The 72,089-nt window shown below is 41.3% G+C and overlaps 1 protein-coding gene across 1 annotated transcript; it reads left to right on the top strand.

The window, feature by feature from the left end:
* Window positions 1-6,131: 6,131 nt before the first annotated feature.
* On the top strand, window positions 6,132-54,801 carry A2ML1 (alpha-2-macroglobulin like 1; the record flags this gene model as incomplete). Its single annotated transcript, XM_082850960.1, is given in 36 exon segments — window positions 6,132-6,196; window positions 6,683-6,866; window positions 7,177-7,339; window positions 14,946-14,998; window positions 22,376-22,396; window positions 23,117-23,276; window positions 23,915-23,999; window positions 24,493-24,619; window positions 25,098-25,212; window positions 25,547-25,656; window positions 26,663-26,830; window positions 28,374-28,601; window positions 30,974-31,034; window positions 31,263-31,408; window positions 31,868-32,017; window positions 32,603-32,794; window positions 34,076-34,163; window positions 34,799-34,907; window positions 35,524-35,752; window positions 35,920-36,046; window positions 37,191-37,255; window positions 37,257-37,355; window positions 37,923-37,974; window positions 38,337-38,420; window positions 40,045-40,221; window positions 40,384-40,465; window positions 40,826-40,982; window positions 43,608-43,682; window positions 43,860-44,016; window positions 45,914-46,128; window positions 48,717-48,932; window positions 49,313-49,440; window positions 49,681-49,771; window positions 50,078-50,146; window positions 54,225-54,327; window positions 54,761-54,801. Coding segments are annotated over 36 exon segments (4,392 nt in total).
* Between the last annotated feature and the right edge of the window lie 17,288 nt (window positions 54,802-72,089).

Genomic DNA, 72,089 nt, shown 5'->3' on the forward strand with positions numbered 1-72,089 from the left:
GGCCGCTGAGCCTGCCCGTCCGAAGCCTGTGCTCCGCATCGGGAGAGGCCACAACGGTGAGAGGCCCGCGTACCGCAAAAAAAAAAAAAAGTATCCTCTTCACCATTTCTAAGCGTACAGAGTTCGGTGTATTCACATTGTTATGTCACAAGTCCACAGATCTTGCCTTATTTTACCCTTCAAAATGTTAATTGCTTGAAAGTTGCTAACCCTACAAAAGGGTGCTCCATCATAATTTTTAATAATACTAAAGCAAAATTTGCAGAAAGCTTACTGTGTGCCAGACACTGTGCTAGGCACTTCCCATTCAGCAAGTCATTTGATTTTTATACCAACTCTATAATATAGGTGCTATTATTGTTCTCATTTTATAGATGAATAAACAAAAGCACAGAGAGGTTAACAACTTGTCATGGGTCACACAACTAATAAATGGCATCCTCTGTACAGATTCTTTGTACAATTATCTTTCTTCTGCAAGATTGGTGTCTTATGGTTGCTGGAGCAGTAAATAGATGTTTTAAATCTCCCTTAGCAGTGAAGTTAACTTCCTAGGTATCCAAGTTAAATACATGTCATGTAAATAAGCACCCCTCCCTAACTTAGGTATTACTATTTTTTCATTGCATAGCTAATATATTATTGGACGTGCATAGCTGGAACCATACTTGTCTCCATTCTCACTTCTCTTTTAGATCCACATGGTTGGAAAATGTTCAGCAGAATCCCAAAGTTAAAAAAATCTTATAAACTAAAATCAAAGGGCCAGGGTAAAAGAAGATTCTTGGCTGAAGAGAATGAAGGTGTATTTCTGTGATTTTAGAAAAGCTGTGAGAAGTAGACATGTGTAGTGGTGGGCCCTGAACATGTTACAAAGGGAAGAAGAGAGGAAAAATTTAGAATCAGAAAATTCAAAGTAGGAGGAGAGAAGGAAAAGGTGCCAAAGGAAGTATGCTAAGCAGGTTCTACAAACTTTCTTCATTTTTCAGTTCCTTTGTTTTGACATGTAAAACACTACCTCTACATTGCAGCTCAGAATGAATTATATTTTTGCTTTAGGCAGTCATTTATCTTTTAGAGTGATTGAAAATTGATTTAAATGCCTTTTATATTTTATTTGATATAATTTCCAGAGATCTTCATTTATTTGTGCAGTTTCTGTATGGTGTGTTATTCCAGGGGTCAGCATTTACTTTTTTCTGTAGATAATCAGATAGTAAATAATGCAGGCTTTGCATACCACATAGTTTCTAATAATCCCGCAAATCTACTATAGCACAAAATAGACACTGATAATATGTAAACAAATGAATATTACCATGCTCCAATAAAACTTTATTTACAAAACCCGTGAAAGGCTGGATATGACCAACAGGCCATAGTTTGTCAACCCCTGTTTTATCTTCTAACTTAATTAAGAACTCCCTTTAATATTGCTTGTAGCATAGATCTGCTGGCAATAAATTCTCTCAGCTTTTGTTTGTCTGAAAAACTCTTTATCCCTTTCATTATTGAAAGATATTTTTGCTGGGTACAGAATGCTGATTTCCATTTTTTTCCCCCTCCTTTTAGTACTTTAAAGATGTCAATCCACTGTCTGCTGGATAATATTGTTTTTCATGAGGAGTTTGCTGTAATTCTTTTTTTTTTTTATATATATATATAATGTGTCTTTTATTCTCTGGCCACCTCCAAGACTCCCTATTTATCTCTGGTTTAGAGAAGTTTGAACATGATGGATTAGGTGTGTTTTATTTTAGCATTTATCCTGCTTGGACTTCTCTATGATTCCTGGATCTATTGTTTGATGTTTTGCATTACTTTTGGAAAACTCTCATGTGTTATCTCTTCAGACATTTCTTCTGCTTGTTCTTTCTCTCTTCTTCTAGGATTCTAATAACTTGTACATTAAACCATTTGATATTGTCCCACAGCTCTTGGATACTCTGTTCTATTTCTTTCTCCTCTTTTCTCTTGATGTTTCAGTTTGGGTAATCCTAATGACCTATCTTCAAGGTAGATATTGGTTTATTGTTTCCTTAGCTGTGTCAGGTTTAGTAATGCGCCTTTAGGAGGAGCTGCTCATCTCTGATACCATAGTTTTTATTTTCAGCTTTTTTTTTTTTTTTTTTTTTTTTGGCGATACGTGGACCTCTCACTGTTGTGGCCTCTCCCGTTGCGGAGCACAGGCTCCAGACGCGCAGGCCCAGCGGCCATGGCTCACGGGCCCAGCTGCTCCATGGCATGTGGGATCTTCCCGGACCAGGGCACGAACCCGTGTCCCCTGCATCGGCAGGCGGACTCTCAACCACTGTGCCACCAGGGAAGCCCTATTTTCAGCATTTTTATCTGACTTTATCACTTATGTCTTTACTCTCAAATTCCCTATCTGTTCATGGTTGTTGTCCACTTTTTTCATTAGATCTTTTATAAGATTGCTCCCAGCCATTTTAAAGTCCTTCTTTGATACTACTAACATGTAGATCATCTCTGAACCTGGTTCTGTTAATTGCTTTGTACTTTGAAGACAGGTGGTTGTCTTCTTTGTTATTTTTCTTTTGGTAGATTATATGATTTTTGATTGAATGCCAGACATCTTGTGTAGAATAGGAGGGATTTAGGTAAACACTATTTGTGCCTCTTCTCAGGCAGTTTAGCATGGTGGATAGAGTCAATCTAGTTAAAAGGTGAGGTGGAGTTAGGTTTTGCTATTGCCAAGATTACTTCCAGGGCACCATAAGCTGCAAATTCGGTATCTTAGGCTTAGGGTGGGGTCTGGAATGCTGGAAAGATCTCTCAGTGTTTGTTCTCCACCCTCAACTCTCAACCTTCTTTATACACCTTGTAGGAGTATACAGAGGTAGTTCCTCTCCAAGTTCTTGCTCCTCTGCCAGTGGCAGACTGCTACTACTAGTTACTTGGTGTTTGCTAGGGTGGTGCTGAGGGGTAGGGTGGTTCTCTATGGTCCTCTTCCTTTTCAGCCTTAGGTAGTTTTTATATACCTGGACATTGGAGAATGAGATTTCTCAGGATTCCTGCCTCTACTCCCTGCCTGCCTCTGCTGTGTGTCTGTGGCAGGTCTTGTGTGGGAAAGATTTTCCTGCCCCTCCTTCAGTTTCAGGAGACCTCTGAAAATACTGGCCTAGAACTCTTGACTGAGGACTGTTTCTTTTCCCTCCCCCAGGGTAGAATTTTTTTCCTTCTATCCTTTTCTTGGCAACAATGGGTTTTTACCTGTGCAACGATGGGGGCAACAGTATTTGCTGCTCCCCCCCAGAGGCTTAAGACTTTTGAGAGAAGAGTATGGGCATCTGGGCCCTTTCCTGCAGTGATAGAGAATATTGTCCACTCTGCCTGTACTACGAAGAGAGGCTTAATTTAGTCTGTCATCCTCTCCTAGTCTTTCTTGTGAGCACCTGGTCAAGGTCTTGGAAAAGAACCCGTGAGTAACAACAAACTTCCCTTGCTTCTGTGGCACACAGAGTTTTTGTTGGTGGTTGCTCAAGCCCACACAGGCCTTTAGTAGTTCGTTAAAACTTTAGCTGTATTCTTCTTATTTGCTTCTAGGATGGCCCAAATACTTCCCATGTTCTGGCACAGATGAGACAGCCCACACATCCAGTCTCTGCTCTGGAGGAACTGTGTCTCCTTAGATTTCAGGCTACTTAGTTGAGCTGCAGCCTTGACTCAGCTCTCAGATTCAACTTTTTGGTTCAAGAAAAGTTGTGATTTTGCAGTTTGTCTGGCTTTTCCTCACTGCCAGGGAGAGAGCAATGCTCTCTCCAGTTTTTTACATCTATAAAGGAAGTGGAAATTCCTAAAAATTGTTTCGTATCATATTTCCTCCCCCCACCCCTTCAGTTAGTATTGCAAACAATTCCTTTTGTCCTGAAAACATTACTTTAAATGCCTGAATAGAATTGCTTTGTATTAATACGGCAGTTTATTCAACCAAGCTCATATTATGGGGCATTGTAATAGACTTAATGTTTTATTTTCCCAGCATCTTTACCCCAACTCACTTCTTTCTTCCTTTATTTATTTATTTTTTTTATTTTTTATTGTTTAATTCAACTTTTATTCACATAATCAACCCTTGGCTCTGACTCTCATTAGCTCTTATTAAACATCTCTGAGCCTTAGTTTCTTTTTTTTTTTTTTTTTGCGGTACGCGAGCCTCTCACTGTTGTGGCCTCTCCCGTTGCGGAGCACAGGCTCCGGACGCGCAGGCTCAGCGGCCATGGCTCACGGGCCCAGCCGCTCCGCGGCATGTGGGGTCCTCCCGGACCGGGGCACGAACCCCTGTCCCCTGCATCGGCAGGCGGACTCTCAACCAGCCACCAGGGAAGCCCCGCTTCCTTTTTTTTAAACTGTGATTTTCTTCCTTCCTCCCTTCCTTTCTCCCTCCCTCCCTCCCTGCCTCTCTCCCTCCTTCCTTGCTTCCTTCCGGCTGCACCGGTTCTTAGTTGTGGCACACAGGATCTTTTAGTTGAAGCATTCGAACTCTTAGTTGTGGCATGCATGTGGGATCTAGTTCCCCGACCAGGGATTGAACCCGGGCCCCCTGCAATGGGAGCGTGGAGTCTTACCCACCAGACCACCAGGGAAGTCCACAACACTTCTTTCTTTAGAGAATTTTTCCTCCCCAATTCCATGTGGCTCTATGGGGCTATCAATCACAGTAGCCTATCACTCAGGCCTCAGAATGACCCAGGAACTCCCAGTCATAGTAGCCTGGCTACAATGATTGATTCAGAAGTGAGCATGTGAAAGGAGGAACAAAATCTTCAGAAATTTCTATAACTTAGATGAAAATTTTTATCTACTGGGATCCTAGAGCTGGAGATTCTGGATTGAGGACTCACAGCTGCCATCTTTCCCACCACTTGAAGGAAATCCTATGTGCGGCAGGAGATGAGCAAATAAGACAGAAAGATTGGGGGGGAAAATGAGTCCTGGCAGGATCAAGTCTCTAATTCCAGGTCATAAAGTTTTCAGAGTTTCTCTGGTTCAGTTCTTTCTTTATGTCTGATCCTCTCCAGTTATTCAAAACTCTTTTTTGTTTAAGTTGGCTTGATTTGGGTTGGTCATTGGTCCTAGAAAGTATCCTCACTAATTTGTACTTTAGGTGGCTTTCAGGAATTGCCATTATAAAGAACAATGGGAAGAAACTCAGAGTGGACACATTTTCTGTGTACGTGCCTGCTGTCATTCCCCATAAAAATACATTCCCAGAATAGGAGTCAGAGAATATGCAAATCTGAAAGGCTTTTGATGTGTATTGTGAAACTGCCCTTAAAGATTGTCCACTTTGTATTTCTTCTATGAGTTTATATGTTCCTATTTCCATACAGTCACAATAATACTTATTATTAATTTAAAAAATTCCCAGTTAGATAAATGTATACTTTTGTATTGATACTGCTCCCATTCCTGTGCTCCCAAATATGTCTTTTTTTTTTTTTAAGTGAGTGAGTTTTTTGTTTTTTTAAAAAATTTATTTGTTTTTGGCTGTGTTGGGTCTTCGTTTCTGTGCGATGGCTTTCTCTAGTTGCAGCGAGCGGGGGCCACTCTTCATCGCGGTGCGTGGGCCTCTCACTGTCGCGGCCTCTCATTGCGGAGCACAGGCTCCAGACGCGCAGGCTCAGTAGTTGTGGCTCACGGGCCCAGTTGCTCCATGGCATGTGGGATCGTCCCAGACCAGGGCTCGAACCCGTGTCCCCCACATTGGCAGGCGGACTCCTAATCACTGTACCACCAGCGAAGTCCCCCAAATAAGTCTTAATAGAATAATAAAAAGAGAAAAAAAGATCCAATGGGAATGGGAATTTGGAATAAAGCCAGAAAAAAGGGAAGGATCTAAAACTTGTTCTTAGAGTTTTACCGCTATGAATACTCAGCATGGTTTTTTTCCCCCCAAACAGGTTTTATAGACTGGCTGAGCCAGTGTGAATGTTTCAGGGAGAAATAAATTTGAGGAAGTGAATAGAAGCCCTACCCTGGTATACCACCTCTGCCTGAGGCCCCAAAAGGTGATTGGCTGCGGCATCAGCCATAGCTCCATATATATGCCACAGTGGGTGAGCAGACCTCTGGTTCCTGGTCCTGGGGAATCTGTCCCACCCGCAAAGATGTGGGCTCAACTCCTTTTAGGAATATTAGCCTTATTGCCAGCCATGGCAGAAAGACGCCCACTGTAAGTGGCTGGTGTCAGCGTTGATTTAGGGCAGGCGGCTTCTTTGTCTATCCTTCTCAAATATAACTATGGGGAACAGGAGATAACCTCTGGTTTATTTTAATTTCCTTCTCATCTTTTCCTTTCTTTGGTTTCACTTTTTCTTTACCCAGAGAGAAAAGGTAAGATGACAGGAAGAAACTTAAAAAAAAAATGATATTAAAATATAGTAGCCTCCTAGTACCCTGTTCTCTGTAAGAGAACTAATTTCCTCCGTGGTACCCTAGGTCCAGGTTCTCAATGATGGTCTACTGGTGGGAGGTTTAAGGCTGTAAACTGAGTTATTTGTTACTTTTCTGCTTCTCCCTTATAGAAAATAAGGCTCATAAAGACAGGGGCTTGGTCTGTTTAATTCATTGCTATATGCTGAGTGCTCAGGAGAGGGATTAATTTTGTATTAAATAGATGTATCATTACTGCCCTGAAATCCTTTTGCTTCTTCAACAGAAACTACCTGGTGACATTACCAGCTCTTCTTAAGTTCCCTTCTACTCAGAAGGTTTGTTTGGATCTGAGCCCTGGGTACGATGATGTAAAATTTACTATCAGTCTGGAGACCAAGGGCAAGACCCACACATTGCTAACACATTCTGGATCGGAGACGAAGCTCTTGCATTGCAAGTCCTTTTCAGTAAGTACAGGCTTAGCCCAACTGTAGTCCTCAACTTTCCTATTCTCCTTCCTGGGTATTCACTATAATTTCTCTTTAAGTATGTTTTCTGTAATTTTACTCTTGCCATGGCCTTTAAACCTATCTCTCCTAAACTTCAATTCCTGGACATAACTTCTGATATTATCCTCTGGCAACTTTTTAATGGCTCTACCCTTGCTACCCCTATCTAACTCATTTCTTTCCTTTGATTCTCCCTCTTGGGTTGAGACGGGTTGATTCTGTTCCCCCAGTCTCCTACTCCTTCCCAGAGCTCCCTTGTCTTGGCCAGGTACCACTTCCTTCTGGTGGCACAGAAGAAGTAGCCACGGTCCGGGTGAGAGGAACTGGAAATAAAATCAACTTTGAGGAGAAGAAAAGCGTTCTAATTCGGAGGCAGCAGAATGGCATCTTTATACAAACGGACAAACCTGTCTATAACCCAGGGCAGCAAGGTAAGAGGCACACAGATGGGATGAGACAAAAGCCTGGGAACAGCTGCACCCATCGGTAGAGGGGCTTTGTGGGTTGGTGGCAGGCCGGTGGACCAAGGAAGAGAGGGGGGTCTGGAGGGATGAAGGGTTATGGGTGTTGAATACATGCAGTACTACAAACACAAAAGACTAGTTGGTGGAGTTGCTACTGTGTGTGTGTATCTAAAACAAAATACAGGGAAGTCCCCCGGTGGTCCAGTGATTAGGACCCGGTGCTTTCACTGCTGTGGGCCTGGGTTTGATCTCTGGTCGGGGAACTAAGATTCCACAAGCCGAGTGGTGCGGCCAAAACCACAAATAAGTCAATAAATAAAATAAAACAAAATACACATTTCTCTTGGAATGGAATTTGGCAGGTGTAACTGGATCCTTGGTTCTCACAGCAAGCTGCTTGTGTACAAATCAGAGAGCATCATCAAGGGCATTTGGCCGGAGCCCTGTGATTCGTATTTGTTCCTTCTGCCTTAGAAGGGGATTCCATTCTGAGGTTTCACAGTCAGGAGCCAGGAAGAAAAACCGTTTGGGGTGTGAGCTCTCTGTCAGACTAGGTTTTATTACAAAAGTAAAACCTGATGGGATTTTGCTGACTAAGAAGTATGTGTGAGAGTTCCGGGAAGATGGCGGAAGAGTAAGACGCGGAGATCACCTTCCTCTCCACAGATACACCAGAAATACATCTACGCGTGGAACAACTCCTACGGAGCACCTACTGAACGCTGGCAGAAGACCTCAGACCTCCCAAAAGGCAAGGAACCCCCCACGTACCTGGTTAGGGCAAAAGAAAAAACTAAACAGAGACAAAAGAATAGGGACGGGTCCTGCACCAGCGGGAGAGAGCTGTGAAGGAGGAAAAGTGTCCACACACTAGGAGCCCCTTCGCGGGTGGAGACTTCGGGAGGCGGAGTGGGGGAGCTTGGGAGCCGCGGAGGAGAGCACAGCAACAGGGGTGCGGAAGGCAAAGCGGAGAGATTCCAGCGCAGAGGATCGGGCCGACCGGCACTCACCAGCCGAGAGGCTTGTCTGCTCGCCCGCCGGGGCGGGCGGGACTGGGAGCTGAGGCTCCGGCTTTTGTCGGAGCGCCGGGAGAGGACTGAGGTTGGCGGCGTGAACACAGCCTGCAGGGCGTTGGTGCGCCGCGGCTGGCCGGGAGAGAGTCTGGGGAGGGGTCTGGACCTGCCGAAGAGGCAAGAGACTTTTACGTCCCTCTTTGTTTCCTGGTGCACGAGGAGGGGGGATTGGGAACGCTGCTAGGGAGAGCTCCGGAGACGGGCGCGAGCCGCGGCTAAGAGTGCGGAGCCCAGAGACGGACATGGGACGCTAAGGCCGCTGCTGCCGCCGCCAGGAGGCCTGTGTGCGAGCGCAGGTCACTAGCCACACGCCCTTCCGGGGAGCCTGTGCAGCCCGCCGCTGCTGCCGGGGTCCCGGGATCCGGGGGCGGCTCCCCCGGGAGAGCGCACGGCGCGCCTCAGGCTGCAGCGTCACGCCGGCCTCTGCCACTGCAGGCCCGCCCTGCACTCCGTGACCCTCCCTACCCCCCGGCCTGGGTGAGCCAGAGCCTCCGAATCAGCGGCTCCTTTAACCCCGTCCTGTCTGAGCAAAGAACAGACGCCCTCCGGCGACCTACACGCACAGGCGGGGCCAAATCCAAAGCTGAGCCCCTGGGAGCTGTGAGAACAAAGAAGAGAAAGGGAAATTTCTTCCAGCAGCCTCAGAAGCAGCGGATTAAAGCTCCACAATCAACTTGATATACCCTGCATCTGTGGAATACCTGAATAGACAACGAATCATCCCAAATTAAGGAGCCCTGTGGATGAAAGGCTCTTGGTGCTGCAGCCAGGACTCAGTGCTGTGCCTCTGAGGTGGGAGAGCCAACTTCAGGACACTGGTCCACAAGAGGCCTCCCAGCTGCACATAATATCAAACAGCAAAAATCTCCGAGAGATCTCCATCTCAACGCCAGCACCCAGCTTCACTCAACGACCAGCAAGCTACAGTGCTGGACATCCTATGCCAAACAACTAGCAAGACAGAAACACAACCCCATCCATTAGCAGAGAGGCTGCCCAAAATCATAATAAGTCCACAGACACCCCAAAACACACCACCAGACGTGGACCTGCCCACCAGAAAGACAAGATCCAGCCTCATACACCAGAACACAGGCACTAGTACCCTCCACCAGGAAGCCTACACAACCCACTGAACCAACCTTAGCCACTGGGGACAGACTCAAAAAACAACAGGAACTACGAACATTCAGCCTGCAAAAAAAAAAAAAAAAAGGAGACCCCAAACACAGTAAGATAAGCAAAATGAGAAGACAGAAAAACACACAGCAGATGAAGGAGCAAGATAAAAACCCACCAGACCTAACAAATGAAGAGGAAATAGGCAGTCTACCTGAAAAAGAATTCAGAATAATGATAGTAAGGTTGATCTGAAATCTTGGAGATAGAATGGACAATAGAATGGACAAATTGCAAGAATCAGTTAACAAGGACCTAGAAGAACTAAAGATGAAACAAGCAACGATGAACAACACAATAAATGAAATTAAAAGTACTCTAGATGGGATCAATAGCAGAATAACTGAGGCAGAAGAACGGATAAGTGACCTGGAAGATAAAATAGTGGAAATAACTACTGCAGAGCAGAATAAAGAAAAAAGAATGAAAAGAACTGAGGACAGTCTCAGAGACCTCTGGGACAACATTAAACGCACCAACATTCGAATTATAGGGGTTCCAGAAGAAGAAGAGAAAAAGAAAGGGACTGAGAAAATATTTGAAGAGATTATAGTTGAAAACTTCCCTAATATGGGAAAGGAAATAGTTAATCAAGTCCAGGAAGCACAGAGAGTCCCATACAGGATAAATCCAAGGAGAAATACGCCAAGACACATATTAATCAAACTGTCAAAAATTAAATACAAAGAAAACATATTAAAAGCAGCAAGGGAAAAACAACAAATAACACACAAGGGAATCCCCATAAGGTTAACAGCTGATCTTTCAGCAGAAACTCTGCAAGCCAGAAGGGAGTGGCAGGACATATTGAAAGTGTTGAAGGAGAAAAACCTGCAACCAAGATTACTCTACCCAGCAAGGATCTCATTCAGATTTGATGGAGAAATTAAAACCTTTACAGACAAGCAAAAGCTGAGAGAGTTCAGCACCACCAAACCAGCTCTACAACAACTGCTAAAGGAACTTCTCTAGGCAAGAAACACAAAAGAAGGAAAGGACCTACAATAACAAACCCAAAACAATGAAGAAAATGGGAATAGGAACACACATATCGATAATTACCTTAAATGTAAATGGACTAAATGCTCCCACCAAAAGACACAGATTGGCTGAATGGATACAAAAACAAGACCCATATATTTGCTGTCTACAAGAGACCCACTTCAGACCTAGAGACACATACAGACTGAAAGTAAGGGGATGGAAAAAGGTATTTCATGCAAGTGGAAACCAAAAGAAAGCTGGAGTAGCAATTCTCATATCAGACAAAATAGACTTTAAAACAAAGACTATTAGAAGAGACAAAGAAGGACACTACATAATGATCAAGGGATCAATCCAAGAGGAAGATATAACAATTGTAAATATTTATGCACCCAACATAGGTGCACCTCAATACATAAGGCAAATACTGACAACCATAAAAGGGGAAATCGACAGTAACACATTCATAGTAGGGGACTTTAACACCCCACTTTCACCAATGGACAGATCATCCAAAATGAAAATAAATAAGGAAACACAAGCTTTAAATGATACATTAAACGAGATGGAGTTAATTGATATTTATAGGACATTCCATCCAAAAACAACAGAATACACATTTTTCTCAAGTGCTCATGGAACATTCTCCAGGATAGATCATATCTTGGGTCACAAATCAAGCCTTGGTAAATTTAAGAAAATTGAAATTGTATCAAGTATTTTTTCTGACCACAACGCCATGAGACTAGATATCAATTACAGGAAAAGATCTGTAAAAAATACAAACACATGGAGGCTAAACAATACACTACTTAATAATGAAGATATCACTGAAGAAATCAAAGAGGAAATCAAAAAATACCTAGAAACAAATGACAATGGAGACACAACGACCCAAAACCTGTGGGATGCAGCAAAAGCAGTTCTAAGGGGGAAGTTTATAGCAATACAAGCCCACCTTAAGAAGCAGGAAGCATCTCGAATAAACAACCTAACCTTGCACCTCAAGCAATTAGAGAAAGAAGAACAAAAAAACCCCAAAGCTAGCAGAAGGAAAGAAATCATAAAAATCAGATCAGAAATAAATGAAAAAGAAATGAAGGAAACAATAGCAAAGATCAATAAAACTAAAAGCTGGTTCTTTGAGAAGATAAACAAAATAGATAAACCACTAGCCAGACTCATCAAGAAAAAAAGGGAGAAGACCCAAATCAATAGAATTAGAAATGAAAAAGGAGAGGTAACAACTGACACTGCAGAAATAAAAGAGATCATGAGAGATTACTACAAGCAACTCTATGCCAATAAAATGGACAATCTGGAAGAAATGGACAAATTCTTAGAAAGGCACAACCTGCCAAGACTGAATCAGGAAGAAATAGAAAATATGAACAGACCAATCACAAGCACTGAAATTGAAACTGTGATTAAAAATCTTCCAACAAAGAAAAGCCCAGGACCAGATGGCTTCACAGGCGAATTCTATCAAACATTTAGAGAAGAGCTAACACCTATCCTTCTCAAACTCTTCCAAAATATAGCAGAGGGAGGAACACTCCCAAACTCCTTCTACGAGGCCACCATCACCTTGATACCAAAACCAGACAAGGATGTCACAAAGAAAGAAAACTACAGGCCAATATCACTGATGAACATAGATGCAAAAATCCTCAACAAAATACTAGCAAACAGAATCCGACAGCACATTAAAAAGATCATACACCATGATCAAGTGGGGTTTATTCCAGGAATGCAAGGATTCTTCAATATACGCAAATCTATCAATGTGATAAACCATATTAACAAACTGAAGGAGAAAAACCATATGATCATCTCAATAGATGCAGAGAAAGCTTTTGACAAAATTCAACACCCATTTATGATAAAAACCCTGCAGAAAGTAGGCATAGAGGGAACTTTCCTCAACATAATAAAGGCCATATATGACAAGCCCACAGCAAACATCATCCTCAATGGTGAAAAACTGAAAGCATTTCCACTAAGATCAGGAACAAGACAAGGTTGCCCACTCTCACCACTCTTATTCAACATAGTTTTGGAAGTTTTAGCCACAGCAATCAGAGAAGAAAAGGAAATAAAAGGAATCCAAATCGGAAAAGAAGAAGTAAAGCTGTCACTGTTTGCAGATGACATGATCCTATACATAGAGAACCCTAAAGATGCTACCAGAAAACTACTAGAGCTAATCAATGAATTTGGTAAAGTGGCAGGATACAAAATTAATGCACAGAAATCTCTGGCATTCCTATATACTAATGATGAAAAATCTGAAAGTGAAATCAAGAAAACACTCCCATTTACCATTGCAACAAAAAGAATAAAATATCTAGGAATAAACCTACCTAAGGAGACAAAAGATCTGTATGCAGAAAATTATAAGACCCTGATGAAAGAAATTAAAGATGATACAAATAGATGGAGAGATATACCATGTTCTTGGATTGGAAGAATCAACATTGTGAAAATGACTCTACTACCGAAAGCAATCTATAGATTCAATGCAATCCCTATCAAACTACCACTGGCATTTTTCACAGAACTAGAACAAAAAATTTTGCAATTTGTATGGAAACACAAAAGACCCCGAATAGCCAAAGCAATCTTGAGAACGAAAGAAGGAACTGGAGGAATCAGGCTCCCAGACTTCAGACTATACTACAAAGCTACAGTTATCAAGACGGTATGGTACTGGCACAAAAACAGAAAGATAGATCAATGGAACAGGATAGAAAGCCCAGAGATAAACCCACGCACATATGGTCACCTTATCTTTGACAAAGGAGGCAGAAATGTACAGTGGAGAAAGGACAGCCTATTCAATAAGTGGTGCTGGGAAAACTGGACAGCTACATGTAAAAGTATGAAATTAGATCACTCCCTAACACCGTACACAAAAATAAGCTCAAAATGGATTAAAGACCTAAATGTAAGGCCAGAAACTGTCAAACTCTTAGAGGAAAACATAGGCAGAACACTCTATGACATAAATCACAGCAAGGTCCTTTTTGACCCACCTCCTAGAGAAATGGAAATAAAAAGAAGAGTAAACAAATGGGACCTAATGAAACTTAAAAGCTTTTGCGCAGCAAAGGAAACCATAAAGAAGACCAAAAGACAACCCTCAGAATGGGAGAAAATATTTGCAAATGAAGCAACTGACAAAGGATTGATCTCCAAAATTTATAAGCAGCTCATGCAGCTTAATAACAAAAAAACAAACAACCCAATCCAAAAATGGGCAGAAGACCTAAATAGACATTTCTCCAAAGAAGATATACAGAGTGCCAACAAACACATGAAAGAATGCTCAACATCACTAATCATGAGAGAAATGCAAATCAAAACTACAATGAGATATCATCTCACACCAGTCAGAATGGCCATCATCAAAAAATCTAGAAACAATAAATGCTGGAGAGGGTGTGGAGAAAAGGGAACCCTCTTACACTGTTGGTGGGAATGTAAATTGATACAGCCACTGTGGAGAACAGTATGGAGGTTCCTTAAAAAGCTACAAATAGAACTACCATATGACCCAGCAATCCCACTACTGGGCATATACCCTGAGAAAACCATAATTCAAAAAGAGTCATGTACCAAAATGTTCATTGCAGCTCTATTTACAATAGCCCAGAGATGGAAACAACCTAAGTGTCCATCATCGGATGAATGGATAAAGAAGATGTGGCACATATATACAATGGAATATTACTCAGCCATAAAAAGAGACGAAATTGAGCTATTTGTAATGAGGTGGATAGACCTAGAGTCTGTCATACAGAGTGAAGTAAGTCAGAAAGAGAGAGACAAATACCGTATGCTAACACATATATATGGAATTAAAAAAAAAAAAATGTCATGAAAAACCTAGGGGTGAAACAGGAATAAAGACACAGACTTACTAGAGAATGGACTTGAGGCTATGGGGAGGGGGAAGGGTAAACGGTGACAAAGCGATAAAGAGACATGGACATATATACACTACCAAACGTAAGGTAGATAGCTAGTGGGAAGCAGCCGCATAGCACAGGGAGATCAGCTCGGTGCTTTGTGACCGCCTGGAGGGGTGGGATGGGGAGGGTGGGAGGGAGGGAGACGCAAGCGGGAAGAGATATGGGAATATATGTATATATATAACTGATTCATTTTGTTGTGAAGCTGAAACTAACATACCATTGTAAAGCAATTATACTCCAATAAAGATGTTAAAAAAAAAAAAAAAGAAGTATGTGTGAGGAAGCAGAAAGGGTAGAAGAAAGAAAGATTCTGAGAGGGGAAAAAAATCTCCTTTGCTAATGATGCCTGTTTCCTTCTAGTGCATTTTCGCATCGTCACCCTCACCAGCAACTTTGTTCCAGTGAATGACCAGGTGAGAATTTAGTTGGGAAGAGGGACAGGGAAAGGGAAAGGGGTAGGGCTGACTGAGAGAGAAGAGAGAAGAGAAGAGATTCTTTCCGGGGTGGGGAGGCCCTCTAGGTGCAGAACGCTTGTGGGAACTGGAGTTCTAGACTCCGGGCACACATCCAAATCGTCCCCGCCCTTGTCTGCCTGAAAACATGCAGAGGCATCTAGCTGACATGTTTGATAGCTGAGAACATCATTTAGGTTAACATTCCTGAGAGATGGTTCCATTTGCTGCTGTTTTTAAAAGAGTTTCTTGCAAACTTCAAGACTTTCCCTCCAGGAGTGACACCTAGTGGCTTTGCAGTTCAAATACTAAGAAATAATTCAGGAGTGTATTTAACAGAAGGAAGAAATAAGAATATCCACCCCCACCATCTTTTTTTTTTTTTTTTTTTTTGCTATGAGGCAAGGTAATTTATAGAGCAGACAATTCTTTTAAGGTAAAGTTCTGTTGCCAAAGGTAAAAATGTGGTAACATTTGGTGAATACTTAAATTTTCCTTCAACTACCTGATTGCTAGAATCATTAGCCTTATGATAGGTTTGCTCTCAATTTTTTTTTTCTTGTGTCATTTCTAAGTGCTTTTGAAAGACCTCTCAGACACTCCTGGCTGTCTTCTTTTTCCTTCAGTTACAGCCCATGTATTCAAATGAAAATTTAAAAGATAATTTTGGAGAAAGCATTACTTATATTTCCATCTCCATGTTTTCAGAACTGCTGTTTCCTTTCCCAGTGCACAGGGAAGCTATAAGCTTATTATTAATTGGTAGCCTCCTCCAACCACTACTTTCTTTCCCGATTTAGAATTCTTTTCAGTTTCTTCTTCGTATCAGCTGTATTCTTCATCAGTTGGGTGTAATATTAAGTACTTACTTCTTAAACAGAGTGTTGATTCCAGAGCTGAAAAGAGGGTATGCAAGGGTTAAAGTGTAGCCACAGCCAGTTATTTTAGACTCTACTGCCCCCTGGAGGTTGATCTCATTAGCTACCCCTCTTACATTATCTTTCCTATGCTCAAATTGAGCCGAATTGCTGAGGGGTGCTCTGATTTCCATAGCTATGCTCTATTTCTGTTGTCAAATTACTCCTTCCTCCTCACACCATTTCTTTAGTCAGCCCCTGCTCCAAGTTCCAACTTGAAATACTGAAAATTTGAAACACTGAATTTGAAACTCCAAATGAAACACTGAAATTAACTAAACATTTTTTTACTCGGTAACAGAGTGACAAAAATTGTGAGTTTACAAAGCTCAGGATTTTATCCTCAAGCAACTGAAGCATACATGATACTAACTGATTCTATCTAACTTGGTTGCTACACCCATTTATTCAGAAACCTCAGGCAGCTTCCAGTGCAAATGCTATCTTCCTAGTTGAACACTTGTTTCCTTCCAGAGACTGCTTCTGCCTGACTGGTGTCCAAATCTGCTTCTTGACTCCCTGTGTGAGAAAAGTACTTTGCTATCTGAGGAACTGGTTTCTTTTGTTTGTTGTGTTTTTTTGTAGAATTTATAGCAGTCCACAGTAATCTCAGTGATACTTGCCTCCTTATTGTATAAAGAGCCCGGTTTGTACATGTCCTATTCTTCCCTTAAGGAAGGAGGGCAGAATATTCTCCCCACCCCTTAACTGCCACCCTAAATGTGCCACTTTGGCATGTGGATTATTTTGAGCTGAAGGCAATCAAGGTCCCAGAGAGTCAGGAGAAACTTTTACTTCTTTCTTAAATGCCTAAAAGAATGTAGATGGGGGTTGGGGTGTGTGTATGTGTGGGATTGGGCCAGAAAGAGAGCTATTACCTGAGATAACTGTTTTTTACTTTCCAGTTTTATTGAGATATAATTGGCATACAGTACTGTATGATACAGTACTGTATCACAATAAGGTTAGTGAACATCTATCATCTCATATAGATACAAAATTAAGGAAGTAGAAAAAATTTTCCTTGTGATGAGAACTCTTAGGATTTAATCTCTTAGCAACTTCTATATATAACATGCAGCAGTGTGAATTATATTTATCAGGTTATATATTATATCCCTAGTACTTATGTTTCCTGTAACTGGAAGTTTGTACCTTTTTTTTTTTTTTTTTTTTTTTTTTTTGTGGTACGCGGGCCTCTCACTGTTGTGGCTTCTCCCGTTGCGGAGCACAGGCTCCGGACGCGCAGGCTCAGCGGCCATGGCTCACAGGCCCAGCCGCTCCGCGGCATGTGGGATAGTCCTGGACCGGGACACGAACCCGTGTCCCCTGCATCGGCAGGCGGACTCTCAACCACTGCGCCACCAGGGAAGCCCGGGAGTTTGTACCTTTTGACCGTCTTCATCCAATTCCCCATCCCCCCATCCCCTGACTTGGTAGCAAAAAATCTGATCTTTTTCTTTGCCAGGCCGCATGGCTTGCAGGATCTTAGTTCCCTGACCAAGGATTGAACCTGGGCCTTCGGCAGTGAAAGCGCCAAGTCCTAATCATGTACCGCAGGGAATTCCCAAATCTGATCTTTTTCTATGAGTTTGTTTGTTTTTTAAGTATAATTGACCTACAACACTATGTTAGTACCTGTTACATCACATAATGATTTGATATTGCTAAACATTTCAAACTGATCTCCATAAGTCCAGTTGTCATCTGTCACCCTACAAAAATATTACATAGATTTGGACTATACTCCCCACACTGTACATTTCATACCCATGACTCATTTATTTTGCAGCTGGAAATTTGCACCTCTTAATCACCCTCAACTATTTCTTTCCTTTCTGCACCCCACACCCCTCTGACAACCACCAGTTTGTTCTCTGTATCTATGACTCTGTTTCTGTTTTGTTATGCTTGTTCATTTGTTTTGTTTTTTAGATTTCACATATATGTGAAATCATACAGTATTTGTCTTTCTCTGTCTGGCTTATTTCACTTAGCATAATGCCCTCTAGGTCCATCCATGTTGTTGCAAATGGCAAGATTTCATTTTTTTTATGGCTGAGTAATATTCCATTATATATATATATATATATATTACATCTTCTTTTTAAAATTTTTTGGTTGCATTGGGTCTTCATTGCTGCGTGGGCTTTCTCTAGTTGTGGCGAATGGGCTACTCTTTGTTGCACTGCATGGGCTTCTCATTGCGGTGGCTTCTCTTGTTGTGGAGCACGGGCTCTAGGCATGCAGGCTTCAGTAGTTGCAGTGCGTGGACTCAGTAGTTGTGGCTTGCAGGCTCTAGAGCACAGGCTCAGTAGTTGTGGCACATGGGCTTAGTTGATCTGTGGCATGTTGGATCTTCCCGGACCAGGGCTTGAATCCGTGTCCCCTGCATTGGCAGGTGGATTCTTAACCACTGCGCCACCAGTGAAGTCCTGCCTTTTTTTTTTATTAGGTTGCTTTTTTTGATGTTGAGTTGTATGAAATCTTTGTATATTTTGGATATTATCCCTTTATCAGATATATCATTTGTAAATATCTTCTCCCATTCAGTAGGCAGCCTTTTCATTTTGTTGATAGTTTCCTTCACTGTGAAAAAGCTTTTTAGTTTGATGTAGTGCCATTAAACATTTTTTGCTTTTTCTTCCCCTACCTGAGGAGACATATCCAAAAAATAATTACTAAGACCAATGTCAAAGAGTTTACTGCCTATGTTTTCTTCTAAAATTTTTATGGTTTCAGGTTTAACATTTAAGTCTTTAATCCATTTTGAATTTATTTTTGTGTATGGTGTGAGAGAGTAGACCACTTTGATTCTTTTGCATGTAGGTGTCCAGCTTTCCCAGTGCCATTTCTTGAAGAGGATGTCTTTTCCCCATTATATATTCTTACCTCCTTTGTTGTAGATTAATTGCCCATATATGTGTGGGCTCATTTCTGGGCTCTCTATTCTATTCCATTGATCTATGTATCTGGTTTTGTGCCAGTACCATACCATTTTGATTACTATAGGTTTGTAGTATAGTTTGAAATCAGGGAGCATAATGACTGCAGCTTTGTTCTTCTTTCTCAAGATTGTTTTGGCTATTTGGCCTCTATTGTGTTTCCATACAAAGTTTAGAATTATTTATTCTAGTTCTGTGAAAAATGCCATTGGTATTTTGATAGGGATTGCATTGAGTCTGTAGATTGCCTTGGATAGTATGGTCATTTTAACAATATTAACTCTTCCAATCCATGAACATGTTATATCTTTCCATTGTTTGTATCATCTTCAATTTCTTTCATCAGTGTCTTATAGTTTTCTGAGTACTGGTCTTTTACTTCCTCAGATTTACTCCTAGGTATTTTATTCTTTTTGATGTGATTGTAATTGGGATCATTTTCTTAATTTCTCTTTCTGATAGTGTGTAGAAATGAAACAGATTTCTGTATATTAATTTTGTATCTGTAACCTCACCAAATTTATTGGTGAGTTTTAGTTATTTTTTTGGTGGCATCTTTAGGATTTTCTATGTATAGTATCAGGCTGTCTATAAACAATGACAGTTTTACTTCTTTGGGAATCAATGTCTTGCTCCTGATCTTAGAGGAAGTGCTTTCAGCTTTTCACTGTTGAGTATGATGTTAGCTGTGGGCTTGTCATATATGGCCTTTATTATGTTGAGGTATGTTCCCTGTATACCCACTTTGTTGAGAGTTTTTTTTTTAAATTATAAATGGATGTTTAATCTTGTCAAAAGCTTTTTATGTATCTGTTGAGATGGTCACATGATTTTTATTCTTCAATTTGTTTGGTGTTTCACATTGATTGATTTGTGGGTATTGAACCACCCTTGCATCCTTAGGATAAATTCCACTTGATCATGTTGTATGATCCTTTTAATGTACTGTTGGATTTGGTTTGCTAACATTTTATTGAAGATTTTTGCATCCATGTTCATCAGTGATATTGGCCTTTAATTTTCTTTTTTTGTGATATCTTTGTCTGGTTTTGGTATCAGGGTGATGCTGACCTCATAGAATAAGTTGTAAAGCATTCCTTCCTCTGCAATTTTTTGGAATAGTTTGAGAACTCTTCTCTAAACGTTTGATAGAAGTCATCTATGAAGCCATCTGGTCCTGGACTTCTGTGTATTGGGAGTTTTTAAAAAATTACTGATTCAATTTTATTAATGATAATTGGTCTGTTCATATTTTCTGTTTCTTCCAGTTTAGTCTTGGGAGAGTGTACATTTCTAGAAATTTGTCCATTTCTTCTAGGTTGTCCATTTTATTGATGGGTGATTATTCATGGTAATCTCTTACAAACCTTTGTATTTCTGAGGTGTTGATTGTCACTTCTCCTTTTTCATTTTTGGTTTTATTAATTTGGGCCCTCTCTTTTTTTTCTTGATGAGTCTGGCTAAAGGCTTATCAATTTGTTTATCTTTTTTGAGGAATCAGCTCTTAGTTTCATTGATCTTTTCTTTTTTTTTTTTTTTTTTTGCCTCTATTTCATTTATTTCTGCTCTGATCTTTATAATTTCCTTCCACTAACTTTGGGTTCTGTTTGTTCTTCTTTTCTAGTTCCTTTAGATATAAGGTTAGGTTGTGGGGGTTTTTTGAGATTTTTCTTATTTCCTGAGGTAGGCTTGTATTACTATAAACTTCCCTCTTAGAATTGCTTTTGCTGCACCCCATAGATTTTGTATCATTGTGTTTTTGTTTTTGTTGTCTCCAAGTATTTTACTTTTTGATTTTTTTCAGTGATCCATTGGTTGTCTAATAACATGTTGGTTAGCCTCCATGGGTTTATGTTTTTTGCTGTTTTTATCTTGTAGTTGATTTTTAGTTTCATAGTGTCATGGTTGAAAAAGATACTTGACATGATTTCAGTTTTCTTAAATTTATTGAGATTCTTTTTGTGGCCTGTCATGTGTCTATCATGCTATAATGTTCAATGTACACTTGAAAAGAATGTGCATTTGGCTGCTTTTGGATAGAATGTTCTATATTATATTATATATATATAAATATATCTCTCTATATGTTCATATATATATGAACATATATATGTTCATTTGGTCTAATAAGTCATTTAAAGCCACTGTTTCCCTACTGAGTTTCTTTCCGGATGACCTGTCCATTGATGTACATGGGGTGTTAAAGTCCCCTACTATTATTGTGTTACTGTCAATTCCTCCCTTTATAGCTGTTAATATTTGCTTTATTTATTTAGGTGCCTGCATCTTTTAAAAGTGTATCTTAAATAATCATCATATTATTATAACACCTTAGAAAATTAACAATAATTATTTAATATCATTTAATGTTCAGTTCTAATTTTTCCAAATAACTGAGTTTTTTTCCCCAAACTATGATCTGATCAAATTCATGCATTACATTTGATTGTTACATTTCAAAAATTTCTCTTAATCTTAACAAATCCCCCTGATTTTCTTATTAGATTGATTTTTTTTTTTTTGAGAGAGAGAGAGGGTGAGAGAGAGATCAGGCTAGATGACTTATAGAATGTCCACATTCTGGAATATGATATTGACTTTTGAGGAAGCCTAGTTGTCTTATGGAATATTTGATATTCTTGATTTGCCTGATTATTTCCTTACTGTGTAATATAACTTGTTCCTTTATCTTCTGGAAGTAGCTCTGAAGTCTTAATTAGGTTTAAGCTAAACTTTCGGTAAAAAATATTTGGTGAAAGAAAAATAGGTAATGCTGTGAACCTCAAATACATCTCTGGAGGCACATAATGTCAGGTTGTCCCATTATTAGTGATGGTGAGTTTGATTACTTAGTTAAGGTGATGACAGCCTAATTTCTCCAACGATATGGTGTGTCCTTTTTTTGAAATTAGCAAGTAATTTTGGGGTGACACTTTGACAACTAGCACAATGACTCATTCTCCAATTAAACTTAGTGGTTTTAATATCCATTTGCTTGAGGAAATGGTACATGACCCTTTGATGGAGCTCTTTTAAACATTTTTTTTTTTTAAGAAGTTATTTTGCAATGCTTGAAAGGTTCCTGCCCACTGGCATTCAGAAAGTGGAGGAGGAGGCCAGGAGAACGTCAGCTACCAAGAAGAGGTTTAAACACGGTGGAGCCCCCAGATACTAATATTTTCTCTTAGGGCAAAGAGCTCAGTCACAGAGCACTGACGGATGCTGAGGGTCTGAAGTTCCATTTCTTCAAATTTTTTGGAGACTGGCAATCCCTTTAGGAAAGCTCTTCTCTCTCCTCCGGCAGCCAGTAAGCCTTTGCCCCACTGTTACTCTTACCAGGGCACAAAAGAGACATTTAGAAAGGAAGGAGTGGGCAACAGAGAAAGAGAGAGGCCTTCGTGAACTTTTTGCTTTCAGCAAGCCTACCCTTATTGATGGTTCTTCTTTAACCCATATTATCTGGTTTTCCTTTTCAGTACTCCATTGTGGAACTGCAAGTAAGTAGAAGTTTCTTTTTCTTTTCTGTCAGTTGTGGAGAAGGTGGTTGGTGCTAAAGCTTGAAGTCAGCAACGACTCTGGGATCTTGGCCCAGAGCCTGAGACTCTGCACCAGCACAAAGTACCTGCAGTCCCGCCTAAGCTGTGCCTGTTCTCTTGCCTCTGCCCACCCTGCCCCTCTCAGTGTTAAACCTCTGTAAATAAGGACACCAACCTCTATAGTGATGAACCTTCCTACTCTGATGCCTGTACCTTCTCTGTACTGTATCAGTCCAACGAGGGTTTGTTCTGTACTCTTAGTCTTTGGGTTGGCTATTATCACAGACACTCAACCATTGAACATGACAAGAATACCTGTGAGAAGTATTAAGAAGGCAAAATTCCTCACAGCTTCTCCTCCATTTTTCTGTCAAATTACCTATCATTCAGGTATCTTACAATCAGTCCCCTCAGCATTGCCCCGCTTAAGGGACCAAGAATAATCACTCTTTGTAAAGGGCATCCTAAAGCCCACTTTCTGAAACATGATAACATTTTAAAGGACTCAGTCTGATTGTTTGTATCCACAAGGGCCCTTTTCTTCCTGGACACAGACCATGGGGGTCACGAGCGATGGGTGGGATTCTTTAGGTTCTTTTTGCTTCTTTACCTGCTTTCTGCAGTGCAGGGTGGGAATCAAAGAGGCAGGCACGTCATGGGATTTCTTTTTAATGGACACAGGATCCAAACGACAATAGGATTGCACAGTGGCTGAACGTGGTGCCCAGGGAAGGCATTGTAGACCTGTCCTTCCAACTGGCACCAGAGGCGACGCTGGGCACCTACAGTGTGGCTGTGGCAGAGGGCAAGACCTTTGGCACCTTCAGTGTGGAAGAATATGGTAGGTGGGAGAATTAGTAGGTCAAAGTGTTGGACATAATCTTGTGTCAAAATCAGCAAAGGTTAAGTAAAATCTATTAGGAACTAGGTCCAAGATGGTGGAAGATTTGACTTCCAGTGGACCTTGAGCCTCATTATACGCTCATCGTAACACATTAGCATAAGCTAAGTGGCACACCCACCAGAGCCATGACAGTTCCCAGGCTGACCATCAAAGATCAAAAAGTGGACAGTGGCCCAATTACTGGAAATCTCTGCCCCGTCCCCAAAATAGTTGGAATAATCCTCCCGCTCATTAGCCTTTGAAATTACCCAGCCCATAAAAACTAACTGCCCCATATTCTTGGGCCTCTCGCCTTCTGAAATGGCCCACACTCTATCTGTGGAGTGTGTTTCTCTCTAAATAAATCCACTTCTTATCTAAAAACAACAACAAAAAAAAACCCAGAGGGATTATTTATTCCTTTTAGTGCTAAACCGGCTGATAACTTCAGGAGCATTTTACCTTAATAATGCCCTGTTAATTTAATTAGCTAATTAATTATCACTGCTTTATACCCCTCTACTTTAAACTACCTCTTTTTGACCACTACCTGTATGGTAAAACCTTCTTCCTCTTCGTTTTCCATCTCTCTCCAGTGCTGCCTAAGTTTAAGTTGGAAGTGGTGGAACCCAAACAGTTATCAATGGTCGACGATTCTTTCTTGGTGAAAATTTGCTGTAGGTAAGAATAAAGCTCTGGATCCAGTGAGGATTAAAGCTGTATTGAGAGATGTTGTGAGGGAGTGTTATGGAAAGAGGGATTGTGGAGGTAGCAGCTAAACCTTGGGATGCTTTATGTAGTCCAGAGTCAAGAGTTCTGCAAGAACACATGTTCTAATTGTGCTTCTGTCCTTACTTTCCACTGCTGTCTCAGCCAGCATTATTGATTTAGTGTCTCCTTTGTACAGAGCACAATATTGAATCCCATGGGGAAATAGGAGTAAGGAAAAAGAAAGACACTCTTGTTGTCCTTTGGATGGTATTTATTGTGAAATGGCAATACTCTAAGGCTTTGAGCAAAGCAGGGATGTGAATGAGAGCTGGAGAAGGCTAGAACTGTCAGAGTACTTCCAGAGGTGGGAATGTGAGAGAGAAGGAAAAGTGGTGTTTGGAGGAGGAGGGTTGGATCGTAAGTAGAATTGCCCAACTCTGACTCTCATGCTTTTCTGGGTTAGGTACACCTATGGAAAGCCCGTGCCTGGGATAGTGCATGTATCAGTGTGTCAAAAGGCATATATTTACCGGTCTCCAAGGTCAGAAGGGGAATTCCCGTCTGACAGATGCAAGAATATCTCTGGAAAGGTGAGTAAATGGGATGTGGAAAAGGAACCTTAGTTCCTATGTCCTAAAGAGTAAGTAAGCACCAATATAGAAAAGTGGTTAAAAACAAACAAACAAAAACCCAAAGTAGAAAGCATTTCACGTGGTTATTATCCCAGTTCCAAAGAACAAGGCAGTCTTTTTTATCCCCACGAAAGATAAAGCCTTTTAGAATCTGCCTTGGAATCAAGAAATTAACCTAAACCCTTGGGAGATAAAATTTTCCTGTCCTGAAGTGGGTTCTTTTCTCCTCATATCTTGGAACTTCCAAGTTGCTTTATAATTATATATGTGTGGGTATGTACTTCATGTTATGGGATGGGGTTTCTATCTTAAAATTGGAGAAATGAAAGTATAGAGATGAGAACTTACTTTCTTCTACAGGACATCATGAAATGGAAGTAAAGATTAGGTTATTCATCCTCTCTCTCCCTCTCTCTCTCTCTGCTTGTGTCATTAGACTGACAAAGCAGGATGCCTCTCAGCTTCTGTGGCCATGTCTACCTTCAACTTCACTGATCATTCTTACGGATGGGACATCAGTATCGTGGCTACTATGGTGGAAGAAGGGACAGGTAAGTGAGATGCTCCTTGGTTCATTAAGAAAAGAGAAGGGAAAAGAGCTGTCCCAGAGCCAGACCTACTCAGAGGAGTCAAGACCCACCCTCATCGCTGTTTGGAAGGGACTCTGTTCCTAGTTCACAGTCAAAGGGAAATGCCAGATTCCCTCTGCCATCCACTCCCTGTTTCTCCAAAAGTTTGAGGAGGAGGAGTTGGTTTGGATCTTTGGCCAGAAATATATTCAGCTTCCTACTTCCAGTGGCACCATCCTTTCAGGGATTTTATGTTAAACATGAAGGTGAGGATATCAGGTTTTTAGATCATCATACATCTGGTTTCCCTCTGCAGGAGTGGAGGCCAATACCACTCGGTATATCGACGTTTCTTCACGAAGGGGCTCAATGACCTTTGAAGACACCAATTATTATTATTACCCTAATTTCCCCTTCAGTGGAAAGGTATGTTAAAACTTGTCTCTGCACAGACAAAAAAATGCTTAACCATCCACTGTCACCTCCTTCCGGTACACATATGATAATAGCTAACTTAGCATTGTTTGAAGTACTTTATGTGTATTCACTTGTTTAATCTTTACAACAATTCCGAGTTAGGCACTGTTATTGGCCCCACTTTACAAATAAGGAGGCTGAGGCACAGAGAGGTTAAATGATTTTCCCAAGGTCATAAGCTCGTAAGTGTTAACTATGATCAAAGCCAGGCAGCCTGCCTCAGAGTATGTGCTTAACTCCTTGCACTGTGTGTCCTTAATCTCGTATGACACGTGCCTTGAATATTAATGTGACTTCAGTGCCCTTCCTCATGCCAGGGGTTCACATTCTCATGTTTAAATCTTTGAATTTTAGAGCTGCAAGTTATCTGGAGAGACCATCTAGTCTGAGCTTCTGCATCTAGGCAAGGTTAATATCAAGCTTCCTGTGACAGAGAGCCATTCATAGCTCCTGAAGCATTGTTTTTGGAGATTTAAAAATTGGTAGTGTTTTCTTGCTGATTCCTAGCAATCTACCCCTCTCTCCAGCTTAGCTTTCTTCACTTCCCAAACAACTGCTGAACACAAGAATGTTGTACATATTTAGATCCATTTATTCCTTAGTCATCTTTTCTCTAGACCAAGAGTAGATCCAGACTTTCTTAAAGCCTAAGGATTATACAATTTAGGAGTGGAAGGGGTCGCTCTGTAGGAAAATGAAAGCAAAAAAAATGTACAGAGGCTTGGCAGGGGTGTATGCAAATGAAGGGCCCTGACGCTTCATAACCCATGTGGCAAATCTACTTCTGCTCCCTGCCAAGCTACTTCTGTGCGTTTTTCAATTCCTCATAGATCCTACTTTCCAACCCCTACTTTCCACATTTACCTTTCTCTGGACTCTTTCCTGAAATGTATTCTTACAGTTTCAAACTTATACTAAACCTGACTCTAATGCCCTAATGACCTTCACCCCTCAGATAAGAGTTAGGGGCCATGATGACTCCCCCCTCAAGCGTCATACAGTGTTTCTGATGATTCGTGGCGAAAAAGGAACCATGAAGCAGACCCTAACGACTGACGATGAAGGTCTTGCTGCCTTCGAGCTGGACACGGCTAATTGGGACGGGAAAGGCATTTCTCTGGAGGTAAGCACTGGGAGGTCCAGCTTTCCAGGAAGGAAGGCCTCCCTGAAGGAAAACGTCAAAATTTTCCTTTTCCCCCCACTACACCACCACCCACCACCCCTGGGGAATTCCATCTCCCCTATTCACCGGTCCTGCCCTTCAGCTGACAAAAAGTTTTTCTTAGATCCCATTTTTAATAACAATCAAATAAATGACCTTCAGATAAAAATTGCTATTTCTACTAATTCATTTTATAACTTAACTCCATCTCTATCTGATCCTTTATTTGAAATCAGATTAGGGAGGAAAAAGTGGTTCAGAGTCATCTTCTTCCTCCTATTCCCCTTTTCCCTCTTTCTGTTGCTCATTAAAATAACAAAGAAGAGAATTCTAGGTTTTGCATAACTTATAGGGAAGGTTACTTGTATCAGTTATCAGTTGCCACACACTACTGCTTAGCAGACAACTACAGAACTTTAGTGTACACAACAGGAAGTGTTTATTGCTCCTGTAGCTGGTTAGACAGAAGGGCAGCTCTACCGATCTTGGTGGACTTCCTTGTCTGTGGGTCAGCTGACTGTAGGCTGGTGCTCCACACGTCTCACAATCCACCGAGCTAGCCCAGGTATATTCCCATGGCAGTGAAGCGATGCAAGAGCGAAAGCAGACATGCAAGAGCAAAGCAGACGTTCAAGGGCTTTTCTAAGGCTCTACTTATCTTGCGTATGCTAACACCCATTCCCAAGAACAAGTCACATGGTAGGTCCACAGTTAGACTAAAAGGGCACACTTGGTAAAGTGGACTTCCCTGGTGGTGCAGCGGTTCAGACTCTGTGCTCCCAATGCAGGAAGCCTGGGTTCGATCCCTGGTCGTGGAACTAGATCCCACATGCATGCTTCAACTAAGAGTTCGAATGCCACAACTAAGGAGCCCGCCGGCCGCAACTAAGGAGAACGTGTGCTTCAACTAAAGGATCCGGCAAGCCGCAACTAAGGAGCCTGCTTGTCCCAGCTAAGACCTGGTGCAACCAAATAAAATAAATAAAATTAAGAAAAAAAAACTATAAAAAAGGATGTTGCTATGGGGAGGGATGAAGAATTGAGGCCTTTAATGCAATCATCCAGCTACACTACTCAAGCAAATACATATTATTTCTGCTGTGGCTAATTTATGTATTTCTGTACTCTAGGCATCATTCAATCACTCCACTTAGAAATGATTATTATCCTCTATACCTAGTTTTCTTACCTCTGAGATATATCCTTTAATTTCTTAGTCACCGTTATCTCTTCCCTGCTTCAGTCTGTGAAGGTATATCACCCACAATTTCCTGCTTCCTGACAACTATAATTCAGCCCTTATTTTACTCCCCTTTGTACCAACATGCTGCTGCATATAACCACTATTATGGACTCCTCAAATATTCTTGGTTGAACCTCTAGTGAAATACCTACATGCCACTCTTAGGCAGTACAGATTTGAGAATCATAACAAGTCCATGGGGTCAATACGGTTGGGGTACATGAATTTTAAGGCCTTTTTTTCTCTCTCTCTCTTTCTCAGGGCATGTTCGAATTGGAAGAAATGGCATATGATTCAGAAGAAATGCCTCCTTACTACCACAATGCCTACCTGTACCTGGACCCCTTCTACAGCACAACTCGCAGCTTCCTTGCCCTCCACCGGCCAAATGGCATCTTGGAATGTGGCCGGCCCCAGGAAGTGCTGGTGGAGTATTACATCGATCCAGCTGATGCAGAACCTGACCAGGAAGTCATCTTCTCCTACTATGTGAGACTGGGAAATGGGGATGGGTGAGAGTGTGTTGGGAAGGAAAGGGAATGAAGACAGTGAGCTAGACGGGGTGAACAGACAGTCTGGATAGAGATATAATGCAAGCCACGTAGATAATTTCTAAATTTTTAGAAGCCACATTAAAAAAATTAAAAGAACAGAGGAAACTAACTTTTAAAATATATTTTGTCTAACCTAGTATATCCAACATATGATCATTTCCACATGAAGTCAACATAAAAAATTATTAATAGATATTTTACATTCTGTGTTTCAGCTGCATTGCAAATCTTTGAAACTCAAAGTATGTATTTTATACTTAAAGGAGTTTGGACTAGTTACATTGCATGGGCTCCAGTAGTCACATGTGGCCAGTGGCCACTGTGTTTATATAGGTATAAAAGATGGGGGGAAATGGGGAATAAAGAGATTTTGAACAGGAGTCCAGGGAAATTGTGTGGGAAAATAAAACTAGGAATAAATGAGACAATGTTGCTGACCAGGGCTGAAAGGGAGCCCGGTGGATGGGTAAGAGGGAGGTTGAGGAGGGGATGGCAACTCAGAATAAATTTCATTCTGTGTTTCACTGGTCAGTATTTTTAAATAGATGACATAGGGTTAAAAATTAACATCGAGGGCTTCCCTGGTGGTGCAGTGGTTGAGAGTCCGCCTGCCGATGCAGGGAACGCGGGTTCGTGCCCCGGTCCTGGAAGATCCCACATGCCGCGGAGCAACTAGGCCCGTGAGCCATGGCCGCTGAGCCTGCGCGTCCAGAGCCTGTGCTCCGTAACGGGAGAGGCCACAACAATGTGAGGCCCGCGTACCGCAAAAAAAAAATTAACATTGATAGCAGCTCTGCTGGGGAAATAAAGTCACAACTTGTAGACTGAAAGAAATATAAAGGCAAGCAGTTTTACTGGTCATCTTGATGATCGTGAGGAACTTAGACTCATGTGAACCTTGGGTTTGATGGTCCAGAGTCTCTTTATTCCCTTATCATCTCCTTAAAGTTTCTGAGAGAATTTCTCCCCCTGAATCATTCCAGTGTCTTCATCAAGTTAAAACAATCATCCTAAATAACAGAATGAGGAGAGGTAGGTGGGAAATAATAAGGCAGAGTGGTAATACATGTACTGTCTTCGGGACAGAAGTGTGGCGAGGCCTATAGGAGAAAAGTGGAGTTGGGGCTGCTCGGTGTGGAAGATAGTCTGAGAAACCGGCCAGAGAGCCCTTGACTGGAGCCCGAGATGCCTGCCTGCTTAGAAGGCGTCTCAGTGAATTCAGTTTCAAGGGAGAGTGAAGAGGAAGGGAGAGTTAAAAAGAGATTTCTCCTCCAGAGAGTCAAATGTCAGAAGGACTCAAGACAATTTCAAGGTATACTCATTTCCACTGAATTTTTTAAAAAAAATTTTTATTGATGTATAGTTGATTTACAGTGTTGTGTTAGTTTCAGGTGTACAGCAACATGATTCAGTTATTTATATATATATATATATATATATAATTTATATATATATAAATTCTGTTTCAGATTCTTTTCCCTTATAGGTTATTGCAAAATATTTATAGTTCTCTGTGCTATGCAGTATGTCCTTGTTGGTTATTTATTTTATATATAGTAATGTGTATATGTTAGTCCCAAACTCCTAATTTATCCCCAACCCCTTTACCCTCCACCGAATTTTCAATTGAGTGATAAGTTTTAAAAGGTTGTAAGAAACAGAAACAGACTCACAGACATAGAGATCAGACTTGTGGTTGCCAAGGGGAGGGGGGAGGGAGAGGGATGGACTGGGAGTTTGGGGTTGGTAGATGCAAACTATTACATTTAGAATGGATAAACAACAAGGTCCTACTGTAGAGCACAGGGAACTATGCGATGAACCATAATGGAAAAGAATATAAAAAAAGAATGTCTGTATGTGTACAACTGAGTCACTTTGCTGCACAGCAGAGATTGGCACGACATAGTAAATCCACTACACTTCAATAAAAAAAATTTGTTTTAAATAAAAGGTTGTAAGGATGGATTTTAGTAGACTTTATGTTACAAAGATTATAAAAGAATAAAGCTTAGAGATCTTCAAGAAATGGTGTCAGCTATCTATTCTCTCTGGCTCCGTGGCAATGGTGGCCTTTGTCTCCTCCCACCCACCCCGTGGTTGTCACAGACCTCCAACTGGAGGAAGAGTCATCAGGGCTCTTGGTACCATCCAACATTTGACAAGCTGAAGGATGCTCTATGAAGTACTGACCTGGGGTCCAGAACTACGAAAGGAGCCTCTCCTTATGGAGAGATGCAGGGATTGGGCCAAGGCTAAACTCCTCTAACTTCTGTGTTGTTGATGACTTCTTTTTCTCTTCCTTAGTTAATAGGGAAAGGGAATTTGGAGATGGAGGGGCAGAAACGCCTGAAGTCTGAGAGGAAAGGTGAGTGTTCATGCACCTCTTGGAATACTTAAACTTTAAATTTCCAAGAAATAGTTCTTATACTAGAAGCAAGAGTAAGAGCAATGAGAACAGACCATAACAGTAACCACAGAAGACCTGCACCATGAGGCCTGCAGCTGGCTCAGGAAGAAATGCAAACACAGGGTTGGATGTCATTGGTAGGTGAGTGTGTACTCCCATTCCTGAATATCCCCTCTTCCCTTTCAGGACTGAAAAGCTCCTTCTCTCTCTCATTGACCTTCAACTCCAGACTAGCCCCTGATCCTTCCCTGGTGATATATGCCATTTTTCCCGGAGGAGGTGTTATAGCAGACAAAATTCACTTCTCAGTGGAGATGTGCTTTGACAATCAGGTAAAATGGCGTTGAAGAGGGTGAAGGAAATGTCTGGACATAGAGAGAGAGCCTGTGTATGCTGGGGTTGGAGATAAGGCAGGGGTGGGGAAAGAAGGAGTTAATATTGAAGCTGGATATCATGTTCTCTATCTTTCGCATGGTCTGTTGAACTCTCCCGCTCTCCCGCTTCTTTTAAAAGGTCATGCTGGGAAGTCACGTGTTCTATATAGCTATTCCACAAATTCTCTTTCTTTCTACTTTCTGTCTTTGAAACTTTCTACATTATTCTACCGTGCTGCTTAGTTTTTCCAATTGTTTTACAAGACACTGTTTCTAAAGGGCAATACTTTACAAAGAAAAATCAGTATAAAAATGAGGGAGTGAGCTGGGGACCATACTTAGGGCATATGGGTGATGACTGTTTCTCCTCCTCTCCAGGCTGACCTGATCCCCACATTATCCTTTTCTCTTCCCCAGGTTTCCCTTGGCTTCTCACCTTCCCAGCAGCTTCCAGGAGCAGATGTGGACCTGCAGCTGCAGGCAGCTCCCCAGTCCCTGTGTGCGATCCGGGCCGTGGATGAGAGTGTCTTGCTCCTTAGACCAGAGAGTGAGCTGAGCAACAGCTCTGTGAGTGGCCTGCTGACGTGGTGGCAAGAGGGAGTCAACAGAGAAGACAGACTGACAGCATCAGAATTAAGAGATGGATTCCAGGCAGTGGGAAAGAGAGTCTCAGGGAAATATTGCATCTCTACAAGGTGGTAGCAAAGCTGGTGTGGAAATGAATGTAGAAATGATGATATGGGGACTTCCCTGGCAGTCCAGTGGTTAGGACCCTGTGCTTTCACTGCCGTGGGCCCAGGTTCAATCCCTGGTCAGGGAACTAAGATCCCACAAGCCATGCGTCACGGCCAAAGGAAAAAAAAAAAAGAGAAAGAAATGATGATATGAGACGGACACGGTTAATACGGTCACAGCGATCAGTATCAGGAAAGATGAAATAGGACATGAGGGTGACAGATTATGAAAAAAGATGAACTAGAGGAAGGGGTTATGATGGAAGAAATTCTGGAATGATGAAGAGAAATAATACAAGAGCAGTAAACTGTGCCACCAGAATGAGAATCTGAGAGAAGTTTCTCAACTGATTTCACTATGTCAATATTTTATTTTCTTAAGAAAAAAAAAATTATTTCCTTTTCTGTCTTTTCTCAGGTCTATCGTATGTTCCCATTCTGGTATGGTCACTACCCCTATCAGGTGGCTGAATATGACTGTCCAGGGTTTGACCCATGGGAGTTTTCCCAGCCCCGCATTGGTGTACTGCCCGAGGAGCGTTGGGGCAGGCGTACTTATCTATGGAGGCCTTCGTTCCCTCAAAGCATAGCTCTTTTCCAGTTTTTCCAGGTAAATATTCTTACCCATTTTGTTCTCATAGAAACAACTGTGGTGGGAGGGGGAAAGGAAAGCCCACATCTAATAAAGCAGGCAGAGTCATATGGGCACTGGCAGGGGCAAAATCTTGAAAGAAACTCCTGACGGGTAAGGCAGCCTCACTTGGTCCTCATGCTTGTAGAAGTCACCTACTGTCTGAGGCTATACACTAGTCCTCTCTCTGGGGTCTCCAAACATTGACTTCCATGGGATCAGCCAAGAAGGAACATGAAGAGAGGTAGACCAGAAGTCTCTCTTATGAAAGCTACTGCACCTATTTTATCCACAGAAGTTTGGGATGCTTTAGCCCACATCTGATCAGGAGGTCTCCGAGGTCAGGAAGTGGGTCTTGTTCATCTTTGTATTCTCTATAATGCCTGATCCTTCATAATGCTCAATATATTTTTGTTGAATTGATTGAGCTGATATGGTCTCTGCCCTTAGAAAATTCAGTCCAAATCAAATAATAAGGATACATTTACTAACGTTTGGAAGAAGTATTAAACATATTGAACGATGAAATAAATGGAATACTACTATTCAGCCAAAAACAGAATGAAATCTTGCCATTTGCAACAACCTGGATGGACCTTGAGGGCATTATGCTAAGTGAAATAAGTCAGACAGAGAAAGACAAATATCGTATGATCTCACTTATATGTGGGATCTAACAACAACAACAACAACAGCAACGAAACAAGCTCATAGATACAGAGAATAGATTGGTAGTTGCTAGAGGTGGGAGGTGGAGGGGGGTAAAATGGGTGAAGGTAGTCAAAAGGTACAAACTTCCAGTTACAAAATGCATAAGTCTTGGGAATGTAACGTACAGCATAGTGACTATAGTTAGTGATACTGTATAGCATATTTGAAAGTTGCTAGAGAATAGATCTTAAAAGTCCTCATCACAAGAAAAAAATTTTTTGTAATTATATATGGTAATGGATGTTAACTAGACTTGTTGTGGTGATCATTTTGCAAAAACGTATGTATATGTGTGTACATACATATGCATAATACATCTATCTCTCTCTATATATATAAACACAATGAAATAAGTTTAATTGAAAAGCTTTCACACTAGCTGGACTAGAAGTGAACCAATCTTGGTGGCTGAGTATTGGTCTTACAATTAATAGGCAAAGAATGTGTTAGTTTAACCCTTTGAGGGTGAAATTTCAAGGCAGTAGCCCTTGTAGTAAGGGAGAGGACCCCCTTAACTCTTCATTCTCTGGTCCCTTTGGTGCCTCTCAGGATGTGGGCCTGAAAATACTGTCCAACGCCGAAATCAAGAAGACAGACTGCAGTTACCGAATTTCAGAATACAGGGATGCAAAGAGACGTAAGCTGCCTCTGTGGCTTGCAGATTCACTGAGATATTTAGCATCATGGAACTCTGAAAACTCCCTCTTTGCCTCCTATTCTTGCACTGAGCCAGTAGCCAGAATGATAATGGATTGTGGGTTATAGATGAAGGCAGTTTCCCTAGGATCTCACTCTCTCTCTGTCTCTGGGGAGGGCTTTTGAAGCCTGAAGCCCTTATCTACTCATTCCCTGGCCAGACGTCCATGTCTGTCATTTCCCGATAGCCTCACGACCAGTCAGTTCCTCAGTGGTCCTTCCTCCTCATCTCTCTCTCTTTTTTTTTAAAACTAATTAATTTATTTATCTTTTTATTTTTGGCTGTGTTGGGTCTTCATTGCTGCTCATGGGCTTTCTCTATTTGCGGCGAGCGGGGGCTACTCTTCGTTGAGGTGGCTTCTCTTGTTGCGGAGCATGGGCTCTAGGCGTGTGGCCTCCATTAGTTGTGGCACGAGGGCTCAGTAGTCGTGGCTCTCGGGCTCTAGAGCGCAGGCTCACTAGCTGTCCTTATCTCAGACTGGATGTTCTCTGCTTCCCTCTGAATTTCTTGCTGGTTTTCTCTCCACCTCAGTTTATCACATGACATAAGTCTTCTGCTTTTTCCCTTGTTCTTAGTCTCCTCAGAACTCTATTCAACTTCCAGGAGACCACTAATTCAGCCAGAGGATTCTCAGGTTCGTCAGTACTTCCCGGAGACTTGGCTCTGGGATCTGTTTCCTGTTGGGTAAGTGATGCCTAAAAGGTATAACAAAATTATACATACAGTGTAGATTCAGCAGAGAACTGACTCAGATAATTTCTAATGAACCTAAGTCTCAAGCCAAGAAGGTTTAATGGGGATATGAGAACGTGTTTCTTTCCCTGGATTCTTAAACAGGTACATACAATCACTCAAAACAAATTCACACATCTTCACATTTGCACAGTGCAGACAGGGCATTCTCACTGCAGGGCCACACAAACGGAAAGGCACATCTTGATATTAGTTTGGTTCTTGCGCACTGCTTACCACCTCATTTTGACAAACCCTAAGAAGGCATATTCTCACCAATTCAGAGGGCACTGGGCTCTCTTACAGGTATGTTTGCACACAGATGCCCACCCACACATGCTCCCCTCCTCACATCCTCAGACACCCCCCCCTTCTCCCATACTTGTACATCCTCACTCGAAGATTCACACTCTGAGATTCATGTGGGCCACCATTGCGGTTGCCTTTTTGCTTTTTCCCCCACGCACAACAGCAACGAAATATTCACTTCTGCAGACAAATTTGTAGCTTAATTCCCAACTGCCTTTCTCCTGCTGTCTGCTTCACCTGGGTTCTTGTATTCTCACAGTAACTCAGGGAAGAAGTCTGTCCGCGTCACAGTTCCTGATACCATCACCACATGGAAGGCCATGACTTTTTGCACTTCCCAGTCCAGAGGCTTTGGTCTTTCACCCACTGTTGGACTGACTGCCTTCAAGCCATTCTTTGTTGATCTGACTCTCCCTTACTCGGTAGTTCGTGGAGAATCCTTTCGTCTGACTGCCACCATCTTCAATTATCTGAAGGAGTGCATCTGGGTAAGAGCTGGGGATGCAAGAAGCAGGTGTCAGTCCCTAAACTGGAAGCGTACCAATTTTCCCTGAGAAAGAAATGAGATGTCGGTGTCTCTGCGCCCATATTTTCCTAAACCTCTGTGTATTGTCTCCTTTACTCCGACCCTTTATCACTCAAATATCCCCTTCAGGTTCAGACTAACCTGGCTAAATCAGAGGAGTACCAGGTGGAACCAGGGACAGACTCTCAGGCCTCCAGCTGTCTCTGTGCTGATGAATCAGAATCCTATCACTGGAATATCACAGCTGTCAAACTGGGTAAGAGAAGGAAGTGGCAGATGGGCAAGGAAAGCACAGAGACTGAGAACTCTACCCTTTCCTCTACTGTATTTGCTTTGTTTTCTCTTTCCTCTTCTTTGTGTTTGCCTCTGTTTTTCTCCCTCCTAAGTCTATGTTATAAAAAAATAAGCGAATATTCTTTGGTAGATGACCAAAACATTATCCACACTGGACTATTTTGAGAGTGAAAGAGGGAGATTTTAATATTTACGCCAGGACAAGAGATATGTTACTAGTCAAATACTTACTATGGGCCAGGCACTGTCCTAAGTGTTTCACATGAATTAACTCATTTAATCATCACAATAATCCTATGAGATGTCATTTGCTCTTGGATTAAGTCCTTGCAACTCAAAGTACAGTCTTTGGGTGTATTAGTTATCTACTGCTGCTTAACAAATTACCCTAAAATTTAGCAGCTTAAAAGAACAAACATTTATTATCACACAGTTTCTGTGGGTCAGTAATTTGTGCAGTTTAGCTGGGTGCCTCTTGCCCAAGGTCTCTCATGAAGTTCAGCCAGGGCTGTGTTCTCATCCAAAGACTTGCCCAGGAGAGAACCCACGTCCAAGCTCATTCCAAAGCCTTTGATCCTCATGGACTGTTAGACTGAAGGCTGCAGTTCTTGGCCTCAGGTGTTGGCTAGTGGCCTCCTTCAGTTTCCCATCACATGAATCTCCCCACTGGGCTGCCTCATGACATGACAGCTGGCTTCCTCCAGAGTTCGTGGCTTGAGAGGAAGAGTGCACCTGAGACAGAAGCTGCAGTCTTTTTTATAACCTAAGCTCAGCCGTGATATCTCATTGCTTCTGCCCTATCCTCTCCATTAGAAGCGAATCACTAAATCCAGCCCACAGGCAAGGAGAGGGGATTACAAAACAGTGTAAATATCAGGAGGCAGGGATCACTGGGGTCCCTTAGAGGCCACCTACCGCAGAATGTGGGCCCCACCCCGGATATACTGAAATAGAGTTTGTATTGTAACAGACGAGAGCCGCAGGTGATTTGTATGCCGTTAAGTTTTGCCGTTAAGTTTAAGAAGCACTAGTCTAGAGGGGAAGAGACCTCATTGGTACCTCTGCCAATAGGGCTGATGTCTTCCTTTTGCCCTCTTTCTTCTCAGGTCATGTAAACTTCACCATCAGCACTAATATTCTGGACTTAAATGAACTCTGTGGGGACCAGAAGGTCCAGAAAAGGGCCAGAAAAGGGCCAGAGTGACACACTCATCAAACCAGTTCCAGAAAAGGGCCAGAGTGACACACTCATCAAACCAGTTCTGGTCAAGGTGAGTTTTCTGCAGGCCTAACTTCAGAGGTAGAGGCAGCAACCAAGCCAGGGATGTTCAGTGTGTGTCTAACCATGTCAGTTAGTCTCTTGCAGCAGTCTTACTCCAACTCCAATCAGGTAGCTCATCTTTATCCTTCCCTGACCCCCTTCTGCCCTTAACTACTTGCTTAACCCATACTGATGGTCTATGGAAGTACCTAATACAGTACCTGTTACTTTGCAGACACTCAATGAATGTTAGTTTCTCCTAAGAAAATCCCTAATGTCATCATTTGCTGCTTCCTGTCATCATGAACCCCATTGTCAATCCTGTCTCTTAGAAGTTTCCTAAACTTATCCTTAGCTCTAGCCCAGAAAGAATTTTACTGAGAGACCCCTCCCTGGGTTGAAATGGAGTCCTTCTGAATGTCAAAGAGAAGCTCTGTTCTCTCCAGTTCTGAGTGAAGCCCTGGAGCGCAGGCAGGGCCTCTTCTCCCGTTTCCCTTCCCCTTCCTATTCCTTCAGTGCCACCTGCCCTGATACTCATCTATGTTTTTTCACCCATCCTTGTCTCTCTCCATGTCAGCCAGAAGGAGTCCTTGTGGAGAAGACACACAGCTCACTGTTGTGCCCCAAAGGTGAGTGAACACAGAGAGGGGTTGGTGTGAGAATTCCCTTAGCAACAGGAGATCTTCTTAGGCAAAAGGAGAAATATACAGGACAAGAAGAAATAGGAGAGTCTAGGGGTGCCATTCCCAATGGGGCCAAGTAGCTGAAAGGCAGGATGAAGAAGAGAAAATGTACAGCACAGTTATATCTCTCGCTGGAATTTATTTTCAGCAAAGACCACTGTGAATAGGGAAAAAAAATCTACCTCCAACCCACGGAAAGCACTGGGTATAGAAAACCCTGGATTACGGCAATTTTTTCTGTGGTTTGGGTGTGAGAACCCCCACTATTTCCACCTTTTATTGTTTTACCTTTTCTCTGCCCCTCATAGGAAAAGTGGCTTCAGAATCCATCTCCCTGGAGGTCCCTGTGGATGTTGTTCCTGATTCAGCCAAGGCTTATGTTTCTGTTCACGGTAAGCAACCAGAGATTCTCGGCTCAAAAAGGAAAAATGGGGCCAGAGGCTGCCAAGGTGTGGCATGGGTTGAGGTCTATGGCCCTACCTGGAGGAAGGTATGGTAGATTAGAAGTGATGAAGGAAGAAGAGCTTATTTTACAAAGTGGGCAAACACAGCCTGTGCAGTGCAGGTGGGATTAGATAGACGTATACTCTGGTTAAAAACAGCAAAGAGTCTGGGCAGGAGGAAGTTAAAGGTCGTTGAAGCTTGATATGTATTTAGGTTTAGGTCTATAAATTGGGTGGAGGGGAGACGAAATGTTTGCAGGAACCATTTAAAAATGAGGACTTCATATATTTGAGTACAGTTTTGGGAAGATTCAACCATATTTACATAGGACATGCCACTTCTTTAGGCAAGAAGAGGGAACAAATAGAAAAACATGAGCCTGAAAGTTGTATCAAACTGGCTTAGGATCCCAGTTCTGCCGTTTAATAGCCATGTGAACTTGGATAAGTTAATGAACAATTTCAGGGCTTCCCTGATGGCGCAGTTGCTGAGAGTCCGCCTGCTGATGCAAGGGACACGGGTTCGTGCCCCGGTCCGGGAAGATCCCACATGCCGCGGAGCGGCTGGGCCCGTGAGCCATGGCCGCTGAGCCTGCGCGTCCGGAGCCTGTGCTCTGCGACGGGAGAGGCCACGACAGTGAGAGGCTCGCGTACTGCAAAAAAAAAAAAAAAAACCCAAAATTTCGATCCTTCTTTTCCCTTCTGTAAGACAGTGATAATAACCTACCTTTCAGGATTGGTGTAAAGATTAAATATAATAAATTTCCCAGCACAATATCTTGCACATAGTAGAAGGCCTATACATGTTAGGTTCTTTCTGTACTCTAACCCCCTACCCACATCCCTTCCAGGTTAAAATGTCTCCGTTTTGGCTGTATTTGATTCATACCTCTGGTACAGCACTCACCTCACTGTATTATAGCTCACTGTCTGTCTTTCTTCCACACTGCATTGAGGGATCCTTGAGGACAAGGGCCATGTCTTTTTCATGTTTGTTTTTAGTACATTTCCTGCAGTTGACTTTCAGTACATATTTGCACATTTGAATTGAACTCAATGACTGAAGTGCAGATGTTCATGAGTCACTTATGTCAGGCTTACTGGCTTGTGAAGTAAATGGAGGGGTCAAGAGACATAACGTGGAAAAGCGTATCAGGAGTGTGTGTGTGTTTGGGAGAGACTTGGTGATTTGGAGGGTGATGTATTTATATGCAGTGGAGGCACTTAGAGATTGAGACTAAGCATTGCAGGTTTTGTTACAAACCTCATCAGCTTCTTAAAAGCCATGAACGCCCTCAGGTGGCCTACATACCTCTCTGTGAACTCCAGCACCTTGTACATACCCGATATTATATATGTTATACTTGCTTATAATAAATTAGCATTGCAATGGATTGTAATTGTTTGCCCCCCCTGACTATGGGCTCTTCGAGGTAGAGACTGTTGCCCCCAAGGTCACAGAGTAGGGACTCACTAAATGATAGTGAATACGTGTTTGTTAAATGTATGATAATAACTCTTAAGGGTTCCTTCTTCTGCCACCACCTTCCTTCCCTCTCCTTTTGGATCCCAGGGGACATCATGGGCACAACCCTGAAGAACCTAGACAGTCTGGTGCAGATGCCAAAGGGCTGTGGGGAGCAGAACATGCTCTTGTTCGCTCCCATCATTTACGTCTTGCAGTACCTGCAGAAGACAGGGATGCTGACTGAGGAAATCAAGTCTCGAGCAGTGGATTTCCTGAGGCTAGGTGAGTTGGTTCACTCTTTCTTCTTGGACACCTTGTCTAGCGCCTATGATCGGTGATAAGACTCAGGGAAGTTCAGCCCCTGAAGTGTCCCTCATCCTTGAAAGCCATGGGGGTGTCTTTTGAAGTTATCACTGTCATCTAAAACCACATCTGGCTTCCCAGGGTACCAGAGGGAGCTGATGTACAAACACTGGAACGGATCCTACAGTGCCTTTGGGGAGCAGGATGAAAATGGAAACACATGGTAATGTTGCCCAGTTCCCCATGAGTTCTGTACCCCAGAGCATAATTCCTGAACCCTCTGGAATTATTCCTCTACCTCTCCCCTTAACCCCATTCCTTCTTGCTTTCTATCCTCTACAACTTTAATACTGTTTATTTCAGCTTCATGTATGGTCAAGCCCCTTACTCTGCTCTCTGACCTTGTACCTCCCAGTTCTTGTCCCCATGAATGCCAATTAATGCCTCCCTTTTCCAAGCTTCCTATGGCATTATGTTTCCTCAACTCCCCTTCTGGAACCATTCAACAGAATAAACTGTGGAACTATTGCACCCTCCCCTGGAAATCCACCCTCATGCCACATTTCCCTCTTCACCCATACAGGCTGACAGCCTTTGTCACCAAATGCTTTGACCAGGCTCAGAGATTCATCTTCATTGATGACAGGAACGTCCAGGATGCTCTCAGGTGGATGGCGGGAAACCAACTCTCCAATGGCTGCTATGCCAATGTGGGAGAGCTCATTCACACAACTATGAAGGTGCGGACCTGCCCAGGGGCCCACAGCCCACTACTGTGTCTGGGAGGAACTTGTACCTCTGAGTAAGAAGAATCAAGAGAGCATCGGCCTGAGAGTCGGTTCTTCAGGTCTCAGGCCTGGCTCTGGGTGACCTTGGTCATTATTCTTAACCAGTCTGAGCATTCAGCTTCCACATCTGTAAAATGAGAATATATACTAGAATATTGTTCTCAAAGTATGGTCCCCAGATCGGCAGCATCGGCACCACCTGAGAACTTGTTTGAAATGCAAATTCCAGGGACTTCCCTGGTGGTCCAAGTGTTTAAGCCTTTGCCTTCCAATGCAGCGGGTATGGGTTCTAACCCTGGTCCGGGACCTAAGATCCCACATGCCTTGCGGCTAAAAAAACAAAACATAAAACAGAAGCAATATTGTAACAAATTCAATAAAGACTTTAAAAATCTTTTAAAAAAAAATCAAAAAAATCTTAAAAAAAAAGAAAGGAAAAGAAATACAAATTCCAGCTCTCACCCCAGACCTACTCTGAGGAACTCTGGGAGTAAGGGCAGCAATTGTGTTTTAACAAGCCCTCTGGGTGACCCTGATACTTGCTAAAGTTTGAGAACCACTGGACTAGAAGATCTCTGAGCCTTTTACTGTTTCCCTAAGTCTGAAGCAAAGCCATTTCCTCTGGTGGGGACTCCTAGACAGCCCAGTGTCTTTTGTAAGGGGTTTACTCTCTGGCAGGTACTAAGTACTCTATCGGATATTCATATTTAATGTTTACAACAAATCAACATGCTAAGCACTGGCATATCATTATAAATTCCATGTTACAGATGAAGAAACTAGGTGCAGGGGTTAAGTAAACTGCCTGAGGTGAATGCTAGTGGGCGGCAGGACTGTAATTTGAACCACAGCACTTGGATTCCAGGGGCACTGTTCCTGCCCATTCACTGCACTGCCTGACCTTTCCCAACACAGCAAGGTGTCCGGGTGCGGGCAGCTTGTTCAATTCAGAGCAGACCGAGTGAGAAAAAGACTGTACCAACTTTCCTAGAGGAATCATTATTGCTATTCCAGGACCTGGATTAAAAATCTTGAGCACTGGGACTTCCCTGGAAGTCCAGTGGTTAGGACTCTGCACTTCCACTGCAGGGGCATGGGTTCAATCCCTGGTCTGGGAACTAAGATCCTGCATGTTGTGCGTTGCAGCCGAAAAAAAAAATTCAATTAAAAGAAAATCTTGAGCATTGAAAACGAAATCTCTATATGATTCATTAGTGTTCCTTATGCAGGATCTTCCCAGTGTCCCCCATATGGGGGAGTAGTACAAGCTAGGACGTGACTACAACAAGATCCTAGAGGTTTTTCTTCCTCCTATCTTACCAGAGCCAGCCAGTCTCTCAAGAAACCCATCATTTATGTTGTCAAGCTTGGTGGTTCGGTCCTTATCGGGAGCTCCAGAGTTAAACCCACTGGGTTCAAATCCCAGTCCTTCAGCTTATTAGTTGTGTATTTTTTTTAATATAAATTTATTTATTTTATTTTATTTCGTTGGCTGCGTTGGGTCTTTGTTGCTGTGCGCAGGCTTTTCTCTAGTTCTGGCGAGCGGGGGCTACTCTTCGTTGTGGTGCACGGGCTTCTCACTGTGGTGGCTTCTCTTGTTGTGGAGCATGGGCTCTAGGCGCGCGGGCTTCAGTAGCTGTGGCTCGCGGGCTCTAGAGTGCAGGCTCAGTAGTTGTGGTACACGGGCTTAGTTGCTCTGCGACATGTGGGATCTTCCTGGACCAGGGCTCGAACCCTTGTCCCCTGCATTGGCAGGCAGATTCTTAACCACTGTGCCACCAGGGAAGCCCACAGTGTGTATTCTTGAACAAACTATTTAACCATTTTAAGTGTTGGTACTCTTATCTATAGAACAAAGATAGTAATTTAGATTACATATATTTTTTTAAAAATTGCTAATATCCTTCTGTGAAAGGCATTAATCAAGGAAGGGGTTACCTATTCTCCCCTGGAGAAGAAGCTGGGCTTTATGCCACTCGAGGGGACCGTCCATTTGGGGGAATCTCAGATTCAGTAAAAAAATCTGAGAATAAGAGATTTTCTCCTTATCCCACCTCCTTACCCCCCTTTTTTAAAACCTGTTATCCTTCCTAACACCTTATCTTGGGTTTCCTAAATACCCACTCAGAGCTGAAGACCTCATGTTACTTCTTGCAGGTTACCGTATAAGGCTGTGCAGTTATTGAAGTCCAGCCAGTTCTCCCCTCCACTGTGTGTCCTGGAGGCTTGGGGCTGTGGTCAGCCTGTGGAAAGGAGCGCTTTAAAAAAAAAAAAAAGATTATTTATTTATTTGCCTGTGCCAGGTCTTAGTTACAGCACTCAGGATCTTTGTTGCTGCGTGCGGCATCTTTAGTTGAGGCATGAGGGATCCAGTTCCCTGATCAGGGATGGAACGCGGGTCCCCTGCGTTGGGAGCTCGGAGTCTTAACCACTGGACAACCAGGGAAGCCCCAGGAGTGCTTTTTTAAAAAAAGAAAAAATAATTCATCTGTTCAGAGGGGACACCTTTTTGCAATGTGCGTGCAATTCTTCATGTGCTGGCTGCTGCCCTGACTTCCTATCTCCGTTTCCATCCAGGGTGGAGTTGATGACAAGGTCTCCTTGACTGCCTACATCACGGCTGCGTTGCTGGAGATGGGAAAGACCACAGATGTGAGTTCCTCTAGCTCCTCCCCTTGACACTCTCCTGATCATGCCTGTTTCTAGAGAAAGTCACCTATTTTTGTCCCTAGCCAGCCTTTTAAACTCAAAAGAGGATATGATTTCCTTATCATTGCCCGTTTTAAAAGGAATGCCTTATAAATTCAGTTCTTCATCTTCACTTTTTAGGACACGATGGTGAGTCAGGGTCTGCAGTGTCTCAAGGGTTCTGTCTTCACCACCCCCTACACACAGGCCCTACTAGCTTATACTTTCACTCTGGCTGGGGATATGAAGAGCAGAAAGATTCTTCTTGAAAAGCTAGATCAACAGGCTATCATCTCAGGTATGTTGGCCATGTTAGGAATTTTTTGCTTTCTTGTTTTTATTTTATTTTATTTATTTATTTTTGGCCATGCTATGTGGCTTGCGGGATTGAACCTGGGCCCACCGCAGTGAAAACGCTGAGTGCTAACCACTGGACCGCCAGGGAAATCCCAGGAGTGTTTTGAAATTGTGAAAATATGTGAAAAATTTCCCTAGTCTCCGTAGTCCCACATATATTCAATTCTAGGATTCATTTTAGTAAAAGTTAAGTCATAAAATCATTGTTAACAGTTTTGCGGGAAAGCCCCTGAAAGTCCTCAAAGGCATGTTATATTTTTAACGTGAAGAGAAAATAGATGGTAGAAGTTAGTCAGAAAATGTATTGGCATTGGAGAACCACCCTTTTGCAGATATTTAACAATTCTTTGGTGTAAAATCATGGACTTTGGGCTTCCCTGGTGGCGCAGTGGTTGAGAGTCTGCCTGCCGATGCAGGGGATATGGGTTCGTGCCCCAGTCCGGGAACATCCCATATGCCGCTGAGCGGCTGGGCCCGTGAGCCATGGCCGCTGAGCCTGCGCGTCTGGAGCCTGTGCTCCGCAATGGGAGAGGCCACAACAGTGAGAGGCCCACGTACCGCAAAAAAAAAAAACCATGGAGTTTGATGGGGTATGACTTGAACTTGGAGATTTCTCAAGGTCCTTTTCAAACTTTTGGATGTATTTAGAATAATATTTGATATTCTGGGAATTCCCTGGCGGTCCAGGGGTTAGGACTCGGCGCTTTCATTGCTGAGGGCAGAGGTTCAATCTCCAGCCGGAGAACTAAGATCCCGCAAGTGACGTGGTGTGGCCAAAAAAAAAAAAGTATTCAGTATTCTAACAGATCTAGTAAATACATTATTAATGAATTTTATTTACCTAGCTGTTTATTTAAAATTATACTTCCAGGCAGAAATTTAATCTCAGCTTTCATTTATACGAATGTCATTGCCGAGTTGTCCTCTCATATGGGCTCTGGGTAGTTTTTTGGCCTGTGTATAAGCAACTCTAGTCGTGGAATGGGGATCTCAGACAGTGGGTGGAGTTATATCTGCTCAGGTGTATATTAGTTTAATGTGATTAACTCTTCTCCATTACCTTGCATTGCAGGCTCACATGTTTTCTTTTGTTCTTCCACTTAGATGGCCTCCTGTGGGCCATGTATTTATTATCTCTAACCTTATATTTAGTTAGACTTCTAGCTTCCACTCTTCTCATTGCTACTTGCTGTGCTTTGTCTTCAAATTACCTGCCATTGTGGCTGTCATAGAGTCGGGATTTGGTCTCATATTTTATTTGCTCGCCCTCATTATCATTTCTTCTATGGTTTCTCAGAGTTCTTACGCATGTTCTGCCATTTTTATTCTTCTTAAAATGTTAGACCTTGGATTAAGGAAAATAAATGCTGAAAATTAATAAAATTTTGGATTAAGGAAAATAAATGCTGAAAATTAATAAAATTAAATAAATTTATTAAAATTAATAAAATTTTGTAATTTTTTTGGCTTAATTTTGTAAGCCAAAAAAAAAAAAAAGACCCCAAACACATAAATTCTTAAAAGAAGTTTCTACTTACCTATCTCCATTAACATAAGAATTTATAAATTAACAAGGGAGGTTTTGATATTATTGCTGGATGCATTTATTGATGCTCCCAGCTTTACCCTGGGGAATTATGTGTGGGTGTACACACGCACACACATCCTTGCATATGCATTGTGGCCAATAAATCAGAAGATTTGAGACATATTTTTTTCTAACTCACGATTAATTTTTGGTTGGTACTTTCTCTGATTTAAGGTGTAGCATTTACAAAGTGTATATAGGAAAGTCATTTCCTTCTAAGAGTTTCCTAATTATGTGTTTTCCTCCATAGGAAAGTCCTTTCACTGGAGCCACAAACCTCCTCCATCATCAGATGCCGGCCCTTGGTCTGAGCCTGAGGCTGTAGATGTGGAACTTACGGCATATGTATTGTTGGCCTGGCTTAGCAAAGCCAACGTGACTCAAGAGGAGATAAACAAGGCCGCTGGCATAGTGGCTTGGTTGATCAAGCAGCAAAATGCGTATGGAGGGTTCTCTTCCACTCAGGTAAGTAGCCTGCTCTCCTGCCACTTATCAGGTAGGATTAGATCCCATGTGGAGAGAGAGGAAAAACTATCGCCCTTGCCCTCTAGGTCCAGAGGCTAATCATTCTATAGAAAGGGAGAAAATCATGTGAAAAATATATAGAAGGGTTCATAAAATTAGGTCATTTGAGCACATAAGTAGTACTATATGCATTTAAGTCTCTTTCTTTGTAGAATATGAAACATCATGAGATCTATGTTCTACATGAAAAGAGGACATGTATTACATAGTCACAAATTAGAAAGCCAATTACGGGGTCTGTAAGCATAAAAGCAAGATTTTACGGGTATACCTCCTATTTCAGGTATTGGAAATCTGGTAAGATATAGTCTTTAAAAAGTTTACAATCTAGAAAGAAAGCTAGGAAAAGTTGTATATATTACATAGCAGGATCTGGTTACAGAACAAAGATACAAAAGGTACAAAATATTGAATTTCAAGAGGGAGAGAGACCTCATATCAGCTTGAGGGATAAGAAAAGTCTTCACAGGGGAATGGCATTTGAGGGAGATCTAAAGGGACATGTAAAAATTTTAGGCAACTATTGAAAGGAAGGGGGAAGAGTCTGAGTAGAGACACCCATTTGCAAAACCGTAGAATGGCTGTTGGGAAAACTGGTTTAGCTGAAGCATAAAGGGACTTAGTTGAAAAGGTAGGGTAGCTTCATATTATGAAGGGCCTTGCATGTCAGACTCAGTTTCTGCCTAATTCTGAGGAGCCATTAATATTTTTAAACTTTGTTTCAGAAAGATTAATTTGTCCCTTGGATATGGGATGATTTAGAGGAGAGAGACACTGGATTTGAAGAGATCAGGAGACTATTTCATTTGTCTAGGTTAGGGGTAAAGAGAAATCGAATTGGTGGGGTGGCAGTAGGGAAAAAAGGAGGTGGAATTGTATGATAAATTCAAATAATGTCATAAAAATCATCTTTGATGATCACAAAGAGAATAGCCATTAATTCATTTGTTCTGTAAATAGTATTAAATCCCTACTCTTTCCACGTCACTGATGATACAGAGGTAAGCAAGAAAACACATTTTTTGTTCTCATAGCGATTATAGTATCACTTGTTGAAATTAGGGCCAGTTTCACTGAGGATGTAACATGTAAAGTAGACCTGGAAGAATGAACAGATTTTAATAGATGGAGTGTCTGGTGTAGATGTTAATAGATGATGTTAAGACCTTGCATATGGTAATGACTTAATTGGAATTTTAAAAAGTTATGTGGTACTATGTTTCCTTATTTCAGGGAAATTCTTGGCCAAAGATCAGGAAGGATTTCCTTCTTCTTGCTGAGCCCTAAATAATTATATAATTTTAGAAAGCAGAGGATGGAATGTTTAGAATTCTCAGTGACAGATATATGCCAGAGTTGCTTTTCAATAAAATCCTTGGCTATTACAAGAAGTCACATATCACCCACTTTGGTTTTTAGGTGATGGTGAGGTCCCATTCCTTGAATTGTCTCCACATGTCCAAGGAATAAAGCCCTCCTGGGCTCCAGGTCACAGAGCATAGACAAAAAGTTGTTTGTAGAGGGCCAAGCTGCACAGATATAACTTGTTCACAGCTTCCCCTGGGTTGATACCTGTCTTCCTATCTTTATATGACAGTGTGATGTCTAAATATGACTGTTATTTTTTGTTTGGGATAGGGAGAAGTGGGGTTCCTTTATTCTGCAGTAGATATTTGACAAAATTTTGAGCATACAGAAATTCTCATAACACAGAGTGAGATATGACAGTTTTGCAGAATATCTCATTCTTTTTTTCTTTCCTCCAGTTGTAATTTATATAAATCATGTTTTCAGAAAGGAAAGGCTCACACTTTTTATGTGATGCCATGCTCTCTTAGAAACAGTTTATCTGTCTTATTCCCAGATGAAGAAAAGATTGTCACATGTCATAATGGCTAAGAAGCTTTGTCCTTCAAGGAGGGGTTTTCCAAGGATCCCCTGATACCCTGTGCCACAGAAGATCATTATGCAATTAAATAACTTTGAAGAGCATGCAATTTTTAGGGTTATCAAGTTACTGCTGTTTCTTCCCCAAATAAGGAAATTGCAAAATATATATTGAACAGTGATCCACTCACTTCTTTTTTTTTTTAGTTTTTTTTTTACCAATTAAAAAAAAATTGGAGTATAGTTGCTTTACAATGTTGCATTAGTTTCTGCTGTACAGCAAAGTGAATCAGTTATACATATAGATATGTATACTCTTTTTTGGATTTCCTTCGATCCACTTCTAACAATAGCCAGTTCTGAAGCTAGGTTTCATTGCTGAATATAAATATATGAAATTAGCCTAACGACCCATGAATGTTCAAGAATGAATTGATGGTGATTTTCTATGCAGGTGGGATATTATGATTTCTATGTCAGCTTCCCCAGCATTGGTGAATGTGGTTCTTAGATACTTAGAGGAGGTATCATCCAAGCTAGCGAACAACAATCAGGTGTGTAGGTTACAGGGTTGTTGGAGGTTAGTTCCAATGGCCCACAAAACAGTAAGCATATGCCTGATGCCTGATTGTTTTCCTTAGGATACTGTAGTTGCTCTCCAAGCTCTTGCCAAGTATGCCACTACTGTCTATGCGCCGTCTGAGGAAGTCAACCTGGCTGTAAAATCCGCTCAGAATTTCCAGCACACTTTCAACGTTCAAGCTGCCAACCGGTTGGTGTTTCAGCAGGAGACTCTGCCCGATATCCCTGGGGTGTACACCTTGGAGGCCTCAGGCCGGGGCTGTGTCTTTGTGCAGGTAAGCAGGGCTCCAGGAGGACTAGTGTGCGTTGGGAAGGAGAGTCTGAGGGCATCTCTGCCTCTAGTAGAACCTTCTCTCATCTACCTTACTTGCAAGGAAAGTCGTTCGAACCGTACCCTCTTTTTATTTTTTATTTCTTTTTTATTGGAGTAAAGTTGCTTTACAATGTTGTGTTACTTTCTGCTGTACAGCAAAGTGAATCAGCCACATGTATACATCTATCCCCTCTTCTTTGGATTTCTATCCCATTTAGGTCATCACAGAGCACTGAGTAGTGTTTTGTGCTGTACAGTCGGTTCTCATTAGTTATCTATCAAACAGAACAAGCTTTAAAATCCTTCCCAACTCTGATCTGGTTATCTGTTTCCTCCAACTAGACGGTGCTGAGATATAATATTCTCCTTCCTAAAAGTGTGGAGGCCTTTAGTCTTAGTGTGGACATAGGGAAAGCTCGGTGTGAGCAACATACTTCACCTCGATCCTTGGCTCTGGACATCCATACCAGGTGAGGACAGCGGAGGTGCGGTGGGGGGCACCTAGACCATGGAAGCTGAGCTGGAGAGAGAGAGAGAGAGAGAGAGAGAGTGTGTGTGTGTGTGGAAGCTGAGCTGGAGAGAGAGAGAGAGAGAGAGAGAGAGAGAGAGAGAGAGCGTGTGTGTGTGTGTGTGTGTGTGTGTGGCAGATGCACAGTGTGCCGAGAGGGAAGATAATGGACTCACACAGGTTTGCTTCTTTCTGCCCTCAGTTATGTGGGGAATCGCAGCTCTTCCAATATGGTTATTGTGGAAGTAAAGATGCTTTCCGGGTTCAGTCCAATGGAAGGCACCCATCAGTTAGTAAGTTGCTTCTGTTTTCTATCTCTGAGGGGGGGCTTATTATTATAGCTTTTAATTATCATTAAAAAGCTGGTGAAATGGGCATCATGGTTTATACATAGAACTCATGCTTTTATTATCTAAATGGGCTACAAAGGTGCACCGGATATATGATATGGAACCTGTTACAGTCTTGGTTCCTTTTTCTTACCTTTTCCACAGTATATGTTGTTTCTGCAACCATGGCAGAGCTTTGGAAGATTACTCTAGGGGATAGGGAAGGCTCTGGCTCTCAGTCTCCTTTTTTTTTTCTCCTTTCTTATTCAGCTTCTCCAGCAACCACTGGTGAAGAAGGTTGAATCTGGAGCTGACATACTCAACATCTACTTGGAACAGGTAGGGATTAGGAACTGAACCAAAGAACTTGATCACTTACGTGTCTTTCCAACTTCCCTTCTAATGTACATGTACTAGTGTCACATACACGAAGACGAGGAACCTGGGAGAGGGAGTTCACAACCACAAGATGTACCATAAAATCCCCCCTTGCATCTCCAGGACAGTACTATCTAACAGATACAAAGTGGGAGCCATCTGTGTTATTTAAAAATTTCTAGCAGCCACATTAAAAGAATTAAAGAGAAACAGATAACATTAATTTAATTATATATTTTATTCAATTTTATATACCCAAAATGTTTTTTTATTTCGCCATGTAATTAATATACAAAAGTGTGAATGAGGTATCTACCTTTCTTCTTTTTTCTTACTACATCTTTGAAATCCAGTACGTGTTTTACACCAACAGCACATCTCACTTCTGACTGGCCACCTTTCAAGGGCTTAATACCCACATGCAACATGACAGCTCTGGAGAATAACAGAGTGGTTAATAGCTGAGGCTCTGATGCCAGAGTGCTTGGGTTAAAATCCTGCTTCTAACATTGGCTGCAATTGTTGAATGATTGTTTCCTCATCTGTAGAATGAGGGTGGGTAGTGGTAAAAATAGTTACCTATCTCACAGAGTGGTTGAAAGAATTAAGTGATTTAAGACATGAAAAAATATTTGGAATTGTACCTGGTATGGAGTAAACCCTCAATAAACATTAGCAATTATTGTTATTATTTTATAATGTAATGTTAATGTTAATTAATTTTCATTAGACATTGTATGTAACTTTTCATTTCAACCAAATAAGGAGTTCTCAAGGACTAGTAGTATTCTAAAAACTGTTACGATGCTTATTTCATCATACTCTATTTAGCACAAGGAAGAAAGGTAGCATTATTATATAACTGACAGACAAGACTATCTTCAATTAAAATTTACTGTTGTTAGTAATGTTTTCTGCTCCCACACCAACTAATTCATCTAACTGTGGTTTTCTTATCTGCCAGGGGGTGGTTCTTTAGGGTAAGTCCTGTATAGTTTCTTTTGAGACAACTCTGGTTAGTGTATCAGGAAAACCCCTGAAATCATGATATTGTAGTTGTTTAAACATTTTGCAAAATTTATGATGCTTTCATACACACCTTCTTTGAGTCTCACACGGCACCCCTCCTTCTATGTAAGGAGGCTGAGGCTGAATTGATAGAGTGAGTATGCTTGTCAAGTCATCCTGTTTGTCAGTGTCCAAGCTGGGAGTAGCATCTGGGGATTCTAATTTCCATGGCATCATTCCTGAGACTGCAATGGCAGGCCGGTCAGTGTATCCAGCCAGCTTTGTCAGCTTCTAATCTGAGACATCAAGTCTAATGGTCTACAAGCCAATCGTCATGATTATATCTGTGATTATTTCCTTTTTCTATGTATCTTCTCCCCTTTTCTCTTGATCAGCATCACCAGAGGACAATCTGATTCACATTTAACAAGTTATTCTTGGTTTTATTCCTCTTCTCTGTTGTTTTTTGTTATTTGCTTGCTTGGTTTGGGGGGTCTGTTTCCTTAATTTCTTCATTATTTCTTTTCTTTATTTTGGGCTGAAGGGAAGGGGAAAGGACATTTTTTGCTATTCTTTGTCTAACTTCTTAAGTTGAATGCCGATTTGTTTATTTTTAGTCTTTCTTATTTTCTGATGAATATGAACTATAAATTTCCCTCTAAGTATACTCTGTCTTTGTCCCACAATTTTTGACAAGCATTGTTTTTATTACCATTTAGTTCTATATCTTAATTTTGGGGGAAATCCATGGGATATTTAAAGCCATCTTTTTGTTACTAATTTCTAATTGTATTGCATTATGGTCTGAGATCATGATAGTGAGCCTCTGAAATGCATAGAAGTTTCTTTTGTGACCTAATATATGGTCCTTTTTGGAAATGTTCATTGTGTGCTCCAAATAATGTCCACTCCCTTTCTCTTGATCTAGATCTAGATCTGAAAGTCCAAGACGATTACTTCTGTTGTTCATGTCTTTGTTATCTCTGCTTATTTTCCTGCTCAATCTATCAGTTTTGGAAAAGGGCTTGTTAAAATTTCTAATTACAATTATTGATTTGTCCTTTACCCATTTATCTATGCAATTCTGTCAGTTGTTTCTTGATATATTTTTCAACTATATAATTAGGTATGTATATGTTATGAACATATCTTTTTCAGTTTTCCTTTTATTAGTATACACTGTGCTTCTTTTACACTAATTATATATGTGTGTGTGTGTGTATATATATATATATATATATATATATATATATTTAGATTTCTACGTACACAGGCACTTTTTTATTTTTTTGCCTTAGATTCTATCTGGTCAGATATTAAGGCTGCTATCCCAGCTTTCTTTTGGTTTATATTAGTCATTTACTTTAAATCTTTATGGTAACTAAATGACCAACGAGAACAGTGGTTCCAAAGATTTTATTCCAGGACCCCTCTCTACTCTTAAATGACCTCAAAGAGCTTGTGGTGATGTGGGTTACATCTATTGACATTTAACTTATTAGAAATTAAAACTGAGAAAAATATTAAAATATTTATTGTCACTTAAAAACAACAAAAATAAACTCACTGCATTTTAATATAACATTTTGTGAAAAATGTATTTCCCAAAACAAACAAAATGAGAATAGCAGATTGTTTTATGTTTTTGCTTTAATATTTAGCTTAATCAAAGAGAGTAAAATTTTCCCACCTGCTTCTGCAGTCAATCTGTTGCAATATCACACATCAGGTAGCCCCCTTACACTAGTACAGTGAAAGAGAATGAGAATGAAAAAGGCAAATAATGTCTTAGTATTATTCCAAAAAGAATTCTGATCTCACAGGCTGCCAGATACAGTCTTAAGGATCCCTGAGAGTTCCTGGACCATGCTTTTAGAAGCACTATACCTAAAGAAATCTCTTTGGAAATATCTTCCAATTAGGTGTTTCTAACTTCCTATCTAAATTTACAACATAGGGACTTCCCTGGCGGTCCAGTGGTTAGGACTCCACTGCTCCACTGCAGGGGTCACAGGTTTGATCCCTGGTTGGGAAACTAAGATCCTGCAAGCCACACTGTGCAGCAAAAATAAAATAAAAGTAAATAAATACATAAATTTACAGCATAAATCTTATTTTCTTTTTATATTAGATTAATCTATGCAGTTGTTTTGAACTCTCCATTTATTCATTTATTCAACAAATATTTATTGAGCCACCAATATATGCCAGATACTCTTCGACATGATAGAGATGCAGCAGTAAAAACAGTAGACATGACCCCTGCCCTCATGGATTTGATATTCTAATGGAGAGACAAGCAATATGCAAATTTTAAAAGTACATATATATGTGCACACACACACACATATTCAGGAATAATATTAGTAGTAATCAGTACTACGCAGGAGTGTGGTGGGGGTAGGCCAGGATGTGATTGTTTTAAAGGAACAATCAGGGGACTTCCCTGGCAGCCCAGTGGTTAAGACTCTGCCTTCCAATGCAGGGGGTGCGGGTTCCATCCCTGGTCGGGGGAGCTAAGATCCAACATGCCGTGGCCAAAAAACCAAAACAGAAATAAACCCAGAAGCAATATTGTAACAAATTCAAAAAAGACTTTAAAACTGGTCCACATCAAAAAAATCTTAAAAACATAAATAGATAAAGTAAGGTGGTCAGGAAAGGCCTCTCTGAGGAGACGTCGTTTGATCAGAGACCTGAATGAAGAGAGAAAGGCGATCGGGAGCATACAGGTGTTGGAGTGAAGTGGAAGCCTCCGTTCCTTTGGCCACTTCATTTAATTCAGTGGAGGAGCCACGGGTTAGAGTAGACCAAGAACAGACCCATTTTGCAGAAGGACCAGGAAGCGGTAAGATGCTAAGAAGAAAAAGCCAGGAAGCCAGCAGGAGGCAATATTAGGAGTGGCATAGAGCAGAGGTAGAAGGGCTTCAGAAAATCTGTGTGATGACAGCAAGAGCCTTTTAACCTCCACCTGAAAGAGATGTTATTTTCACTTTTGTTTTAATGTGATGTTTGTCTGTCTTCCCCACAGCTTAGTAAGGAGTCTCAGACCTATACCTTCACCATCAGCCAAAGCCTGTTGGTCACCAACCTCAAACCAGCAACCATCAAAGTCTATGACTACTACCTACCAGGTGATGGCCAAGATTTATCTGCATCTTGCAACATACTTCTACTTCATTCTTCATGATACCTTCCCTAATTTTACAGATACTCCTTTCCAAGCCAAGTGCACATAATTACATTATCTGATCTCCTAAAGCATTTTAATTCAATTATATGCCACTTAAAAAAGTCTTCTGCACTAGACATATTTTATACAACGTGGTCCATAGACTGAAAGAACGATGTTCTCTAAAGACTAACTATTCTTAATATTTTTGCTGCAATGACTAATTTGCTACAAGTGTGCAATTATTAGTCATTGGAAACTTGCTGTAATTCTGAATGTGCTCATAACCTGTAGAAATCTTTTGAAGAGGGTTAAAGCAGTAACTTTTATGTAGTATTTTCTCTCTGAATGTATTAGGCCCGCAATATAATAATATATGTCATTTAATTTTACAGATGAACAGGCAACAATTCAATATTCTGATCCCTGTGAATGAGGTAAGCCCAGAAGAAAGAAGGCTGGGCTTTTGGGGTAGGGTGGCAGTATTCAGAAGTTAAGGAGACGTTCTTCTGAGTTAAGGGTATTATCTTTTGGAAGTGTATTTTTGATAAAGTGGACTTTCCTTTTTTGTCCTGAACTCTTTTATTAAAAAAAAACTGAGGTATAGTTGTTGTACAATATGTCCTAAACTCTTGAAGAGAGAATAATCATCTCCACAGTTCACATCAGAAAAAGTTAATAGTGGCATTTGTGTGAGGGGTTCTATGTGATTTTTAAAAACAGTATTTTCTTTTTTTAGCTGAAAATTTTCCTAATTATTACATTATATATCTTTTTATATAAAAATACTAAGACAAAAGTGAAGATTACCTGATTCTACTTCCCTTAGATAACACTCTAATAATCCCATCGTGTGTTTTGTGAGATTTTTTTTTTTCTAGTCAGGAAAAAACTCCTCTATAATTGTGAAGACTTTCTGTGTATCATGATGTCTTCTGTCTTTGTTTTTTCCTTCCAGGGTAGAAGATGGAAAGAGACTAAACGAATTCTCCACGACATTACTGGACAGCATTCTTCCGTCTCTTAAAGCAGAACCCGTTCAATCAAACAATTTGGTTTCTCTTGTTAAAAAACAAAATGCAGGACTTCCCCGGCAGTCCAGTGGGTAAGACTCCGTGCTTCCACTGCAGGGTGTGTGTGTTCAATCCCTGGTCAGGGAACTAAGATCCCACATGCTACGTGGTACGGCCAAAAAATTAAAAAAAAAAAAAAAGCAACCAAATAAAATTGAAGATTGAATGGGCTCTATTAGGTGATTTATGAATTGAGCAGCATTTCATCTAGCAACCAGAAGGGTGCTCCAAGGGGTTGTACAAAATTGAAGGTTTTTATATAAAGAAGGGTAGGGTAAAGGAGCTATTAGCAAAAGAAAAGAAAGAATTTTTTTTAGGCCACGACATCTTTTTTGGGGGAATGAGCGGGAGGGAATGGCAAGGATTTTACGGCATAGATTGCCTCTTCTTCCTCTGGGGGATGGAGAAGGCCCACGTGGCAGATGACCTTGTTGGTGCTGACTGGAAAACTCCAGACTAGTTGATTAAGATTACATTCCTGGGGAAGGTGGAAATGGCAGTCAGGTCAGGTATTAAATCTAGGTTTGGTATCAGGGGCTTTAGCACAAGTGACACCATTTTGGGCCTGTGGTTTTTCTCTTTAACACTCTGATTGACTAGTGAGTGGGTAACAGATGGGTAGGCCTGAAGCTCAGCTACTTTCTACGACTTCACAGATGCACAGGTGCCAGAATACAGGGCTGAGGAGGTGGGCTAGGAATCATCACACAAAGGAGGAATTACGTGGGAAAGCTCCTTGGGGTAGGGGTCATTGATATAACCATTCTGTTGGGCCATTTAGGAGACTCTCCAGAGAGGAGATGGTGGTAGAGGGTGCTCCAGGGAAGAGAAAAATGTCTTCCTGGAGGTTAAATCTAAGGGAAGATGTAATTTAGGTCTTCGGGAATAGACTAAAAAGATTTTTTTCTTTTCTTGGAAAAGAAAATCTGTGTGCTCGACTCTGTGCATATTTCTGTGGTTACCAAAGGTTCTGTTTAAAGATATGGTTATTCTTTAACAAAAACTCACAATTTGGCTTCTTCCTTAAACCTTTTGACCCAGACTTCGCAAAGAATCTGAGTCAAGTATTCAGAGAGAGGTCCAAAGAGAATCCTAATTGAGGGACTGTGTTCAGCCAGTCTGTCACTTTGGGGCAAGCAGTGATTGATAACAAGAAAGGTGGCTGGCCACAATTCCCTATCATCTCTGCTTTTCTCCGGCCTGATTCCCCCCAGCCTTTTCCCACTTGGGATACTTATCATGGTGTAAACTCTTCCTTGGGGCAATGTTTTCGTTTTGGAAACAAGTTTGGAGGCAATGGGAGGGGGGTTGGGGAGCGAATAGTGATATTTAAACAGAGCTGATTCTCTAGGTAATTACACCCTTTTACCTTGGAAGTCCACACACTGATCAGAAACTCTGACCAAAAGGGTCAGGGAAAAGTAAGTCCATGATGTAGGTATTTCCCTAAACCCAAGGCCACGCTTGCATAAACTATTTGTTCCTTACCTCCTCCACCCTAGACTTTGCCCTGCTCCTCTTAGGAGTTCCCAAAGTGAGAGAAGATGGGGAACATACCCAAAGGAGGTCATCCCTAAGCCTGCCTTACCCTTCGGTATGATGGGAAGAGAACAGAGAACTCTAGAGAAAAGAGAGCAGTCATGAATGCTCCTCCCACACAGTGAAAGCCCCACCCCTCTGTTCTTCTGGGTCTGTAGCTCCTGCCAAAACTTCCCATTTTTTTGCAATGGAAGGAGGTGGTGGTCCTCAAGATTTAAGAAGTTATATCTGGCCAAAAAAACATATCAGATGATTACAAAAACTATTCTTGTGTCTCTGGGGTTGAAGGAATATCTTATGATTTAATATTATCAACTACACTGAAAAAAGGAATGTTGACGAGAAAATTTACATTCTTCAACTTACTGAAATATAAACGTTTGTGCATATTTGAGAAGCAAGGTGATTTTAAGGTTTAAGTAGTGTTTAGCATTAAAATGCCTAAAGCCCGTGCTCCGCAGCAAGAGAAACCACTGCAATGAGAAGCCCGCGCACCACAACGAAGAGTAGCCCCCGCTCGCCGCAACTAGAGAAAGCCCGCGCACAGCAACGAAGACCCAATGCAGCCAAATATAAATAAATAAATTTATTTTAAAAAAAGAGTAAGGTTTCTATCTTCAAGGAGCTCACAGACTATTGGAGTGAGAAAAAGAAAACAAATCGACAGTCATGATATAATGAGACAAAAAATAATGATAGAAAAAAGTACATAAAGCTATGGGAGTACATAGGAGAGGCACCTTCCCAGACTGAGGCGACGGGGTGATCAGGAAAGGCTTCTCCATGTTGGTCCCTGAGCTGGATGAGCGGCAACCAGAAAACAAGGGAGCAAGTTGGGGCAGAGTGAGCTACGTGCGAAAGGCAAGCGGTGGAAGAAGGCTGGTATTTCCCCAGAGTAGTTCAATGTACTCCTGGATGATGTGTGTGTGTGTGTGTGTATATGTGTGTGTGCGCATCTCTGTGTGTGTGTGTGTGTGTGTCTGTGAGTAAGTAGAGAGAACTTAGGTCACGAATTGCTTTTTAGAAAGATTATTCTAGGGACTTCCCCGGTGGTCCCATGGTTAAGACTCTGCACTCCCAATGCGGGGGGCCCAGGCTCGATCCCTGGTCACGGAACTAGATTCCGCATGCTGCAATTAAATGATCCCGTGTGCTGCAACTAAGACCCTGCACAGCCAGATAAATAAATAAATAAATAAATTTTAAAAAAAAGAAAAAGAAAGAAAGATCATTCTAGCAACAGAGTGAAGAATGGAGTAGAGAAGAGTAAAGCTGAAGTCCTGAAGTGCAGGAGGCACTGCAACAGTCTAAGTAAGAGCTGGTGGACCGGCAGTGGGGGCGAAGAGGAGGGGGCATGTTCAGAATTACTCACTGAGGAGGTAGCCTCAGGAAGACACAGTGATATCAAAGACAAAATGCACCAGATAATTAAGCAGATGGTTTTATTCAGGCTGTTGCAATAGAGAACATGTTCATTAATGAAGAGCATCTCATGGAAAGGAAAAGGGATCTGAGGTTTTACAGAGGTTGGAAAACTTAAGGAGTCATGACTGGATCTTACTGGAGTCATGAGCAAGGGCGGACATGAGTCTTTTCATGGAATATACAAGAGCAATGCGATCCTTTACAGTTAGCTGTTTTCCCTGCCACAAAAGGTATGGGGCTTTGGAAAACAAAAGGATGGAGGGACTTCCTAACCAGCCTATTTTCCAGGAGCACAGGGCTCAGATAAAGCTCACTCCTGTCAATGACTGATTGGATGTAAAACAAGAGAGTCAGGGAAGAGTCCGGGAAACTGTCAGGATTCTAAACTGTGGGCTGTAGACTGTAAGAGAGGAAAATCTTTTCCTCTACCTACTTAGATTCAGTGACTGGGGCCTGAGAGTTAAGTTGGCAAAAGACATTAACAGGAGAAAAGGCTTATTTCCTGTGCACATCACTGCTTCACAGGAAAAAAGGGAAAACCCAAAGAAGCGGTCAAGCCTAATTTGAGAGAAGTGGCAAAACAAAGGAGAAGGGGTTTGGGCTTCTAGGGGTTGTCAATTGTGGGAAGGTAAATATATGGGCAAAAGGAATAGGAGATGAGGGTTATTTTAAGATTTGTTTAGGCAGATACAAGTCATTGCCACTTTCTATCTCCTGTGATATGCTGTTCTCCTCCTGGTGTGGGAGAGGGGAGGAGAGGCAGCTCTGAAAGGGAAATTTATGCCCTGCTTTTAGGCAGAATGAGGGAGGGCAGAGAGTTCCTCCTGAATCTGCAGCTTCTTAATTGCCTTCAGCTCAAAACAATCCTTATGCCAAAGTGGCATATTTTGGGGTGGCATGTTCTGCATCTCGTCAACTATGTGGGTGGTTCCATCCATTCAGGCAGAGATATAGAAGGACGGAAAATTGTGTGTTCAGTGTCATACATTGAGTTCGAGGATTTGTGAGGCCCGTGGGATATAAAGGCTCAAGTCAGTAACTGAAGAAAAAGACTGGATTAGCCAGGGAACTGAAAAGAGAAGGGGAGAGAAGGAAAGGGAGTGTCAACATTTAACTGACAGAGGAAGAGAAAAGAATTCAGAACCCAGCATTCGCCAACATTTCTTCTCTTAACAATAATTGAGGGGACTTCCCTGGTGGCACAGTCGTTAAGAATCTGCCTGCCAATGCAGGGGACATGGGTTCGAGCCCTGGTCCCAGGAAGATCCCACATGCCGCAGAGCAACTAAGCCCGTGCGCCACAACTACTGAGCCTGCACTCTAGAGCCCACACGCCTAGAGTCCGTGCTCCACAACAAGAGAAGCCACCGCACTGAGAAGCCCACGCATCGCAACGAAGAGTAGCCCCCGCTTGGCACAACTAGAGAAAGCCCGCATGCAGCAACAGAGACCCAACACAGCCAAAAATAAATTTATTTAAAAAAACAAAAAACAATAGTTAGTTGAGGGTCTTCCCTGGTGGTGCAGTGGTTAAGAATCCCCCTGCCAATGCAGGGGACACGGGTTTGAGCCCTGGTCCAGGAAGATCCCACATGTTACAGAGCAACTAAGCCCATGCGCCACAACTACTGAGCCTGAGCTCTAGACCCTGTGAGCCACAACTACTGAAGCCCACGTGCCAAGAGCCTGTGTTGCTCAACAAGAGAAGCCACTGCAATGAGAAATGAGAAGCCCACACACCGCAAGGAAGAGTAGCCCCGGCTCGCTGCAACTAGAGAAAGCCTGCGTGCAGCAACGAAGATCGAACACAGCCAAAAATAAATATAAATTTTAAAAATTAAAAAAAAATGTTAATTGAGACGGCTTTCCCTTCTCCCTTAAGTCCCATTCTTCATCATGGATTTAGTGGGAAACAGGATTGAGGAAGGGAAGCAGTATCAGGAAAGAGCCCTACCTAATAAACAAAATATACAAGAGGCAAATTTAGAGTACATAGAACTTTTCATTCCTCCTCCTGAAGCCCTGGCTCAAATTTGTATCACATCATCCAGACTGTTGGAAAAATCCTGCTCCCCCATCTCGAAACATTCCTCCACCACTAAGTGTATTATTACATATTGTATATTCTCTATACACATGGCTGTCCCTGTTCATTCAACTAACACGTCTGAGTGTCTAATTGTTTCAGGTGATGTGCTTCCAGAAATATCTATTTAAAATCCTAATCTGACTATGTCTCTCCCTCACTTAAAATCCTTTAGGGACTCCTAGCGATAAAGTTCTACTTCATTTTTGTGGCATAGGAGACTTTCCCTTTCTGCCCCTCTAGCTCCAATTTTGGCCGTCCAACTTAATACTTCCTTCTTCAGGAATACCAGACAACTTTTAGTTCCCTAACTATGCTCTCTGATAATTTTGATATGTGCTTTTTTTTTTGCGGTACGCGGGCCTCTCACTGTTGTGGCCTCTCCCGTTGCGGAGCACAGGCTCCGGACACGCAGGCTCAGCGGCCATGGCTCACGGGCCCAGCTGCTCCACGGCATGTGGGATCCTCCCGGACCGGGACACGAACCCACGTCCCCTGCATCGGCAGGCGGACTCTCAACCACTGTGCCACCAGGGAAGCCCTGATACGTGCTTTTTATCATGCTGTTGGAAAGCCTTCTTATCTCTTCTGCCTGGAGAACTTCCACTAGTCCTAAAGGTTGTGGCCTTCAAGTTGTGTTTTCTATTCTAATCAGTAAATCGCCCCCAAGGAACCTCTGTTCCTATAGCGCTTGTACCTTCCTCATCTTCTTTATTCATTTATCTATCGATGGACACTTAGGTTGCTTCCATATCTTGGTTATTTTAACTAATGCTGCAATGAACATAGGGGTGCATATATCTTTTCTAGTTAACCATTATTCTACTTTCTGTCTCCATAGATTTTCTTATTCTGAACTTTCATATGAATGTAATCACATAATATGTGGACTTTTGTGACTGGCTTTTTTCACTTAGCATAATGTTTTCAAGGTTCATCCAAGTCACAACATCTGTACTGTACCAGGCATCAAGAAGTGGAAATAGTATTTACAAGCGCAGTGGAATTGGATGGCTTTTGATAAGGAGCAAAGATGTTTTGGAGAGAGATAATTACATGTTAAGAGTGATTAATAAGCAATTGAATGCCAAGTATGAAGTCAGAAGGCCTCTTGGCAAGATATAAAAATTTTCAGCCCAAGGGTAGGAAAATCTGAATATTAGCTTTGTCATAAGAGGAAGGTTGAATAGCTCCACAGATGGTTGAACTCTCAGCCATTGCAGGTCTGGTATGCCAAGGTCAAAGCACTGTTTGGGAAGGACTGGGACCCTGAGACATTGGGATGGGGATATCACAATTGACGCCCTCAAAAATTTTCAATTTCTAGATGCCCCTGAATTCTCAGGGCCTGAAAATTTCCATCTCCTCTCTGTTAAATGCTATCATTTCTCCCTTGCTTAAAGAGGAGACAGAGGCTTCTACCTTATGAGACAGCACGTGGTCCTCTCAGCCTATGTCCCTTATTTCTCTCCTGCCCAATACCTAGGGTTAAGTCACATAACAGTCTGACTGGGGAAGTGCTGGGCCTGCTAATGGAAGAAAAAGATTATACCCAGAAGAAGCTGTAGGATCTTAAACCAGCAGAAGCCAGGAGAGTGCACATGAGATAAATTCTGAGGTGCTGAATCAAGGGATCTAGAACATAGGTCGAATAAGGGAGAGTCTATCAATATGGGGGGACTTTCTGAGGAAACAGCATTTTATACCCAGGTAAGGATATCAGGAGATGGTACAAAAAATACCACCAGGATGGCTTTTAGGAAACTTGAGGAAAGTGATGCCCACACTAAGAGAAGCAGAAATGACAGAACTGCCATGGTAGATAGTTGAAGAAGGGATCAACTAGTTCAGAGAAGTGGTCCATGGGAAGATACAGAGCACCTTTTGTTTTCCAAAGTAATAGGAATGCTTTGTTGAGTGAGGCACCAGAATCATGGAGAAGCTAAGTGATGGCTGCAGTTGCAGGCGTGGGCTGAAGATTGGAGGTGCTAAAAAAAACTGGATCCTCTGACAGCACAGAGAAAGATAGGTTCCTGAAATGATAGAAGCCAGGTGTTGGCACGTCACACTCAGAAGCAAGGTGAGTACATTTGTCATAAAGAACAGCCAGTCAGGGACTTCCCTGGTGGTCCAGTGGGTAAGACTCCACTCTCCCAATGCAGGGGGCCTGGATTCAATCCCTGGTCAGGGCACTTGATCCTGCATACATGCAACTACATGCCACAACTAAGGAGTCCGAATGCTGCAACTAAAATCCTGCATGCTGCAGCTAAGACCTGGCACAGCCTAAATAAATAAATATAAAAAAAACAAAAAACAAAAAAAGAACAACCAGTCAGCAGGATTCCACTGGAGACTAACCTACAGAGAGATACGGAAAGGATTAATAGGTACAATATCCCTAGGGCCCGATAGATGGTGTGATGGTTTAAAAGATGTCCAAACATTCTTGAGCTCTCCTTTTAAAAAGTGCTCCTTAATTTCCTTCCTCATGAATGTCAGCTGTCTTAGTGACTCACTTCTAATGAATAGATGAAGGCAGAAGTGATGATGTACGACCTCTGAGATCAGGAAATAATCGATAGTATGGTTTCTTGCCATGTTATGAAGACACTCAAACCACCAAATGGAGAGGCCCTCATAGTGAAAAACTGAGGCCTCCATCCCATAAGGAACTCTTACCAACAGTCATCTAGTAAACTCTAAGAGGATAACCCAACTCCAGTCAAGCCTTCAAATGACTGTACCAGCTGACGTGGTTTTTTTTTTTTTGGCTGTGCTGTGTGGCTTGTGGAATCTTAGTTCCCTATCCAGGGATTGAATCGGTCATGGCAGTGAAAGCTCCAAATCCTAACCACTGGGCCACCAGGGAATTCCCCCCGCTGACACCTTGATGGTAACTTCATGAGAGAGCTTGAGCTAGAGTCAACATCGAAGCTGCTCCTCAATTCCTGATCCACAGAAAACTTGTGAAAAAACAAACATATATTTTTTAGTCACTAAGTTTTGCAGGTTATTTGTTATGCAGCAATAGATAATACGAGGAAGTTTTTCCCAATTCCCCTTCAAGATTACATGTGCTATGGGTCCCATAAAATGCTATACTCACCTGTGTCAGAGGGCCAATTATAGTGTGTTGTAAATGTCTCTGTACTTATCTGATCTCATCTTGTGGTAGGTACAATGGCCCCCAAAGATGTTCATGCCCTAATCCCTACTGAATACGGTACCTTAATGGCAAAAGGGATTAGGCAGGTATGATTAAGCTTGCACACCTTAAAAAAAGTAGATTATCCTGGATTACCTGGGTGGTCTCAATCTAATCACATGAACCCTAAAAACAGAACTTTCTGTAGCTGGAGGCAGCAATGATGCAGCAGAAGAGAGACAGAGAGATCCACTGTGAGAGCAGGACGTGATCAGCTGTTGCTGGCTTTGAAGAGGGAGGGGGCAAAATGATAAGGATGAAGCAGCAAGGAACCAGGGACCTCCATCTATGGCTACAAGGCACGTAATCTGCCAACAAGCTGAATGAGTTTAGAAGCAGATTGTCCTCCAGAGCTGGCCCATACCTTGATTTTAGTCCTGTGTGATCTGGAACAGTGTCACTAGATGAGCCCAGCTCAGACTTCTGACTTTTACAACTGTGAGAAAATAAATGGGTACTGTTTTAAGCTGACAAATTGGTGATAATCTGTTACAGCAGCAATAGAAAACCAATGTGCATCTATACTGTAAACAGATTGAAATGATGTTGTGTAAACATCATTTCATTCCCAGCCTTTTCCACATTGTCAGACTTGAAATAAATGTCTTCTAAATATTTGTTGAGGGACTTCCCTGGTGGCACAGTGGTTAAGACTCCGTGCTCCCCATGCAGGGGGCTGGGGTTTCATCCCTGGTCAGGGAGCTAGATCCTGCATGCTGCACCTAACAGTTCACATGCCGCAACTAAGGAGCCCACCTGCCACAACTAAGACCTGGCACAACCAAATAAATAAATATTAAAAAAATAAATAGATAAATATTTGTTGAATAAACTCAACTGAGACAATCAAGGTCATTCAGCGGTGGAGGTCACCCAACTTTCCTCCACTGCATCTTAAAATTTTGTCTATTGCCTTCTTTTTCCCAAAACCCAACTGAGGAGCCACCTCCTCTGGGGAATCCTTGAGCTTTAGCACTACAAGTATTCCCTTGGGCTACCCTAGCACTTCAGCCACACCTTTGGCATTGCTCATGTCTCTCGTACTTTTGTGTTTGTCTTCATGATGCTTCCTACTAGACTATAAACCCTTCAGGACAGGAACCATGCCAGATTTATTTATCTTTGACCCCCCAGTGCCTGACAAGTTTCCACCACATAGTACGTGCTCAAGAATATTTACTTAATAAATGAAACGTGTACCACATATTAACCAAGGTTAAATATGAACAACCAGTGCTGGGAACTGTTGTGTTTTTTAGATGAGAGGTACCAAAATATATGTTCTACAGTAACTATGATATAAATAATAGGAAATGGCCATTAAACACCAACCTAATCTCTCTGGATTTTATCCACTTTTCTGCTCTACCCCTTCACACTTAAATCTGAAGTGGTTATTTGAGGTGTCCATTCAGATAGTCATGATTTAAGAAGACTTTCCATTAAGGAGAAAGTGAATAGAAGGGAAAGTAAGTTGAGGTGGGAGGGAAATGAGAAAATAGGGAAGGAAAATGAAGCCCCCCCGCCAGCCACCCCCCAAGAAGCTATGGGACTACTCTAATGTGTATTCAAGGTAGAAGCATGTGACTTAGACTATAAGAGCCTTAGGCAGCTAGTGCAATAAATCATGGATAAGAATAACGTCAGCCTATGTGTGTAACAGTACTGCCTTCTATCAAAAAACAGCCATGGTTGGTCTATCTTCATATATTCTGCTACTTTGATACTTCTTTGTCTTCTCTTAAGTTCCCTGATGGAATAGGTGAGAAAGGAAAAGTAGGTGGGATAAAGGAAATACAAGAAAAAAGAGAAGTACAAAAAAAAAAAAAAAAGAGGAATGAAAAGCAGAAAGGATAAATAAGGAAATACATTAAAGAGTGGAAAAAAAGACATTAGGGAGAGGAGAATTTTCATCAAGATGCTCTCTTTCCTTCTCTACCCCAGACCCCTTTCTTGGTAATGTTGAAGGATTCCTCGATTTCATGAACTTCCTCTCCTCGATAATACTGAAGAGCTCCTTCTCAGTTCCACTGAACTACCACCGTGTAAGCCCATACTTTTCTTTTTTTTTTTTTTTTTGCAGTACGCGGGCCTCTCACTGTTGTGGCCTCTCCCATTGCGGAGCACAGGCTCCGGACGCGCAGGCTCAGCGGCCATGGCTCACAGGCCCAGCCGCTCCGTGGCATGTGGGATCTTCCCGGACCAGGGCACGAACACGTGTCCCCTGCATCAGCAGGCAGACTCTCAACCACTGCGCCACCAGGGAAGCCCAAGCCAATACTTTTCTAAGCTGATCCTCAAACTGAGTTTTGAGGCATAAAATTCACGATAATTATAAAAGGAATTTGGGTTTTGCAAATAGTGTTAGGAAAAAGTAACATGAAGTTATATGCAAATTTATCTCTGTGTATCTGTTTATTAGTTTTGGGGCAAGAACCATGTCACATTTTGTAAATGGAAAAAAAATGCATTCTCATTTTCCTTTAACAGAGAGGTTAAAGCTGTGGGTAGAGAATGAATTGTGGTGATTCTGCTGTCCCTTTGAAATAGAGTTGATGACGCTCAAATCAGGAGATTAAAATCATGAGGTCAAAATATGACTTTGACAGAGATGTTTGCTAATTCAGAACTCTATCCTGTAGTTTGATATTAAAAATAGCTTCTGTGGTCATAATAATGGGGCTCTCTCTCAGGGCTGTGGTCTCTACCATATACTCTATACTTGAAGCATCCTATATTAGTTTGCGAGGACTGCCATAACAAAATACTACAGCGTGGGTGGACTAAACAACAGAAATTTATTTCTCGTGGTTCTGGAGGGTAGACATCCAGGATCAAGGTCTTGCAGGTTTGGTTTCTTCTGAGGAGTCTCCTCTTGTTTTGCAGTGGGCTGTCTCACTGTGTCCTCACACAGTCTTGCCTTGTCTGGGTGCCTCTCTGGCATCTCTTCCTCCTCTTATAAGGACAACAGTCATACTGAATTAGGGCCCCACCATTATGACCCTATTTAACCTTAATTACCTCTGCAAAGGCTACAACTCCAGATACAATCACACTGGGGGTTAGAGCTTCAACAGATGAATTTTGGAGGAACAGAATACAGTCCATAACACATTGCCAGAGAGATTTTGGATCAACCAATCAGGACCACTAATTTTGTTTTCCATGAAGAAAATTTGGAAGGAAACATAAACTTCAAATATTTCTCATTGCATATGTCCTAAAAGAAATTTTTAAAAGCACATACTCCTTTGAATATATTCAGTCAACATCTAGAATTTTCATCTTAAATTTAAATACTTGAAAAGATATGATTTCTGGATATTATAATATTGGCCAGGATAAAACTTTTGAGGGGGAGGGATAAATTAGGAGTTTGGGATTAACACATACACACTACTATATATATAATAGATAACCAACAAGGACCTACTGTACAGCACAGGGAACTATACTCAATATTTTGTAATAACCTGTAAGGGAAAACAATCTGAAAAAGAATATATATATTCATATATATATATAACTGATTCACTGTGCTGTACACCTGAAAATAATATAACATTGTAAATCTACTATATTTCAATAAATTTTTTTAAAAGAATAAAACTGTTGCATCACTTAAGAAATATGTGATGTAATCTATACTTCATACCAACTATCCATTAAAAATTTACACAAATAAGTTCAACAGTCAGAATTTTTACATTGTTCCTTTTCCCTCTTTATTAATACTTAATTAATACTTCCATCCACCTTCCTCATAAACTTTTTCCTAATATATTTTTATGCTTAAAAGTTTTATTGATTGTGTTATCAAATTTTCTACCCCCAAAATACATATATAACTTGAAATATCAAAGGGTTTTTATTTTATAAAGTGCAAAGCTATTCAAGAATTCTTGTGGATTGAGTTAACATTACAACTATGAATAGATGCAACAGATCAGCATAACTTGAAACAATAAAAAGTTAACCGTATATTAGATATTTTGGGAAATAAATATTAAACATAAAATGTAAAATAATGTTGGAAAAGCAATTCCTAATGGAATAGATATAGTTTGGGATTTTTTTCAATTAGTGTATATACCTGTAGATTATTACTTATTTCTAGAATGAGATAGAAATTAGGATTAATTTTACTTCTGTTTTAAATTTCTATAGATGCATTCTTTGAGAAATCTCACTTATATAAACAAGTAACTAGGAATGGAAGGCATTTAACTTTTGCAATGTCACTGAATTTTCTGAACTCTTTGAAGTTATATGCCAAAAACTGTATAACGCTCTTTCATCAAAAATGATTCTTGGGCTTCCCTGGTGGCGCAGTGGTTGGGAGTCCGCCTGCTGATGCAGGGGACATGGGTTCATGCCCCAGTCCGGGAAGATCCCACATGCCGCGGAGCGGCTGGGCCCGCGAGCCATGGCCGCTGAGCCTGCGTGTCCGGAGCCTGTGCTACGCAACGGGAGAGGCCACAACAGTGAGAGGCCTGTGTACCGCAAAAAAAAAAAAAAAAAAAAAAAAGATTCTTAATGATCTATCCGAGCTCAGCTTGATTAGGTACTCCTTAAATTTGGTTGAGTTATAAATCTTGACTTGAAAAATAATTTTGCAGTAATGTAATTTACCTACACAAAGTGACGATATATCAAAGTGTTTTTGGTGGCCAGGAGTTGTGTTTTTTTTGTTTTTGTTTTTTTAACCCCCAGAACAATGCAGCACGGAATGAATGAGTCTTAGACCTCTTGTAAAGTGAAAAGGAGAGAAGACAGAGGAGTGATCCCGAAGCTTCCACTAACATCGCCCATTCTCAGTGAAGCGTTCAGATGGAGAACCCATGTGGAAGTTGAAGATCTGGTAATTTCAGCCCTCGTACCTTTTGGAAAGTTTCCGTACACTCCCAAAGATACAAGTACTACAGCTTGAAAATTACTGGTTTAATGTATATTTGGTGTCGAATCTGCCTGTGTTTATTTTTTGTGTCTCTTTTTTTTTTTCGCTTTTTCCTTGTGTTTTTTTTTTTAATTTTATTTTTCATACAGCAGGTTCTTATTTAGTTATCTATTTTATACAAATTAGTGTATACATGTCAATCCCAATCTCCCAGTTTATCTCTCCCCCCACTGCGTTGCTTTCCCTGCTTGGTGTTCATATTTGTTCTCTACATCTGTGTCTCTATTTCTGCCTTGCAAACTGGTTCATCTTCACCATTTTTCTAGATTCCACATATATGTGTTAATATACGATATTTGTTTTTCTCTTTCTGACTTACTTCACTCTGTGTGACAGTCTCTAGGTCCATCCACGTCTCTATAAATGACTCAGTTTTGTTCCTTTTTATGGCTGAGTAATATTCCATTGTATATATGTACCACATCTTCTTTATCCATTCATCTGTTGATGGGCATTTAGGTTACTTCCATGACCTGGCTATTGTAAATAGTGCTGCAATGAACATTGGGGGCACTCTCACCACTATTATTCAACATAGTTTTGGAAGTCCTAGCCATGGCAATCAGAGAAAAAAGAAATAAAAGGAATACAAATTGGAAAAAAAGAAGTAAAACTGTCACTGTTTGCAGATGACATGATACTATACATAGAGAATCCTAAACATACCACCAGAAAACTACTAGAGCTAATCAATGAATTTGGTAAATTTGCAGCATACAAAATACATGCACAGAAATCTCTTACATTCCTATACACTAACAAAGAAAGATCAGAAAGAGAAATTAAGGAAACAATCTCATTCACCATTGCAACAAAAAGAATAAAATACCTAGGAATAAACCTACCTAAGGAGGTAAATGACCTATACTCAGAAAACTATATGACACTGATGAAAGAAATCAAAGATGACACAAACAGATAGAGAAATATACCATGTTCTTGGATTGGAAGAATCAATATTGTGAAAATGATTATACTACCTAAAGCAATCTACAGATTCAATGCAATCCCTATCAAATTACCAATGGCATTTTTTACTAGTATTTTGTTGAGGATTTTTGCATCTATATTCATCAATGATATTGGTCTGTAATTTTCCTTTTTTGTTGTATCTTTGTCTGGTTTTGGTATTAGGATGATGGTGGCCTCGTAGAATGAGTTTGGGAGTATTCCTTCCTCTGCAATTTTTTGGAAGAGTTTGAGAAGGGTGGGCGTTACCTCTTCTCTAAATGTTTGACAGAATTCACCTGTGAAGCCATCTGGTCCTGGGCTTTTGTTTGTTGGAAGATTTTTAATCACAGTTTCAAGTTCATTACTTGTGATTGGTCTGCTCATATTTTCTATTTCTTCCTGGTTTAGTCTTGGAAGGTTACACCATTCTAAGAATTTGTCCATTTCTTCCAGGTTGTCCATTTTATTGGCATAGGGTTGCTTGTAGTAGTCTCTTCTGATGTTTTGTATTTTTTTTTACATCTTTATTGGAGTATAATTGCTTTACAATGGTGTGTTAGTTTCTGCTTTATAACAAAGTGAATCAGTTATACACATACATATGTTCCCATATCTCCTCCCTCTTGTGTCTCCCTCCCTCCCACCCTCCCTGATGCTTTGTATTTCTGTGGTGTCCATTGTAACTTCTCCTTTTTCATTTCTAATTTTATTGATTTGAGCCCTCTCCCTCTTTTTCTTGATGAGTCTGGCTAAAGGTTTATCAATTTTGTTTATCTTCTCAAAGAACCAGCTTTTACTTTTATTGATGTTTAGTTTTATTGACTTTTCTATTTCATTTATTTCTGCTCTGATCTTTACGATTTCTTTCCTTCTGCTAACTTTGGGTTTTGTTTGTCCTTCTTTCTCTAGTTCCTTTAGGTGTAAGGTTAGATTGTTTATTTGAGATTTTTCTTGTTTCTTGAGGTAGGATTGTATTGCTATAAACTTCTTGGAACTGCTTTTGCTGCATCCCATAGGTTTTGGATTGTCGTGTTTTCATTGTCATTTGTCTCTAGGTATTTTTTGATTTCCTCTTTGATTTCTTCAGCGATCTCTTGGTTATTTAGTAACGTATTGTTTAGCCCCCATGTGTATGTGTTTTTTACTTTTTTTTCCTGTAATTGATTTCTAATCTCATAGTGTTGTGGTCAGAAAAGATGCTTGATATGATTTCAGTTTTCTTAAATTTACTGAGGCTTGATTTGTGACCCAAGATGTGATTTATCCTGGAGAATGTTCCATGGGCACTTGAGAAAAAAGTGTAATCTGCTGTTTTCAGATGGAATGTCCTATAAATATCAATTAAATCTATCTGGTCTACCGTGCCATTTAAAGCTTGTGTTTTCTTATTAATTTTCTGTCTGGATGATCTGTCCATTCATGTAAGTGAGGTGTTAAAGCCCCCCACTATTATTGTGTTACTGTCGATTTCCTCTTTTATAGCTGTTAGCATTTGCCTTATGTATTGAAGTGCTCCTGTGTTGGGTGCATATATATTTATAATTGTTATATCTTCTTCTTGGATTGATCCCTTTATCATCCTGTAGTGTCCTTCCTTGTCTCTTGTAACATTCTTTATTTTAAAGTCTATTTTATCTGATATGAGTATTGCTACTCCAGCTTTCTTTTGATTTACACTTACATGGAAAACCTTTTTCCATCCCCTCACTTTCAGTCTGTATGTGTCCCTTGGTCTGAAGTGGGTCTCTTGTAGACAGCATATATATGGGTGTTGTTTTCATATCCATTCAGTGAGCCTGTGTCTTTTGGTTGGAGCATTTAATCCATTCACATTTAAGGTAATTATTGATATGTATGCTCCTTTTACCATTTTCTTAATTGTTTTCAGCTTGTTTTTGTCAGTCCCTTTCTTCTCTTGTGTTTCCTACTTAGAGAAGTTCCTTTAGCATTTGTTGTAGAGCTGGTTTGGTGGTGCTGAATTCTCTTAGCTTTTGCTTGTCTGTAAAGCTTTTGATTTCTCCATTGACTCTGAATGAGATCCCTGCTAGGTAATCTTGGTTGTAGGTTCTTCCCTTTCATCACTTTAAATATATCATGCCACTCCCTTCTGGCTTGTAGAGTTTCTGCTGAGAAATCAGCTTAACCTTATGGGAGTTCCCTTCTATGTTATTTGTTGTTTTTCCCTTGTTGCTTTTAATAATTTTTCTTTGCCTTTAATTTTTGTCAATTTGATTACTATGTGTCTTAGCATGTTTCTCCTTGGGCTTATCCTGCCTGGGACTCTCTGCACTTCCTGGAGTTGGGTGGCTATTTCCTTTCCCATGTTAGGGAAGTTTTTGACTATAATCTCTTCAAATATTTTCTCAGGTCCTTTCTGTCTCTATTCTCCTTCTGGGACTCCTATAATGCGAATGTTGGTGCATTTAATGTTGTCCCAGAGGTCTCTTTGGCTGTCTTCATTTCTTTTCATTCTTTTTCTTTATTC

The sequence above is a fragment of the Leucopleurus acutus genome (genome assembly GCF_964270905.1).
Source record: "Leucopleurus acutus genome assembly, chromosome: 11".
Lineage (NCBI taxonomy): Eukaryota > Metazoa > Chordata > Mammalia > Artiodactyla > Delphinidae > Leucopleurus > Leucopleurus acutus.